The sequence below is a fragment of the Phaseolus vulgaris genome, chromosome 11, assembly GCF_051622355.1.
Source record: "Phaseolus vulgaris cultivar YP4 chromosome 11, ASM5162235v1, whole genome shotgun sequence".
Lineage (NCBI taxonomy): Eukaryota > Viridiplantae > Streptophyta > Magnoliopsida > Fabales > Fabaceae > Phaseolus > Phaseolus vulgaris.
The window spans coordinates 21,653,803-21,725,289 of record NC_143508.1 but is presented as its reverse complement, the minus strand read 5'-3'; the positions used below and the strand labels follow the sequence as shown (position 1 = coordinate 21,725,289).

Sequence of the window (71,487 nt, the reverse complement as noted above, 5' to 3'; positions counted from 1 at the left end):
TTCACTTGTTAAAATGTTTTTGTTATCGTTTTGAAAATGAATTTGTTCTTCTGTAAATGAATAGATTCTTTTTAGTCTGGTGTCATGTTTCTTTTAAAAGGCTTTTCACGTTTTTATCCTTGCACCAGGGTGTTTGACTAAGTCTCCTACATATAACAAATTCTCTAACTGCCTTTGAAAATAAATTTGTTCATTTTATTTTCAATATGTTCATTTTATAACAACTTTAATTGTTTTTTGAAAGTTTGTTATAAAATGTTTTCCTATATAAAGAGAGTTTGTCCTGGCTTTCAATGGTTGTTCATATCATTGAGAAAACTAGTTTTACAACAGAGATATAAGAATTTCAAAGGATTAGCACGTGTTCTTGAAAGATTCTCCAAATCTCATAGTGTGCTTGTTCTTGGTTGGTTCTAAGGCTTGGTTAGAGGTGCTATCACTGTGTGAGCAATCTGTTCTACTGGTCTAAGGCAGATTTCTGCATTCTCTATCAAGTGTACTCGTTTCATACTTCAATTCCTTGTAAAGTGTGGTTGTAAACTCTTCTTGATAGGGTTTCTTGAAGAGTTGTGTGTGCTAGAATAGTGTTTTTCAGCAAGGTGTGCCATGTTCTTGTAGGGTTCAAGAACAATGGTTTTTGTAATTGTTTTGAATTGTGGTTTAGTGAATTTCACCTTGGATTAGGTGAAGACTGGATGTAGCTCATTTGAGTGAACCAATATAATTGTTTTGTGTTCATTCTCTCTTAATCTTTGAACTCAATAATCGTTGATCAAACTAATCTGTCAAGAAATAAATCTATTCAATTGTATTTGAATTTGTTCTTTCTGGGCACGTGTATATTGTTCTTGATTTTCTGGAAAACCTTTTGAAGAACTTCTGTATAAATCTATATGTGTTGAAACACCATTGATGTTCTGTGAAGGTTAATACAATTTGTTAAGTGTTTTAAAAAAAACAAGCATTGACATTGCATTCAAAGGTTGTGATTAACTGTTGTAGCTATCTGTGTTAGTTCTGTGAAAATCAATTTGATCTTTGCTTGTAGATCATCTAACTCAATTCTAAAATCAAAAGTCATTCAACTGAGATAAACTCCTTAAAGTACATAAATAGTATAAAAATAAATTTGTTCATTGTTAAATAAATCGATTTATTTTATGTGTACTGTGATAAAATTTGAATCTGTGTGAAAGTTTTAAAAGCTCAATTCACCCGCTTCTGACATACACCTAAGTATATCATCATAGGTTCCTCTGTTGTCGGTATGGCCAAAATTGTAAATGTTGTTAAGGCTCCCTTTATGACTGAAAAGGTCATTTCACACATGTTTTTCCATTCAAACCTTTCGGTTTTCTTCATCCGTTTTAGAATGGGTATGATCTTTTCGACGAGCCTTGGCATGAATCTTGACAATGTTGTTAATCTTCCTACTAGTTTTGGACTTCTTTCAGAATGCTCGGGCTCTGCATTGTTTCCAATGTTTGACACTTGTTGGGATTTGCTTCAATTCCTCGGCTTGTTAGCAAGAAACCCATAAATTTTCCTCTGTCAACTCCAAAAAGGCACTTTTATGGGTTAAACCTCATGTCGAAAGCCCGTAATCTTTCGAAAACCTCAGCCAAGTCGGATGCGTGTTGTTTGATGTTATCTGACTTAACCACCATGTCATCAAAGTACACATCGACTATTTGTCCTATCTGTTCATGGAATACTTAGTTCATTAGTCTCTAGTAGGTGGCCCTAACATTCTTTAGTCAGAAAGTTACAACTTCATAGTAGAAATTAGCTTTGTCGGTTATGAAGGCGATTTTCTCCTTATCGGCCTCATGCATAGGTATTTGATTGTATCGGAATAGACGTCAGGGAAACTCATGACTTTGTGCCATGTTATTCCATCAACTAATCATTCAATACTCAACAAAGGATATGCATCATTTGGACATGCTTTGTTAAGATCTGTGTAGTCAGTAAACATACGTCACTTTCCGTTGTTCTTCATAACCAGATGTTGGGTTGATACGACTGCCTCTAATCAGTTTAAGGATGGCCTTCCTAGAAGGATGTTGTATGATGTCTTGACGTCTACTATAACGTATATCTTATTTTGATGGTTTTGTGTTTTTGGTCTCTTTCTTCGAATTTGGTATATAAATTAAGGTTTTCACTCGTTCTCTCGAAAATCCAATAATTTGTTTGTCATGGGGTATGATGGCATCTTGGGAGAGTCCCATCTTTCGAAAAGTCTTCTTATAAAGGATGTCCATCGAGCTGCCTTGATCAACTACTGTCTTCATGACCACAAACTTGGCCACTTCAATTATGATGACCATCGAATTATCATGCTCGGGGTCAATTCCACAAAAGTCTTCATCCGAAAAGTACATTGTCAGCATACTTCATTTGTGCCTTCTTTCAACGGCATTGACGGACCTCAAACTCCTCAGATGGCGTTTCCAAGAAGAGTAAGTTATGCCACCTCCTGCAAATCCGCTTGCAACCGTATTGATCATGCCTTTAGGGGTCCAGAACAACCACAATCCCACTCCTTATCATTCTCCCTTCTTGCTGGTGACTCTCTTCTATCACAGTATTGGTCATTCCCCGCATCTCGCCTACCTCGATCCTTTCTAACTTTCATGAACAAATGCAAGTGTCTGACTTGTACTATTTCCTCAATCTTATCCTTCGGTGCCAGGCATTCCTAGGTTGTGTGATCGAAGTTATGATGGTATCGACAATGCCTGCTTTGATCCGCATTGCGAGGCATTTGGGTTCTTTTCGGTGTCGATATGAGATCTGCGTTTAGCGCTTCTTCCAAGAACTTGGATTGTTCTAGTGCTAACGGGGTATATTGTGCAAAGTCTATGGGTCACCGGTACTCCCTTTGTCGCCTAGGCGGCCTTGGTGCTCTCTCTATATCTTTCTCAGTCGTGCGACCATAATCCCCTTCGCACCATGTACTTTTGTTCAAAATTTCCGTAACTCCTCAAGCTACATGAACTTTGTTGCCCTCTTCCGTAACTCGTCCATATTACCAGTAGGCTTTTTGCATAGGCTATCATAGAACGAGCCAATTAACCACCTCTCGGCTCAGGAACATAAAAGCATCAACTCGCCATGGCCTTTTACAATGTGGAATGGACATTATAAGACCATTTTCCCTGGGAACCAAACAAAGGAAATTTTTTCTAGTTGAAGTTGATTACTTCACTAAATGGATTGAAGTCAAGCCGTTAGCTCAAATCATCGCCATGTAGGTACAAAATTTCGTATGGAAAAACATCATATGTCAATTCAACATACCCCACTGTGGACTCAAAAACATTTTTACAAGTTTGGATTTCCTCTATCAAAATCTTCTTCTTTGTAGTCCTCGATCTCTCGATTCCTTGATTCGGCGGGACGTACTTGCAAAGATACTCTAATGCCTAAATTAGTGGTGAATATGTTTAGGTTACAGGTATTGTAGTTAAAGAATCATTATCTTTTACCTTTGGAACCCTCACCTATTTATAGTTTTCTTATAGACCTTTTTCTTTCATAAGGATTATCTAAGACCCATAAAAACTAAATACTTCCTTAACCTTATTTAAAGAATGATCAATTATTTTAATTATAATTAATATTTATTATAAATTTATCTCAACATAAAAACAAATCATTCTTTAATAAATCTGATATTATTTATTGAATCAAATGACTGGTATAACGAATAACTTTCATAAGCACTAGAATAACGATTCCATATATATATAATATATATATATATATATATATAATTTATTTATTTAACAAACTCTAATAAATACATCAACAGATTAAATATCACAGATGTAAAAGTTAGTACATGCAGAGAAAAGTAGCCATCATGTAATAACTCCGCCTCTTCATTATTAGTGAGAGCATTTTTAGAAATATTTTCATTTTCCTTAATCATATAATTCTCTTAAATTAAATATTCAATCTTATTTATAATTTTATTCTTAAAAATATTATTTAATTTAATTTTCTTAATTATGCTGAATTTTAGATGATACATTATATCAAATTAAAGATATTTTTATTTTAAAATAAAAATATTTAAAACAAATTTTTAAAATAAAAATCTTTAAAACAAATTTTTAAAATAAAAATCTTTAAAACAAATTTTTAAAAGAATTACTATAAAATTTAATATATATATATATATATTTATTATAATTAATAATTTATTTAACCTTTTTATTTATCCCTATGAATATTTGTCAACAGTCTTCTCTTATTCATTAAGAACTTTATCTGGTAACTATATTGGATTGGAGTTTATGGGGAATATATAATTTATAGTTAGAAATTTGTTGAAAAATATATTACAATGTGAATTCATCGTAATTAAATATAGATTTCTACTTTTACCCACCCTTCTGTTTACTATTTAATAATAGAAACGTTTTAATTGTTTACATGAAAAAGAAAAGGACATCCTCACAGAATTTTTTTCAACAAAATCCCTCAGAGTTCACACTGAGAGAAGGAGATTGTGAGAACAGGGATCTATCTACTACTGTCAAGAATGTGGCCCCGCTGGAATCTGATTCAAAACATACTCATCAGATCATAAATTCACATGGTATATAATAAACATAGATTTTATAATAATTTTCTTAAAAACTATTTTAAAAAAAAACTTAGAACCCTTGTCAAAACTCTATTCTTTTAGTCATTCTGTTCATTTATGTACTTTTGCAGCTCAACATCAATATTCTTTCAAGCTCTTCTTTAGGGTTTAAGTTACTATAAACATTCACAAACAATAATGAAAATCTTAAATTTTCAAATTGACACCATTCCGTGAGAAAACATCTTCTATAAACACCTTAAGGTAACCTCAACATCATCGTCCAATTCTGAACTTTTTATAAATTAAATGTAATTTTATATATTAATTATTAAAATTTTATTTATTTTAATAATTACGTTTGTAAAATTTCACCTCTTTATTAAAAGAACCTCAAACCATATTACTTTGTGCCTTCTTCGCGCGCGAACGCGGAATTAACGCCTTAACTACCGGTGGGACCCACCCTAATTCCTTAGTGGCACACTTGCGTAAATAACACCAAATCAATGGACCACATCGTAAACACAGTTACGCCTGTTGTACTATAAGAAACCCAAAAACTCCCTTTAACTGTCTAACTAAACTAAACCCACAAACACTCACTCGCCGCCACCACACTGTCGGCAACGCCCCAAACGTCACTGTTTCCTTCTAACTGCGGCGGCGTGCCACCCACTTCGCTTCAGCGCACAATGCAGCTCCACCGTGCCTCCTCTGCGGCGAAAAACCTCGCCTGCTTCAGCTTCGCCTTGAAACTCGTGCTGTTGTACGCCGCCGAGGGACAGCCTCAGCACCGCGGTCCCGACCTACATTGGTACTCCGGAATGGCCACCTGGTACGGCGACCCCGAAGGAGACGGCAGCACGGGTAACTAACCTTCACAAGATCTCTTATTTCCACATCTCACTCTCCGAGTTAACTCAGTGAATACCAATGTAGAAACATAGAGACAAAATTTAGATTGTGTTTTTGGTGTTGAATTCTAATCAGAAGATAATTTAGATTAAATCTTAATTTTAACCAGAAAGTTACAAAATGTAGATAAGAGTACAACAATTTATATAAGATAATACAATTTAGTTTTTTCATCTCTCTCTTAATTGTACAATTTATTGTCCAATCTTGATTTCTCTAGTTTATCGAAGTGTTTTGCTTTCAATGTTGTTCTTAATCAAAATTTAAGTTTCAGTTTAGTAATTTGCAGATACAGATATGCATTACTTGTTTACAGAGAAAAATTTTAGTTCCCACTGGAAAATAGTAAAAAAACATATTTTTTTAACCTCACATCTATGGCAGTTTTAGGCTCACTTTATCTAAGAGATAAAACTTTTAGAGTTTGGTAAAAGTTTTGTGAAAAAGCTTATAGATTTTGGTTGTGGTATAAGTGTTGTGTTGGGTTAATGATGAGTGAGTAGTGTTGGTGTTGGGTGGAGATTGATTGGGTGAATGATGTGTGAAGGTGGGGCATGTGGGTATGGTTCGATGGTGGATGTGAAGCCGTTCAGGGCGAGAGTGGGAGCAGTGGGGCCCTTGCTGTTCATGAACGGTGAAGGGTGTGGTGCCTGCTACAAGGTAAGGTGTTTGGACAAGAGCATATGTACGAGACGAGCCGTCACAGTCATAATTACCGACGAGTGCCCCGGTTGCCCCTCTGACCAAACACACTTCGATCTCAGTGGTGCTGCCTTTGGCCGCATGGCCATTGCTGGGGAGAACGGTCCTCTCAGAGACCGTGGTCAAATCCCTGTCATTTACCGAAGGTATGCATGCATTATGTTTTAGAAACATTAAATTTGACATGTGAAAAATTTCAGTGATTTACAGCTATATATATACACATATAATACTGTAAGTGTGAACATTGTTCAGTTGATTATATTACTTTATTTGGGGCAGGGGGACCTTCTTATGTGGCATTGACCCTTTGACTATGACTGGGACCGTTTTTCCCTTCTTTTGTTTAGTGTGAAGATTTGACTTTTTGACTGTTTTTCTAGTTTATAGTATTATTAACCCAGCTTCCCTTTACAGGAAAAAGGGTTACTCTCTCTGTTTGCACTTCCCTGCTTGTTTGCATATATCAGGATGCTACATTATCTGCATGCATCTGAGTGATGTGCCCTTTTGTTTTTGTGGATTCATTAAGGGAAATGCTCATTTCAAATACCAATTTCTGATTCATGAGGTTTGTCCTCTGGTTGTATTATTTGCAGAACACCGTGTAAATACCCCGGGAGAAAAATTGCTTTTCATGTTAATGAAGGCTCCACGCCATTTTGGCTATCACTTCTGGTTGAGTTTGAGGACGCAGAGGGAGATATTGGCTCCATGCATATACGAGAAGTATGCATCTTTCCTCTCTTCTTGTTACTTATTTTGCCTATTGATATTATATATCCAAAATTATAATAGCTATGTTTGTTTTGCTCCATCCATGTTCTTCATGTATCCCATCCCATATTTATATTTATATGTGGGTGAGGTGTTGAAAGAAAGAGTAAAAAGTAGGAGAACAAAAAAAAAATAATGCACGAGAGAAGAATCTTAAAGTTCTGGTATGAGAGAATCAGATGCTGTTACAGCTAATGGCCTCTAATGTGGTAATGTTGTTAATATATATTTTTATAGCTAGAATGCGCACTTGGTTTATTTTTACCAATAATAAAGTGCAACGGGAGGGTAATACATTGATTGCATCTTTGGAACCCTGCTTCTTGAAAAGTGTTGCAGATTGTACCGAAAGTAACTGTCCAAAGGTGAAATAAAGCATTATGGTCATTCACATTTTTTACTGTCCAGTCTCCCTTGTCCAGAGTTTGACAATTCCAAATTTTGGGGACGTGTCTACTTAGCACACGTGCCTCAACACTACCATCTTTTGCACTTTAGGAGTAATAGATTACTGCCAAAGCTTGCAATTGGTGGAACATCTTCTCTCCTATTAAATATATTATCATTGCCTTATTCCTCATATGCATAATGGTGCCCATTGGCAACATCTAATGGTGGTGCTTTTTCTGTATTTTCTGAGCTCAAACCATGTGATATGGGACCAACGTTAACAGTAATATTCCTCATTTCTCCCCACTATACGAATTTAGGAACTAAATTACCAAAACAAATTAAACAATGAAGTCATGATTTGGTCTCTATATGTAAACAAATTCTTAAAAAGAGTGCTTATACTGTACTTCCTTACATGGTAAGTAGGTGGGAAAAGTTAGGCTTATAACTTTACTTTATTTATAATTATTTGGTAACACTGTTGTTGTATTTTGCTATTGCCAGGCAGGGTCTACGGAATGGCTGCAGATGAATCACCTCTGGGGTGCAAATTGGTGCATTATTGGGGGGCCTTTAAGGGGACCATTCTCAGTGAAACTGAGTTCTTCCACTGGTAGAAGTCTCTCTGCTAGAGATGTTATTCCAGGCAGTTGGGTTCCAAAGGCAACTTACACCTCTCGTCTAAATTTCTACCCCTAGTCACAGGCCCTTGGTGCAACTGGTACAAGCACTACCACACCCAAAGGCTTCTTCCCAAAGGGGGAAATTAATGAGTACATTTTAACTAGTTAAAAGTTGGTAATGTCCCATAACTCCAAAGTAGTCTCCATGGGCTTTCAACTCTTTTTTTTCCCTTTGTTTGCTATATATACATTACTTTCTCTTCTTTTTAACCCTTCTCCCCCCTTTTTTTTGTAAGAAAAGTAGCCATTTGGAGTGCACAAGAGCATCCAATGGTTCTTCTCCTTTCTTATTATTTTTTTTTTCAATATTGTTTTTGTATACCTACTTTTGTGGTGTGTTGTAACAGTGGGTAGTAAATGTATGTAATGTGGCCATCTCCAAATTGGAGAGAGAGCGTGTAGTATTTTAATTCCTTATGGGGTTGAATGTGTGTACTGGTTGGTCCCATTGGTCTTTTAATGGATATTTATTATTATGGACACTTGAATGTTATAACTTTCATGTCATTGTCTCGTGATAAACTCTACATTGTGGGTCCTCATCATGGCTAGTTTCGTTGTGAGCTCTCATTGCATTAATTAATTTCCATTTAGACCAAAAGAAAAAGCTCATTCCACTTGGGAAGATCTTTAAAAGACATGTGTTTCCCTACCATGTCTTGTCTTTCATTTCCTACTACGTGAAACTTTTTAAAACTTTGAAGACTTAGGTTGAAGGTGTTATGATTTCTCACACAACTCCTACTCATCTTTCCGTTATTCACTACATAAAAGAATGTTACTAACGTACTTTTAACACTTGTTTATTCTATTTATTATAGTAGTCACTTTTATTGGTTGACATTTATTAAAACGTAAATAATATTAGTATTTTTTTCTTTGTTTTAGTTAAAAAGTATTGAGACTTAAAGATAACGAATCTAACTTCAGTTAGTTCCATTATGATTGTTTACATTTTAAAGTTTTAATATATATTTTTGGATTTTAATTTATAAATAAATTTATTATTTTAATTAAAATTTATCTTAATTGAGTTTATTAGGTTTAGTTTTGTCTTAACGGTTCTTCTTGTTATTTTTCTTCTTGTTATTTTTGTGTTTTTAGTCATAGTAGACAGTTTTATTAGACGGTCAAGTGGTTACACAAAATAGACAGTCTAAAGAAAGTTTCTACTACTACGAATGGGTCAAATAACACAAAGCTCAAGTTGTTTTTTTAAATCAAAACGAAAAACAAAATATGAGTTAAAGAATTATAGAATAAAATATAAAGTATCTTAGAAACAAAATTGGAAGCAAATCATATGCAAAGATATGAAGAAACTGAGCTCGCGATTAAATAGGAAACAAAATCCGAGAATTCTAGAATTAGAAACTAAGAAATTGTAAACAAAATGTAAATCATAATATTTTTGCGAGATCCTTAGAGCAGAAAACCCTATAAAAAGATATAAGTTTCAAGGATAAATGATGGAGCTTCAAAGCTTGACAGTGGCGTTCGAAAAATAGTGTATTAGGATTTTCTTAGTTTTCTTTATTTTCTTCTTTGTAATTCTTTAGTTTTACTTCCACAAGGAAGACTAAACTCCTTTGGGTTGGTTTTCTTGCAATTTCACAATGAATTATGAGGTTTTGTGCGATTAAAATTTTGTTCTTCAAAATCTTATTGTTCTAAATGTATGATATTTTTTTTAGTTTAATTGCTTTTGGGAATTGCTTTTGAACACATGTTGATAATTCAATTATGTATTTGATTAAACTATTGTTTAGTTTTCTAAACAATCTCTTGAATGCATAATTCAAGAGGTAAAAGATTAAAAATCTTATGAGTAGACGTATGGAGATGAGTAAGGTTTTGAATAAATTAGTGGACACATGTTTGATTAATGAGAATCGATTGTCTTTGGCTTATGCATGTTTGGTGAATTCAATTATGTTTATATGAGTGAATGAATGATATATTCATCATTTGATGAAGAATGCATTGATGAAAAGTTTAAGAGTCGATATGTTTTCTTTACTATTATTTATCGTCCAATTTACTTTTTTGCACAATTATTTAAATCTCCTTTTTACTTTATTGTTATTGTTAATTTTAGTATTTGCATATAGGTTTTGAACATTGTTTAATTGATTCCACTATTAATTTCATTGAGAGACAACTTCAGGTCATGTGACCTTATCTATATACTATAATATATTTGTGTTAGACAATCTAGCACTGCGTTAGACATTCTCTATTGAAATCATTCTAATTTAACTATTAAATGACAATTATCACTTCGTCATTCCAAAGATCACCTTATAAGTTTAAACCCTTAATGCATGATTCAATGTGATTTTCAATTACCAAAATTAGGAGTATCAAACTAAGTCAACTTGACTTATTGATAAATTGAATCATAATCATAATCTTAACTTGAGTTAAAAACAACTTAATTTAATCTGACTCACTTTTTTGTGAACCAAAATTTTTGGAACCCAATTTCACCAACCATAACTCTCCCAACTTGTTTTGTATATTTATTGTAGTGCAATCTCGACTCAACAGTTTATAACAGTACAATCAAGGTGTTCACTTATTTCAGTAAACATTAACCACAATTAGAAAGTGATGTTATAGAAATAGTAAGTAAAAATTAAAATGTTAACTTATATAATTGAGTAAATAAATAAATAACTCAATTTGAACAATATTCGAATCTTACAAAAATTGTTAAGTAACGTAATTAAAAATAGTAAGTAATTATAATGAAAAATTAATAACTTTTTTTTATAAAAGATTATTGTTGGTAGTTACAAGTCAGTCTACCTCCAAACCAACTCAAACATATTTAACTCAAAGATTAAATGAATCGGGTTCAATTTTTTCCACATTATATATTTTTTTAACCCAACCTGACTTACCTTTGAGGAGTCTAGTTGAGTCATGGATTTGCATCATTTTGACATTTCTACCAAACAACAATCCAGTATCTAAATATTTATCAATATCAATCTTACAAAATCTACAAATTCAATACTATAATATTGAGTGTTAATGAAAAAAATACTAAATTTAAACAATACAATTTAAAGAAATATGTACTTTTAAAAGTAACTTAAAAATTAAAATTAAAATATTATTAATTATTTTAAGTTGAAAGTTACAAAGGTATGGAAATAATAAGAATATCTTACCTATTTTATTAAATAAAAAATTATCCAATTAAATGTAGGCAACTATGTTGTTTTCAAATACGTAATCACGTAAATAATGGAAGTGAACCCAAATTAAAAGAAACAAAAAACATAACGTCGCCTGAGAGATTCGAACTCTCGCGGGGAAACCCCATGTACTTAGCAGGCACACGCCTTAACCACTCGGCCAAAGCGACTTCGATGTTTTATAACTTTCCCAAATATTATCTACAATGATTACTATAAACGAATATTTTAACTCAAATTTCCAATTATTACAAATTTTAATTCAAATTTACTTTTAACTAAAATTGATATTAGAAAATCAAAGTACAAGCTCTAATTTGATGATAGTTCGAATGATTTCCATGTACTAAATATACCATTTATATATTAAATTTAGTTAATAGATATAATATCATTGAAGTTGTATTTTTTTTATATAATTTTAATTTTATTATTATTATTTAATCATTATTATTATAAATATATTAATAATAAATTTTTTATTATTAATATTTATTATAATAATTATTAATTTAATATAGCTAATATATAATTTTTTTTTATAATAGAGGTAAAATAAACACAGTATAAGATGAGATAGAAATTGTTTTCCAACAAATATTATTATAACTCATTGGGTCAAATATAACTAGTAGAAGAGATAAAACATAAGAGAGAAAAAAGTTCAACATACATTATAATATGTTATTTACAGCATATATAGAAGAAGTATAAGCCAGTTTTCTTTTGTATTATATTTTCTGAGACGCATTTGGGATAAACAAGAATTGGTTTCTTTTCTTTTGTATTATTCAGAGATGGATTTGCACATGTTAATGCAAACTTTCGATTTGCTCCATTATTAGCAATTGCATATATGTCAGATCATGTATTCTGTTTCATTTTTTTTTGTTAAAGGAATTTATAGTGATTCTATTATTTTGTGGGGCTTGGCTATATATAAACCAACTGAAGTTATATAGTTTTGTTTGTTCTTACAATTATATTTAGTTGATTGTGTGATGATTGGAATATCACTCCATTCTGATCTTGGGGGATCTTAAGGGGAGAAATGTTAGTTGAAATCATTGTTTTTTTTTACCTTTGCAGATTTGTAGGAGCCACACCATGTTGGTGAAGAAGCTATCATTCACCATGTTGAAAAATCATTCAATACATAATAATTTAAAAAATAACTTGTTAACTCTTTTATCAAGGTGATTTTATATTCCAGAACTTCAGGTTAATTCATTAAAAAAAATTAAACAACAACTAATTTTAAAGAAAAAAATTTAATTATTAAATTAACTAAATTAAATATTATTTTATAAACTAAAAAATATGATATCTAAAATAGTTATTAGTTAAGTTAAAATCTAGAAATATTACTAACTAAAAGTAATTAATTTAAACATCAACTTAAATATTAATTTATTTTTTATTGATAATAAAATTTATTTTAGATATTAATATTTGTTAGTTTATATAATAAAATCTAATTTAGTTAATATAGTAATTAATTATTTTCGATCTTTAAAATTAATTTATATTTAATAATTTCTCGTAGTGATTTGTTTATAAGTTAGAGATAATTAATACCAATTTGATCAATTTATTTGACAATTTTAACCATAATAACACAAAAGGGAAATATGATAAATACTTATAACAATTTTTATTGTATCGCTAAAACTAAAAAGAAAAGTACCAAAAGAAAGAAACTAGCTAACTTGAGAAACGTTGTAACATTGTGAAAGAAGAAGAAGAAGAAGACAACCTAACATTCAGGATTCCTCTTTTAGAAGGTTTCATACCTTTTTTTTTTCTTCAACAAGATTGATTTTGCCACTCAAGTAGCGTTTGCATAGAAGATAAACTAACCAAACTTTAGATGCTAGAGTTTTGCGAAAAAAAGATGAGGGGCAAAGGGAAAAGTGGTGTAAATCTATATAGGTATTAAGCAAAAGATCATGTTATTACAATAATTATTTGCATTGATTTCTTATCTTATGATTATTTTTTCATAAAACTCAATTGATAAGAGTAAATGTTTCTTATAGCCCTTTTGCTACCACCCCTACGGAGGAGGAAGGTAGAGTTAGTCTTTGTGGTATATAGTCTTAAGGTATAAAGTGTACCTGTGTGGATGTCAGGGTCTGAGTATTGTTGATCCACGTCGATACACAATTGTTGTCGTGCTTGTAGTTGTTTAGTTCTCCGAATCTTCCTTCCTTCTCACGTGCATTCGTCCGGTCGACGAGGGTACCTGCAATTGCACTCCGACACTCAAGTTAATGCTAGTGTTTAGTTAAGTCTCTCTGATCTATAAAAAAAGTACCTTTCCCCCTTTCAGAAGTTCCTTTTGTAGGTTGACTTGGGTCTTGGCTCGTGTGGGCCAAGTAACCGATTGCTAAAGACATGCATAGTGGTCTTTGGGTCGTGTGTGGTGGTTCCCTGATATTAAGGGAGTGCTTCACGAAGTGCCTTTGACTCATTCAACGATAGTTACAACCGCTTACTTACCATGTTTATTTATTTATTTAATGTGCAACCTTCGGTTGTTCGGGGTCGACCGGTACACTTGCTCCCCAGGCTTGAGGGCATTGATAGCCGAAGAGTCGTAAAAGGTGGATGAGATTTTCTAGGCAATGCTCGACATTTGGCACCATTAAATGTGCAATAGAGACGTGACGTTTGGCAGAGCCACCATTTAGGTATGCACTGTTTCATCTGATGGTTTTAACGGTGAAGATTTCGTGTTGTTTCGAATGCCGAATGGGCTTAATCGTTGGATTATATTTGATCCAATGGCGTTGGACGATTGGTGGGAAAACTTTTCTCTCACTTCATTGCCTATAAATAGCCTCTCATTTGTACGTGGAAGGGTTTACAAGCTTCTTCTACTTTCTGAATCTTGCGCCATTTGCTCCAAGTGCTGAGTCCGTTGCCAATGTCAAGGTTAGTAATGTCTTCTTCCGTAGAGTCCTCTCGTAGTGTAGATTCGTCCTTGACTCGCACCGCCTTTGGTAGTGCGAGTCAGTCGTCGGACGACCCAAGCTATGATTGGGTTGATCCATTCGTCCTTCAAATTCCTACTAGAATTAGGACTGTTGATGACTTAAATGAATTCCTTTCTACACATAAAAATTTCCTAGCGTCTGACTGTCCGACCGAGGCATTGGCTGTCGACGTTTGTGGTGTAACCGACCGTGTGTGCCACGGTCGGGAAAATGTACCACATGACTTCTTCTTTGTATATAGCACGTTCTTTTCTCACTTGCATATAACTTTTCCCTTTGACGATTTTACCATGAGAATCCTTCGAATTCTTAACGTCGCACCCACCTAGTTGCATCCAAATTCATGGGCAATTTTACAAGCTTTTTGAGTTGTGTGTCAAATATTTGGTCTAAAGCCTACTCCCGAGTCCTTTCTATACTATTATAACACTCATCCAAGTACTCTTGTAGGTTGACTGTCTTTGTCCAGTCGTCCGGGTAATGTGCGTTTGCTGCGTTTACCACGTCCTATAAAAATTTCAAGGAGTATTACTTTAAGGTTTTTGTTGAGCTGGACGGTTGAGACCTTTTTTATAATGCCGATGGAACTACTAAATTTCCATTCCATTGGACTGAGAAACCCACTTCCCTAGATAACCGGTTTTGGAAATTTATCACCTTTTGATAAAGAAATACTGTTGATTGTGAACCAACTGCCGTGTAGGCTTCCCACCCGAGAATTGGTGGCTCTATATGGGTCGTCCAAGCAATGGGCAAATTTAAATGGTATGAGTTTCTTTGCTGTCGGTCATTTAGCTAATAAGTTGATGTCGCTTAATTGTACACGTGTTTTGTAGATATCTGAAGATGGACCCCAGTTTGAGCAAATTCATGAAGAGCTTGAAGAGGCAAGCAGACAGCCGCAAGATTTCTACCGTTGTTGGTATCAAGTCCAAATCCCCGACCGTTGCTGCCGAAGAAGTGCCGACCGAGACCGCCATTGTTGCTCCAGTCGTGAGCAATAAAAGAGGGCGTCCGGCTAAGGTACAGAGGGTGGAGATGGGCACCTCTTCCGGGGGTAGGCCTGTTAGCATGTTGAGGATTGGGGTAAGAGTTGCTCCCACGATGCAATTTGAGCTCTTGCCTGAGGATGAGGGGATACTGGCTGTCGTTCCGACTCTAGATCTTATTGAAGAGATGGTGGAGCTTCAGTGTCGTCCGGCGGTTGTGAGTCGTGCTATTGGCGACGAACTAAAGACGACCGAGTCGGTCGTAATTCCCAAGTTGAGAACTAAACTCGATGACTCGACCAGTTCTTTGAAGAAGGTTCTGCAGGCCGTTGATGATTGTCAGAAAGAGAAGGAGAAGGATAATCAATTGGCCAAGGAAGAACAAGAGGCTCTAAAGGCCACACTTGCCACAGTGATGGCCGAACGAGACCTTTGATGAAAGAAAAAGCTGATCTGATGGCTGAGAAGGGATCTCTGAGCGCCGAGATTGAAAAATGCCAAGGTTTTATGCTACGTGTGAGTGAAGAAAGCTTCAACCAGGGCATTCGTCAGGAAGCTTTCTTCCATGGTGTGCCGGCCGAAGATGCCCGATATGATCCGGGTATGGATGTGGTGGACGGTCAGTTGGTACCCCTTGGAGGCGAAGATGCTGAGGATGCCGATCAAACTATGGAGGACCCAGTGGCGGAGACCCCTCAACCAGACGAAACCATTGAAATTGTTTAAATTTGGAATCACCTGGACCCAGTGTGGGCTTTAAACACCTTTATTGTTGCTTTTACTTTAATTGTGTTTGAACAATTGCTTTGACATTCTATCTTTAATATGACTTATGCGTTTGTATTAAGTATAGGTTGCGGACCGAATGGTATGCCTGTTATTATTAACTTATGACCGAAATTGGTAAATAACATCTAAGTTATAATTTTGACCTCGGTTAATTAATAATTTTTATTATCAATTTCTGACCAAAACTTGGTAATTAACGTTTAAGTTATACCTTTGATCGAATGATCGGTTAACTAATAATATTTACTATGAATTTCTGACCAAACCTGGTAAATAACGTTTAAGTTATACTTCTGACCGGGCCACCGGTTAATTAACAATTAATATTATCAATTTCTGACCAACAATAGGTGAATAACGTTTAAGTTATATTTCTGACCGAACTAGCGGTTAATTAATAATTTTTATTATTAATTTTTGACCAAGATTGGTGAATAACGTTTAAGTTATATTTCTGACCGAACTAGCGGTTAATTAATAATTTTTATTATTAATTTCTGACCAAGATTGGTGAATAACGTTTAAGTTATGATTCTGACCGAACGATCGGTTAATTAATTTCTAGCCATAATTGGTAAAGCGTTTTGTGGAGATGAGTTTTTTAAAGTGCCTCGTTAAAACCTTCTCGGCCGAAAACCCTCCTTAGGGATAAAACGACCGAGCGAGGAAAAAGTGCACTATTCTCATTTATCAATTGTAATAGAATTTGAGATGCGTGGCATTCCACATTCTCGGTACAAATTTTCCTGACAAATATTCTAAGTAATACGCTCCTCCGATTGCTGTGTCGGCAATACGAAATGGTCCTTCCCAGTTACTTGAGAATTTGCCACCGTCTTTCCGATACGCATGCGCCAAACTAAATCTTCTTTTTGAAACCTTCGTGGTTTCACCTTTGAGTTATATCTTCTTGTCGCCCGTATCTTGCATGCTTCTTCTCTTATCCTGCATTTTTCCCTTAATTCATTGATGAGGTCGAGGCCGACCAACAAACGCTCTTTGTTTAAGTCTAAATCTAACGTTTGTCGTCGTAATGAGGGCTCGCCTATCTCGACCAGAATCATGGCTTCGGTGTCGTATGTGAGACTGTAAGGTATTTATTGAGTCGTTGTTGTAGGGTACACCGATAGACCCAGAGGACTTCTAAAAGTTCTTCAGTCCAATTACCCTTGGCCGGACCAACTCTCTTTTTAAGCTCGTTGAGGATGACCTTGTTGGCGGCCTCGGCTTGACCGTTGGTTTGCGGATGCTCGACTGAGCTTGTAACATGTTTGATGTGGAGTTTTTCGCAGAATTCTGCTACTCCTCGGTCGGTGAATTGTCGACCGTTATCTGTGATTATGACCTGAGGTAGGCCGAACCTGTAGACAATATTCTTCCACACAAAATTTTGGACATTTCGGGCGGTGATGGCCATCAAGGGTTCAGCTTCGATCCATTTGGTGAAGTAATCAATACCGACCAACAGAAATTTGCATTGCCCTTTGCCAGGTGCGAAGGGTCCAATAATATCCATCCCCCACTTCACGAAGGGTCAGGGAGACATAATGTGGTGTAAATTTTCCGGTTTTTGATGTGATAGAGTGTTGAATTCTTGGCACTTTAAGCACTTTTGGATGTACTCAGTGCAATCTCCTTGCACGGTCGGCCAATAATATCTGGCTCGCAATACTTTGGCAGCCATGGTTCGAGCTCCAAAATGGGTCCCGCACACTTCTTCGTGAAGTTCGGTCATCACGTAAGTGACTTGTTCAGGGTTAAGACATTTGAGGAGTGGACAAGAGTATCCTCTCCTGTATAGATCTTGGTCGATGAGTATGTACCGGGCGGCCTGCTGTTTCATCGTTTTTTCCAGGTGCGGGTCACATACTCCTTCCGTCAAGTATTGCTTGATGGAGGTCATCTAGTTAGGCTGAGTATCGGTCTCCATGAATTCTTCAGCACCAACACTTGGTTTGGTTAGAATCACGTGTATGACCGACCGATGGACTCCTTTCTGTTTGACAGTAGCCAGTCTTGAGAGAGCATCCGCCCGAGTATTATTCTCCCTCCGGACGTGTTGGAACGAAATTTCTTCAAACCTGCTTAAGAGATTTTTTACAAAGTGGAAATACTTCTGAAGCAAAGTCTCCCTTACCTCATATTCTTCTGTGAGTTGTCCAATGACTAGGCGGGAATCGCTCTTACAAATTAGAGTAGTTATTTCTAATTCGATTGCCAGGTGTAGACCGATAATTATTGCTTCATACTCGGCTTGGTTGTTTGAAGTTTTAAATTCAAACTTCATGGCTTGCTCGATAACAATCTCACTGGTCCTTCAAACACAACTCCTGCCTCGCGCGAACGATTGTTCGAAGAGCCATCTACATAACACGTCCATCTGGATGTCTTCTGATGAGAATCAAATAAAGGAGGCTTTTATTAAAGGAAGAGATCATTCACCTTCACATTTGAAGTTCTTCCTTCTAGTCTTCTCAAAATTAAAAGAAGACATAAAATAAAGATGAGGCCCAAGCCCAAAGCCCAAGCCCAAGAAGGCTAAAGCCCAAAAAGCCCAAGTCCATCCATGAGGAGCAAGGCCAAGCATTAAATAAAAGAGCATCTTTTGAATTACTCTTGTATAGTTTTAGGAGGTGTGGATATTAAATAAAGGAGTGTGAAAATGTAAAAGAAAGTCACATTGTCCATGTGACTTAGGAGAGTAGGTGTAGGTGTAGTTTTTAGGAGGTGTCATAGTAGAAAAAGGTCACACCTCCCATGTGACATGTTTTTGGTGGGAATTTCAAATGAGTTTTATTTGAATTTTCCCACCTATTTTTCAGCACCCTCACACTATAAATAGAGGTGTGGGCTCTTGTAAAATTCATAATTGAAATTGGTAATAGAGAAACTCTACTCAATTTGAGAGAGAATTGTGAGAACTTTGTCTTCTCCTACACCTTGTCTTATCTTGAGTGCATTTAGTTCTCTCAAGTGGCGGCACTAGCTCACTTATCTTGGAGCCTTCACCATCCAAGTGGCGTGATCACCAAACCAAATCCTTCATCTCCATAAGTTCTTCTCTTCTTCATCTTTTCATTTCATCTACATGTCATACGAAATTTCTAAACATGTTTAGCTTCTTTATGTTCGGTAATTCAGCTTGTTTTTAGCTTTGTTCGGTTCTTCTTCCTTTGCTTTGCTTTTGGTTCGGTGCTTTTCAATTTTAAGTTCTATTCGGTTCATTTGCTTTTATACACATTTTTAATTGGTTCAATTGGCAATAGATGGATCTTCCATGTGAGTTTGGTGTTTGGTGCAAGTTTTGGTGAGTTCTTGAAACATAGAACATTGATCCAATTTTATTAAAAGTGCCTATTCTTTCTCCAACTCAAGTTGATTCCATAGAATGTCAAAGAATCATCTCTACTTTGCTAGTGGAATCATATCATCTTCTCTTCGGTCAGATAAGGAGTGAGTTCCGCTCTGAAATCAGCAAGTGCTTGAGATTTAATGGCCCCCCTGGGTTGGTACTCAATGTGGAACTCTGATAGTTCAATTGCCCAACCTAGCTTTCGTTCGGCTAAATCAGGTTTAGTGAGGATCTTCATAATGGGATAGTTAGTTTTAACTATGACCCGATGATTCTGGAAGTACATCCGCATCCGTCGTGCGGTGATGACTAGAGCCAGCGCGACCTTTTCGACCATTTGGTACCGGACTTCCGCGCCGTGCAACACTCGACTAACAAAATATACCGGTCGTTCTTCTGCTCCAATTTCCTGCACAAGAACAAAACTTACTGCTTCGTTGGAAACAGCATGGTAGACTATGATGGGCTCGCGTGTGTTCGGTTTCTGGATGATTGGTGGGGATGCCAGAAATGTCTTGAGCTGGAGGAAATTTTGTTCGTATTCATCTGTCCACTCAAACTTAGTCGTTTTCTTTAACAATTTTATGATGGGTCTCGTTCGTTCGACAAGCTTAGGTACGAACCGAGACAATGATGTGAGACGACCGATCAATCGTTGGATCTCTTTGAGTCCGCTGGGACTTCTTATTTTTGTAATAGCCTTGCATTTCTCTGGATTTTCCTCTATGCCCCGATGGGTGAGCATGAAGCCTAAGAATTTTCCGCCTTCTATGCCGAACGCACACTTTTCAGGGTTTAAACGCATGCGATATTTACGCAAGGCTTGAAAAACTTCTTTCAGGTCTGAGATGTGTTGTTCACATGAGTCTGATTTAACCCCAATATCGTCGACATATACCTCTACATTCGGTCCGATCATATCATGAAAGACATAATCCATTAGACGCTGATAGGTGGCTCCGACATTTTTTAGGCCAAATGGCATGACCTCATAGAAGAAATTGTCAGAGTCTGTTCTGAACGCTGTCTTCTCTCGGTCGTGATGGTGCATCTGTATCTGATTGTACCCTGAGTATGCATCGAGGAAACTTAAGATTTGGTGTCCGGCCGCGCCATCAACCAGTCGATCGATAGTAGGTAAAGGATACGAATCCTTCGGGCATGCCTTGTTAAGATATGTGTAGTCTACACACATTCGCCATTTGCCATTTGCTTTCTTGACCATTACTACGTTGGCCAACCACATTGTGTAACGGGCTTTCTGAATGAACCCAGCTTGCACCAGTTTATCAGTCTCCTCTCGTGCGGCCTTGCGCCTCTCTTCACCCAATTTTCTTTTCTTTTGGGCGATCGACTTAGCTTCTTTATTGACGGACAAACGATGAGTGATAACGTCCGATTTCACTCTTGGCATATCTGCGACAGTCCAAGCAAAGAGATCAACATTTTTTATTAGTGTCTTACCAATTGCTTCTCGGTCGTCCTGCTTGAGGGACGTTCCCATGTGTGTTTTACGGTCTTTGTCCCGAAGGAATATTGGTTGAAGATCTTCCCCTGCCTCCATTCGAGGATCGTCCAGCCGGGGATCTAGGTCGACGAGAGCAGCCAAATGCCTTCTTGAACCTCTTCCTCTAGAATGCCTTTCCGGTGATCGACCTCTTTGGTCTGGGGATTGGTCGGTCGTTGTGGTATAGAGCCATCGGGTTGGCTCGACTTTCAAGCGGGCCACATAACATTCTCGTGCTCTCTTCTGATCTACATGCACTGTGGTGATATCTCCATTGACAAAGGGGAATTTCATGGCCAGGTGAGGGGTTGAAACAATGGCTTTCAATCTGTTGATGGATGGACGATCGAGCAAGATATTGTAGGAGGTATTGGCGTTGACCAGCAGGTATCGTATGTTGATAGTTTTACTGAGGTAGTCGTCGCCGAATGTAGTGAATAAGTCAATATATCCCCTTGTATATACCCTTTCTCTCAAAAATCCGACTATTTGTTCTTTGTAAGGCTGTATTTCTGCCTCTGAAATCTGCATTTTCTTGAATGTTTCCCAATAAAGGATGTCGACCGAGCTGCCTTGGTCCACAAGAACTTTGGCAATTGCGAACTTGTCGATTTCCACGGTTATGACCATGGGATCGTCCTAAGCGGGATCAATTGCGGTGAAGTTGTTGTTCGTGAATGTAATTGGTGGTATATGCGGTCGGCGGTGTGTGGAGGCCGAATGAACGGATTGAATCGCCCTTAAATGTTTCTTCCTTGCTGAATTGGAACATCCTCCACCTGCAAAACCACCTGCTATATAATTAATCTCTTGAGGAGGTACGCCGAGCGACACTGGTCCGACAATTGTGTTGATAACTTCACGAACTTTCTGTTTGGTTCGGCTTCTACGTTCAGGACTTTCATTTCGAGGTCTTGTTCGTCTGACTGGGCTTTCGCTTCGTTTTCTTCTTTTTGTGCGACGGTGATCATCGCGGGTTCGGTCGTCTCGTCGTTCCGAACGTTCTCTATCTCGGGAATCAATGTCGCGCTGGGGCGATCGAGGCGTAGGGACGGTTGTATTCACAAAATTGCGAAGCTTGAATAAGTTCTTCTATTTTGTCCTTCAACGCTTGGCAACCTTCGGTCGTATGACCGTAGTTGCGGTGGTACTGACAGCGTTTAGCAGTATCGGCGTTGGGAGGTGTCTGCGCTTGTTTTAATGTTGGGATCAATTCAGTTTGCAGGGCTTCATCTAAGATCTTCCCCTTCGGTATCGGTCTCGGTCTCGGTCGGTCGGTACTACTAGAGGACAAGTTCCCTTGTTTCTTTCTGTGTTCTCAACATGTGTCTTCCTATGATAGTCCACATGCTCCTCAATTTGCATGAATTTTGTTGCTCTTGTTCTCAATTCGTCCATACTATACGGTGGTCGCTTTATAAGGCTTTTTGTGAACCGTCCGGGTAGTATGGCCAAAACCAAATGGTGCATTGCTATGTCCGGATTCAAATTGCGTATCCCCATGCAAACTTTACTGAACCTGTCCATGAAATCTCTCAAGGACTCTCCTCTTTCCTGTTTGACATTAAGAAGGGACATGGAGGACGTCCGATGAGGCCTACTCGTGGCATACTGAGTAGTGAACTTCAGTTCCAAAACATCAAAGGTGGCAATGAAATTAGGGGGGAGGTCAGTAAACCATCTGAGAGGCCCTTCTCTGAGCGATGTGGAAAAGACTTTGCACCACACCGTCTGATCAACCGTGTAGAGAGTCATCTGCGTTCTAAAGATATTTAGGTGTTCGTCCGGATCGGTAGAACCATCATAGAGGTTCATGGTTAGACCTTTCCATTTGTTGGGGACAGACGTGGCTATGATGTCATCCGTAAAGGATGGCTCCTTGGGTTTGCTACTCTGTTTGGAATAACATGTTTCACACTTTGATGGGTCTGGTGGACGAGTGACGTGTGGGGTACCGTCTGGGTTAATGCTTTTGTCCCAGATTGATGTGGTGGTGATGTGGGTTCCCGTGAATGTCCTTCACGTTTTGATTGTTCGAGTCTTTCCAGTAACCTTTTGTTTTGCTCCTTTAATTGAGCCATTTTTTCTGCTTGCTGTTGTCGCTCCTCTTCCTGCTTCCTCCTTTCCTCCTCCAGACGCAATTGGTCTGTGACTCCTTTCTGAAGCAACTCCTGCATCTGAGCTTGGAGAGTCTGGAGCATCATCATGTGTTCTTCCGCTACGTTATCATTGTTGGTGTTATTCACTGCTGAAACCATCTTCGCTTGTTGGCATCCTTAGGTATGGGAAAAGCAATTACTCGGGCCCCACGGTGGGCGCCAATTGTACCTGTGTGGATGTCAGGGCCTGAGTAATGTTGATCAACGTCGATACATAATTGTTGTCGTGCTTGTAGTTGTCTAGTTATCTGAATCTTCCTTCCTTCTCACGTGCGTTCGTCCGGTCGGTAGGGGTACCTGCGATTGCACTCCGACGCTCAAGTCAGTGCTAGTGTTTAGTTAAGTCTCTCTGATCTATAAAAAACATACCTTTCCCCCTTTCAGAAGTTCCTTTTGTAGGTTGACTTGGACCTTGGTTCGTGTGGGCCATGTAACCGATTGCTAAAGACATGCATAGTGGTCTTTGGGTCGTGTGTGGTGGTTCCCTGATATTAATGGAGTGTTTCACGAAGTGTCTCTGACTCATTCAACGATAGTTACAACCGCTTACTTGCCACGTATTATCATGTTTATTTATTTATTTAATGTGCAATCTTCGGGATCGTCCAGGACCGACCGTACATAAAGTTTCTAAGAAAAATAAAATCACTTTTCTTAAAATCGATTCTATAAAAGCTAGTTCATTCTTTGAATAAAGACCAATTCATTTAAAATGTTTTTATTTATTTAAATTGATAAAAATAGAACAAGTTTCGAACAAAATGCGCTATTAAAGTGATTACAGATCAACATGTCTTTTCTAGAAGCTAAAAGATTTACCGAGGATTTAATTTTTATACAAATCTATCTTCTCATAATTAACGAACAATTATTCTATCAATCCATCATATTATATTATATATTTTCATATCATAAAAAGATGTTACAGACAAAAAGAGAATAAAGCTGGAATCAACTAACCTAATCCTTAAAACACTGCATTGTCCCAGAAACAAAATGATTAATGAAGCACCCTTTAGCAGTCAAGGTTCCACAATGAAGAGTAGTAGAAGAGCTTTTGTGTTTTGTGTCTGCCATCAACACAAACCCTTAAACTCTTCTATATGAATGAGCTACATCCATGTTGCAGGTTCCAACCCCCTCTTTTGGACTCTAACTCCATTTCCTGCCTAAAAAGAATAGACAAGAGAAAAGCACGAAAGCAAACAAAAGAAAAAAAGATCCTTGGAATGAGCAACAAATTACCATATTTCTCGGCTTATTTCATGTCCCCATCATTTGGAAACTAATGATCTTTACTCAAATTTGTCAATGCTTAGGGCTATGTTTGATTTTCAGTTGGGAAGACTCAACTTTTTTATTACTTTCAGTTGGGTTCAACTGTAAAATTTATTCATACATATATCATGAATTTGGTTGTATAAAAGTTACACTAAGTATGAGAAAACCTTAAGTAAAAGTTAAAAGGCTGTAATACTACTTTTGAATTTCAATATGTTAAAATAAAAAGAAATAATTTATTTTTCTGGCTAGAAAAGAAAAATATTTTCAACTTCTTGTCATTTAACCAAAAATCTAGTTGTCTATGTTTAGATCCCTTAGAAGAGTTCAAAACTATTTTGGGCGCTGAACTTTAACACCCCACACAGTAAAACACATTCATTTAACAATTTCATAAATTAATATTTTAATTTTATTTATTAATTTAAATTATTATTATATTATTATAAAAGGTTCTCAAATGAGTGTCGTTTTTGTTTTTTCAGTGTGAAAGTAACTTTTTTCAACTATTTTTATTTCAAAAATATTAAATTCATTACCCTTCATTCATATTTTGAAATTTAAAAGGGTGCCTTTCAATTTAAAGAAAAAAACATTTTGAACTTTTACCCAAGCTATATCTCCATCTTTAGCAAGGAGATCTGATAATCATCATTTTGCATTAGAAAAGAACCTCCTTTTCCTGTTTGTTCAGTCCTTTCTTAGCCCCACATACGACAAAAACATAATACACTTAAAAGAATTTCAATTTAAAGTATTAATCAGTTTCTAAGCTCTATTTTCTCAGATGGGTGCTCTTCAGTCTATACTTCTCTACTTGATTTTACTACACTCATGCAGGATTGTTGCTTACAGTAACCAAGAGTGGAAGAAAGCCACTGCAACGTATGCCAAAGACTCAGAGGGGTCTCTTGTCACCGGTACTACTTCTCTGTCTCCTTGGTTCTTCTTAGATAGTCTCAGGATGAAAACAACATCATGTTTTTGACAATGTGGTTGTACTGTGTGTTGCAGAAGGAGCTTGTGGTTATGGAGATCTCCACAAGGAAAGTTATGGGAAACACAGTGCTGGCTTAAGCACCATGTTGTTCAACAGAGGGAGCACATGTGGTGCCTGCTATGAGATTAGATGTGTTGACCACATCTTGTGGTGTGTGATGGGAAGCCCTTCTGTAGTTGTTACTGTTACAGATTTCTGTGCTCCAAATTATGGGCTTTCAGTTGATTATGGTGGCTGGTGCAATTTTCCAAGAGAACATTTTGAGATGTCAAAGACTGCATTTTCTGAAATTGCCAAGAATAAAGCTGATATAGTGCCGGTTCAGTATAGAAGGTAACCAAAATAAAAGTTTCAATGGTAAAGATTCATTACATTTAGGGTAAAATCTGTTTTAGGAGTTCTATTTTCAGTCAAAATTGGTCTTGACCTTAAAAACATGATTTTTTTTTGTATTTCTGATATTTTGAGAATTTTATCCTTCACCCCAACTGTTTTGGTAACTGTTAAAAGAACGAAATTTAGCATGTAACATATAAGACCAAAATATTTGGTTAAAAGTGAAGAGACTTAAAGCACATTTGAGTCTATGTTAATATTTAAGTTTGTTGTAGAGTAAAGTGTGAAAGAAGTGGTGGCGTGAGATTCACAATGAGTGGGGGTTCTCACTTCTATCAAGTGCTGATTTCCAATGTTGGTGTGGATGGTGAAGTGATTGCTGTGAAAGTGAAGGGGTCTAGAACAGGATGGATACCAATGGCAAGGAACTGGGGACAAAACTGGCACTGCAATGTCAACTTTCAGAATCAGCCTTTGTCCTTTGAGGTAACAATCAGTGGTGGAAAAACACTCACATCTTACAATGTAGCACCAGCAAAGTGGATGTTAGGACAGACATTTGAAGGAAAACAGTTTCAGGATGAGTAGATTCACAAGTCTAGATAGGATAAGTTTTGGGGAGGCTTGAATTTTTAACTTTATAAGCTGTAATTGTAAACCATGATTAGTGAAATCACCTGTCAAAGAGCACAAGCTTAATTGTATATATATATATTTGCTCATGATTCATGATCAAACCCTTGTTCAAGCCTGTGGTGAAAATGATAAAAAGGAAAAAAGTTGCGCAAAGGGTAACAACCTATATGATCCCTATCCTAAAGATTCCATTGATCAAAAGTTCAGTCATTAGGGAACATGTAATTACTTGAAAAGTAATGTCTTGTGTAAGAATTCAAATGAACAACTCATTTTCTCTTCCCTCTTCTGATTTATTTTAGTAGCTTGAGCATATTTTGATTTTGATTTGAAGTCACTGCTCTCAGGACAAGAAACTTCAGCAGTTTCAATTCAACTAGTTCCACTTCTTCTATGCATTCTAAAAAGGGAAAAAGTTTTCTGGATTAATATTTTAATCAAGTTCCGCTTCCTATCAAAACAAGATTATAGAAGAAAAATTGCATTAAATACTCCAAATCTTTGACAAAATAATCCATCTTAAGAATGAAAAGTTCTTCATTACAAGAGAAAGAATAATTTTAATTTATTTTTTATCCAATAAACATTCAGTGCATGCCACGCACAGATAGAGACGAGGTGTAAGCGTAATAGCCAGACACGACAAACACCGAAACGGTGCCGCTTGCTAAAAATAAGCATCAGCACCTACTTCTCTTCACCTGCTTCCGTTCATTTTTTTCTTCTATTTGGAGCTTTCTAGAATCTTCTCTTCAGACCTGAAGCCATGGCGGTTCGGTTCTTTCAGAACCCGATGCCCGAATTCGTACCCGAAGCGACGCCGTCTACTCCACAGGAACAAGAAGAAGCCCTCACAGTAGGGGACTCACTCCCGAAGCTCCTGGCCATGCCCCACGCGCCACTCTCGGAGCGTCTCAAACGCGCCGCTCTAGACCTCAAAGAAACCGTACCCAACGAATCCTACCCTCATTTTCTTCTCTTTCTTGTTTTTGACACACTCTTCTCCGCTCTGACACGTCGGTGGTTTGGTGTCAGATAGTGATAGAAACGTGGGGGGTGTCTTGGCGAAAAGATGGTGACTTTTCTCTCTACTGCGGCGTTCTGGGCACGGCTTTTCTGCTCTTGAAGTCTTACGAAGTGACACGCAACGGGAACGATCTTTCTCTTTGCTCTCAGATTGTGAAGGCTTGCGATGCCGCTTCCGTTCGTTCCAGGTTCTCTCTGTTTCAATTTTACTTTCATGTTTAAGTGTGATGGTTCGCGCTTTGAATGAATGGGTGACAGGGATGTGACCTTCATTTGTGGTCGTGCTGGCGTGTGCTCTCTCGGGGCCGTGGCTGCAAAACACGCCGGGGATGATGAGTCCTTGAGGTACTACATGGCTCAGTTCGAAAAGGTGATCTTTTCATTATTGTCTAAGTATGTGTTTGAATTAGCGTTTGTATAGTTTGATTACGAATGAAATTGATTTTGAAGTGAAGTGGTTTAAGTTAGGATTTCATTTTGTTTTTTCTTCTAAAAGCAACTTCAAATTCGGTGTGAATATTTTTATCTAATGTGCAAGTGATCCATAATTGTTTTTCAACTGATTTTGAATGAAATTAATGTGAGAGTGGTTGACAATTGTTTGAACTCAAAATCAGTTCTACATCTTTTTGAATTTAAACATTCGCGGCCGTTCATTATGGTTCTATTAGGCTTGAGCAGGTTTATCGTCCATAATGCTTCTATTAGGCTTGAGGCTAGAACTCTGCCATCGAAAATGGTTCTGTTACACTTATTTAATTTATTTGTTTTGAAGTTATTATTGTAGTGATCTATTAACTGTTTGAGATCAAATAAATGTGATGAATGCAGTAATAAGAATTAACAACCTTTTGGGGTGCAGATTAAGCTGTCAAAAGATCTTCCTGACGAGTTGTTATATGGGAGAGTTGGTTTTCTGTGGGCTTGTTTGTTCCTAAACAAGCACCTTGGTCAGGGGACGGTTCCTTCCAGTTATACAGTGGGTTTGGTCCCAACTATTCTTGTCATGTTTTACACTGTTGTGTGCTGAATTGGGGAGAGGACTCAATAAGTAAAATGGGGTTGTTATTTTTTCAAAAAACTTTCAGGCTATGGTTGTTGATGAAGTCATTAAAAGTGGAAGGAGGTTGGGTAGGAAGGGGAGATGCCCATTGATGTTTGAATGGTACGGGGAGAAGTATTGGGGTGCTGCGCATGGATTGGCAGGGATTATGCATGTGCTGATGGAAATGGAGTTGAAGCCAGATGAGCTTGAGGATGTTAAGGGAACTCTCAAATACATGATAAGCAATCGCTTTTCCAGTGGAAACTATCCCGCTAGTGAAGATGATAGGAAGAGCGACGTTCTTGTGCATTGGTGTCATGGAGCTCCAGGGATAGCCCTTACACTTGTCAAAGCAGCTAAGGTTATAGATAGATAACTTTAACTCACTTGTTAACATATGTTTTCTCAAATGAGAACTTTATGATCGTTTAGGGAGTTGCAAAACTTATATATTTATCCATGGCTTCGTGGGATTAAAATCTCCATTGCGTTTCCTTTCCATTAAGTGATTTTAATCCTTCAGAGAGATACTTTTAATGCTTTGATTATATGTTTTTTCTTGATCAATTCTGCCTCTTGCTTCCGTAAGATGGAAGCACTGTAGAAGGTCTATGCTATCATCATCAGTGCCTTCTATTTTTCATGTCGAGCATTGTCATAGGCATGGATTAGGAATCATTTTCCAATATAAGAACACTGAATGTATGACTTTTGTGTATCATATAGATATAGTTTTCACAAACTGAATTTTGTTTGTTAAATGTTCTTCGTTATCATGGACCACTTGGTTCCATTTTTTCTTTTTGAAAAATAAATCCACAGGTTTTTGGAGATAAAGAATTCTTGGATGCAGCTATGGAAGCAGGAGAGGTGGTTTGGAATCGTGGTCTGCTTAAGAAAGTTGGGATATGCCATGGTATAAGTGGGAATGCGTATGTGTTTCTGTCACTGTACCAACTTACAGGGAATGTGAAGCATCTATACAGAGCCAAGGCTTTTGCTTGCTTTTTGCTTGACAGAGCTCATAAGCTGATATCTGGAGGTGAAATGCATGGAGGTGATAGACCATATTCATTGTTTGAAGGGCTAGGAGGCATGGCTTATCTTTTCTTGGATATGATCGATCCTTCCCTGTCTAAATTTCCAGCGTATGAACTCTGAGAATCTACAAAGTTTGAAAAGGAGGCCTTGTGTTATGCGTAGTCGTATCTCATCACTAAGATAAATGAAGTAAAAATAAAATGAGAGCCAGCCTTCGCAGGGGTTGTGTACATTTTTTAAAGTTTCGAGTTATGTGGGAACTATGATTATGCAGTAGTGTCACCTCTTTATTTTTTGCTTTTGGATGCAATATATGAGAGTTATATGAGATCATGGTACTTAATCGACATACTAGTAGTGTTTGGGGTGTTGATATTTTAATCGTGAATTGTTTAGAGAATCGGAAAATTCATAATTATTAAAAAATTTAACATAATTAAATATATAAGATATGTAAATATGTAATTAATAAACAAAATAATCTCATTTCATTTTGAGTGTTATATATTCCTCTCTATATATACACCACACAATTTCGGTAACATAACCTCAACAATAATCATGGCTATATTTTAAGGGTAAAAAATTGTGTTGGCATTGTTGCTCCTACGGAATTACTGCGGGTTGTTGCTACTACGGAATTACTGCGGGTTGTTGCTTGGACATACTAAACAATTAAAAAAAATATTATATCCTAATCATTAATATTTCATTCTCTTCCTCTCCAACATCTACACCACTCTCAAGTCATCTTCTATCAAAACTCCTGAATGTCTTTAATTTCTTCTTCATTTCTACTATGAATTTTCATCTTCGATTGAAAATTCTTCTTCTTCAATTTCTTCTTCATCTTCTACTATAAATTTTCTATTTGTATTGGTTTTGGCATTTAAATTTCTAGGACTTGGATAAAATTAGTTATAGTTTTTTTAAACTTTTAAATTTTAAATAAAAATAATTATCTTTTTTTTTTTTTTTCTTGGACCTCCCTTTTAACAACAAAAACATTCATATACATCCATCTAAGAGGAATTGTGATGAGAATCAAATAAAGGAGGCTTTTATTAATGAAGGAAGAGGTCATTCACCTTCACATTTGAAGTTCTTCTCAAAATTAAAAGAAGACATAAAATAAAGAGAGGATCAAGCCTAACGCCAAAGAAGTCTACAAGCTTTCAAGAATGGGCTTCAATTAAATATCTCTCTTTATAGTTTCTTTTAAATTGTAAATAATATAGAATAGTGTTTAGAAAGGTGCTTAGAGGGAAACATTAGACACCTCTTTTGTAAAAGCATCTTTAGGCTTTAGTTTAGAAAATTCTAGAAGCTTGGGGAGTGAGCTTAGTAAAGGGGGTGTGATCTTAGGAGCTTTTTGGGTAGCTTAGGGAATAAGTTATGTAAATGACCAGCCCTTGCTCCTATAAAAGGAGGGCTTAGGTCCTTCACAATTGAGATTGGAAAAATAGAGTAAAGTTACTATGCTCCATTTGTGAGTGATTGTGAGACTAGTTCTCCTTTTCCTTGTCTTATCTTGTGATGCATTGGGAGCATTCAAGTGGCGGCAAATCTGCACTTATCTTGGAACATTCATCATCCAAGTGGCGTGTCCATTCCCAATCCTTGCTTCAATCACATAAGTCATCTTCCTTCATCTTGTTTTTCAATTTCAATCGGTAATTTTGGTTTGTTTTAGTGTTCTTCATCGTTTCCACCGATTGTATTTGTGTTTTCCAGCTTTGCTTTCATTTCTGTTCGGTGCAGTAGCTTTTCCTTTCAATTCTGTTCGGTTGTTTTAATTCTATTCTTCATTCTTTGTTGTTGATTCCATTTGACAATATATGGACTTCCATATGAGCTTTGGTTTGGTGCAAAGTCTTGGTGAGTTCTTGAATTAGAACATTGATCCAATTCTAAGTAAAGTGCTATTTCATGACCAACTCAAGTTGCTCCTAAGAATGTCAAAGAATCATGTATTCTTGTTATTGCATTCACATCAAATTGGCAATCAAGAATTGTCTTTTTTAGTGATCTATTCATCATCCAAGTCAATATCTCCCAAATATATGGGATCATAAGTTTTCTTTTCTACTCTTTTGTCTCATCTTAAGTTGAAAGTTGTGCTTCATATACACAAGAGTATTTAATCTTTTGTATTTTTAATCTATTACTTTTCTTAGTACGTACTTGGTCAAATGTGTTCTAGTTCCTTTCACACCACGTTACACTACATGTGAGGTTTAGGGTTTAGGAAAAAAAAAGGGTTTAGGAAAAAAAATATACTACATGTGAGGTTCAAAATTTTCATGACTAACTTTTGTAAGTTTTTACCTTCTCCTCCATAACTCTTTTCACCAAAGAACTTAAAATGTATATAAACTATAATGTAGTTAAAAGTTTACAAATCATATAAGAATGGTAATGAGTAATTTAATTATCAAGTTCTTTCATATTTCTAGTATTTATTGTCATGTCCATTCTAAAAAGCTCATTAGCTCCCTTGAACTTCTCAAGTTGTTGATCAGTTTCAACTCTTGTTCTTGCATCCAAAACAATTATTTGAAATGTTTCATATAAATTAAGAACCCATGTATGCCTATATATGTAAGTGATAATTTTTTTTGCATTCTAATGTTGTAAAATACTAGAAACTTTCCAATATCCTCAAGAATTAGATCAAGACAATGAGTTGCACAAGGAGACCAAAATAATTTGGTTATCTTTTTCATTAACATTCTTCCAGCTACCACAAGTTTTTAGAAGCAACATTTATAACTAATTGGACAACATGCTCCTCCCCAATTTCATCAACTATGCTATCCAACAACTCATACATTTTTTGTCATCTTTGAACAGATCACTAGTGTCAATGGATTTTAAAAAAATAGTACCACTTGGACTCTTAACAAAAAAGTTAGTGAGTGATCTTTCTTTCTCATCCTTCCAACCATCACACACTGTGCATCTCCATTTCTCTCAATCACTCCTATATTGCTCTAGATATTTTTATACCTTATCCATAACTTTTTTCATATAGGAAATCCTTACCACATGATAAGAAAGAGACCTTAAACCTTTCCCATACTCTCCAACAACCTTTAGCATTTGGTTGAAAAGATGGCTCTTTACAAGATTAAATGTCAATGCATTACTGTAAATACAATTGCAAATATCTTGAATTACATCTTTGTTCTTATAAGATGAATTGATTGTCATTTTTTTGGAGATCATTCTTTCCTTTTGCTATTACTCTTTGTAACTTCACCAATCCAAGTACAACTCCTTTTTCTTTTTTTTTCCTTTATCTTCTCGCAACTTCAAAAATAGTCTTTACATCATCTTGAACACTACTACAAGGAATAACATATTTCTTTGTTCCAGCAAGATGATGCTTCATCCTTGCTATTCCACCCCAACAAGTATGAGACAAAAATTTACAATTTACTTTTTAGTCTATTTGTAGGTGTTGAAGATAGGAGCTTTGATGTATCAAATTCAAGATGAAGCTTGAAGCCTTGCTGCTTTTGGTTTGGGTGTAGTTTAGAGTGTTTAGAATTTATGTAAGATCAATCTTGATTCCTACACAAAGCCTATTTTAATCTGTTTTAAAGATCTAAGTGTTTTTCCATGCAAAGGAAAAAAACAACCGATTAAAGTTTCGAGACAATCGGTTGTTTGTCACTTAGCTGGCAAAGGAGTTTTTGAAACTGTTTTTTGAATCAGTTGTATAACTGTCAAAACCATTTAACCGGTTAAATTGTAGTTTTAACCGATTAAATGTGAGTTTTCATGACAGTATTTTGAAAACCTGTTTTAACTAATTCAGTTGTTCAAATCTGTCTTTAACGATAGCTTTCCAAAGGTTATAAATATAGCATTCCTTCAAATGTTTGAATGATGAAAAAGAGAGAAGTTTTATACTCTGATTTAAGAGATTACCAACTGTTTGTGAAAAGAAGTTTTCCAAGTTTAGTAAGATTGCCTTTGATCTTTGTTGTGTTTTCAAGAACTGATCATAGGGTTTCTGGTCTTTTGTAATCCAGGTGTTTTCTACCCTTTTCTTAGTTTCTTGTAATTGTTCAAATTACATTCTGTAAACGTTGTTGTAAAATCCTGTAAAGTCAGTGTGATTCTGGCTTGAGGTGTGTGTTGGTGCAAAGGGGGTGAGTAGGCTTTGTGGGATTCAAAGTCACCTCTTTGTGGTGTGTATTGTTGTAATCTGTGATTGATTACATAGTGAAATACTCAGTGGTGTGATTGAGGAATGGATGTAGCTCTGGGATTGAGTGAACTAGTATAATATATTTGTGTGAATCTCTCTATCTCTTCTCTTAATAACTGTTTGATATGCTATCATAAACAACAGGTTATTTCGTATTTTCAACCGGTTAATATTCCTGCTTTACAAACTGCTTTTGTATCTGTAACATAAATAACCGGTTATATCGTTTTTTTAACCGATTAAAATACAAAAACTGTTTTCTGAATCTTTGTTTAATTGAATCTTACCAAGATGTTCTAAACATTGAATTATTCTAGTGTGAGTGTGTGAGATATGCTCGGATAGGTTTTGGGAAAGTTCTAAAGATGTTTCTTTTATTTGTTCTGCCCCTCTTTGGAACTCATCCCTTTCATAAGATACAAAGTATGAACTTTGTTTTTGACTTGATTGTTTTCTCAAAATTTGTTTTTCAACTTTAATGCTAAGTTGAATCAAGTCATTTAAATCTCTATAAGGCAAAAGTTCAACTTTGTTTTTTATCTCAAGTTTGAGACCACTTAAAAACCTAGATATGGTGGTTTGGTTTTCTTTGTTAATCCCTGCCCTCTTTCTTCCTTAAACTTTTTAAATTCAGTTGTTGTTATTTTTACTGGTATAAACAACTGATTGTTTCTACGAAACAACCGATTGTTTTTCTGGTGCTTTACTGTTTTAAGCTTTGTTTTTTGGCTAACTGAATTCCTAACTTGGTTTCTTGCATAGAACTTCATTCTAGCTTAAAAGGTTTACGAATACCCCCTTTAAACAATTCACCCCCTCTCGTTTAAGGCCATACATTCTAACAATTGGTATCAGAGCTTGGTACTTGAAAAATACTCAAGTTTGATCCTAAAATCTTTTTTCAATGGCTGAAAAACTACCTTTTGGAGAGGGTGCTTTAATCAACATACCACCTCTATTATGTGGTTTGAATTATAAATTATGGAAAGTTAGAATGAAAATCTTTGTTGAATCTCTTGACAAGGGAATTTGGGATGCAATTGAAAATGACCCTTTTATTCCAAAATTTGAAAAAGATGGATCTTTCATTGCAAAACTTTGGTCTCAATGGACTGATTCTGAAAACAAGAAGGCCAAATTTGATTGTATTGCTAAGAACATCATAACATCTGCCTTGAATTCAGATGAATTTTTCAGGATTTCTAAATGCTCATCGGTCAAGGAGATGTGGGACACTTTAGAGGTGACTCATGAAAGAACCAATGATGTGAAGAGAGCTAGAAAACATACTCTAATTCAGGAATATGAAATGTTTAAAATGCTTAAGGGTGAGTCAATCACTGAAGTACAAAAGAGGATCACCCACATCATCAACCACCTTATGAGCCTTGGGAAAACCTTTGATAAAGAAGAACTAAACATCAAGATCCTCAAGTGTCTTGATAGATCATGGCAACCTAAGGTGACAACAATTTCTGAATCAAAAGATTTGACATCCTTGACAACGACTTCATTGTTTGGTAAGCTTAGAGAACATGAGTTAAAAATTAATAGACTCAATGTTCAAGAAAGTAAAGACAAGCATGTGAGAAGCATTGCCTTGAAACCTGCCAAGCACAAAAGCAAGCAAGAGTCAAGTGATGAAAGTGAAGAAGAAAACCTTAGTTTACTGCCCAAGAAGTTTAGTGGATTCTTGAAGAGAAATCGCAACAAAGAAGCCAACAAAGAAAGGTATGACAACAAGAAAACTAGTGATTTCAATTCTAACAATTATACTTGCTTTGGTTGTGGTGAACAAGGGCATATTAAAGCTGATTTCCCAAACAAAGAAAGCAATGAAAATAAATCAAGCTACAAGGAGAAAAAGGGAAAATCAAGAAGAGCATATATTGCTTGGGATGAGAATGAAGTCTCCTTATCAAGCTCCTCATCAAGTGAAGATGAAAAAGCAAACATATGCTTGATTGTAGAAGGAGATGATGAGTCATGTAGCTCAAGCAATGTAAGTTCATGTGCTTCCCTAAGTGCTGATTATAGTAAATTGCTTCAAGCTTTTCAAGAAACTCATGAAGAAGCTAACCGATTGGTTCTCTCAAACAACCGTTTGAAATGGCTTAACAACTGGCTTGAAAAGAGGGTTAAGACACTTGAAGAAGAGTTGGAAAAATCAAAAATTGATTTTGAAAAACTTGAAAAACATTGCAAAAACTCTTCTCATGTGTGTGACTCTCTTGTTTGTGAAAATTGTGAAAATCTTGAAAAGAAAAGACACTATCTTGTTAGAACTGTGGATAAGCTTTCAAAGGGAAAATCTAACTTTGAGAATGTCTTGGCATCTCAAAATTGTTTTTGGAAGAGCTGGATTAGGTTTTAATCCACAGAATAAGCAAGATCATTTTTCAAAGAAATTTTCAAAACTGCCATTAAAACAACCGATTGTTAAGTCGAAACAACCGGTTGTTACATGCTTTTATTGCATGAAAAGAGGCCATTCTGTTAGATTATGCAAAATAAGGAAATATTTTGTTCCCAAAGGCTTTATAAAATGGATTCCCAAAGGTTGCGAGGTTTCAAATGATAAAAATAAATCCAATGGACCCACATTTGTAAGGGGACCAAACCTTGTTGCTTGAATTCATTTTTATGCAGGGAAACTAGAAGAACATGAGGCTCTGAGTCATCTGATCAGGTTCTTGGAAGGAAAGGATTAAGACTGGAACTGAATTAAGGGTATGTACCAGTCCAAGTCTTTCCAGAAGTCAAAAGAAGCTTATTGATCACAAACAAATGACTCATTGAAGGGACTTCATAAAAGGATAAGACCTTCCTTTTAATTCTTTTAATTGCTGATTCATGCTTATTTTCTTCTTGTTAAATGATAAATTACATCTATATTGAATATCTCTCTGCTTATGCTCAAAATTTCAAATTCTGTTTTATTGCTGCAGAAAACAATCGATTGTTTCCTCGAAACAACCGATTGTTTCCTCGAAACAACCGATTGTTTCTTTTATGACAGCACCGTGAAAGAATTGAATTAATGCCTCTGTTCTTTCTGTTTGTTGCAAATCTCAATTATGAAAGGATCTTGTGTCAATAAATCTGTCTTGAAAGTCTGATTGTGTTTTGGAGGAAGTTACAACATGTCATAAAGGAATATATTCCATATCTTGAAAATTTAAGAGCCTTTATGACTAGTCAAAGATCACATGTGATGACCATGTGGTTTTCTGCTCTTTTCTGACGTTTTCTGTGCAGGTCTTGGTCCAGTCTTTTCTTCTTGAAGACTGAAACCCACTAATACCAATTGATCACTGTAGGGTTCTGTTATGCTATAAAATCTGGTACAACAGTTCTCTTTTACAAAAACAACCAATTGAGCCATCTCTTGCAACATCTCTTGCTCTTTTTATGTGTGAGCCTTTGCCTCTTTTTTTTGCTATCATGGAGTCCACTCCACCTACATCAAAGAGGATAAAAATAAGGGTTGTAAGGTCTGGAGGGAGGCTTGAGGGCTGGTTTTCAGGGGATAATGAGCTCATTGAGAGATATCGCTTTGAGACAAGCACAAAGGTGATCAACAACCCAAAAGTTGTCTCCTTTGATTGGCTGAAAAGCCAAAAGCTGGACAATGTGAGAAAGCTTCTCAAGGATCAGTTGCCGAGAAGATTCTTGGAGATGAAGGGAAACATATACCCAGATTTGATTCGGGTATTCTACACCAACCTTAAGTTTGAAGGAAACAACCTTGTTTCTCATGTGAAAGGTGTAGACATGGAAATTACCCATGATGTGTGGGCTGCAGTAACTGGATTAAAGTATGCTGGTCTAAGGATTAATAAAGGAAATCTTGGTGTTGTGGAAGATTTCAACAAAGTCCAATACTACAAGAGCTGTTTGAAGAATCAACAAGCTCAAGTGAGAAATTGTTCTGTTGGAGGCTTGAAGTTAGATGAAAGGGTGTTGACTCTTATTGTTACTTTCTAACTCCAAGGGGGAGTAACCATTCTGTTATAATAGAAGAAAATCTTGTTTATATCTACTGCATCATGAAGAAGATCAAGATCAACTGGATTCATATCATCAAAGAACATATGCAAAAATCCATGAGGTTAAGTGACTACCACTATCCCTATGCTGTTTTAATCTCTAAATTCTTGCTCTATTTTGAAGTGAATCTTGAAAATGAGACCTCTGAGTTAGTTAAATCAACAAAAAAATAAATAAATAATGGTTCTCTAAGCAAGATGGGATTCACCAAGATAAATGGAAGATGGGTGAGCAAATATGGTGATTCATCAAGTGCTGCAGCTGCTGATTTTGATGAAGAAGATCAAGCTGCTGATATGGATATCCACAATGAAGAACAACCTGCAACTAACTTTGATGTTGGAACAAGTGCAGAACATCAAGGGGATGAGATTTCTTCTATGCCTTATTTTAAAAGATACATGGTGAATAGGCTTGATGGCTTTGCTGAAAATCAAAGAAATCTCCATGATCTTTGTGTAACCAATTTCCAGAGCATTGACAACAGATTCCAGAGCATGGACACTCGCTTTATGACCCTGGATGAACAAATTGAAGCTGTTCAGAGCCAGATCTTTGAGCTGCAATATGGCAAGGATGACTGAAGAAAACCAACCGGTTGAATTTTCGAAACAACCGATTGTTTTTGCTCTGTACCAGTTTAAGTGCTATTTCTTTTAAATTCTGTTTTATCTGGAACAATTTATGTTTTTATCTCTTCTTCTAGTCTATTTGTGAAGACAAATAGGGGGAGATTTTATGCTGTGTTGTCTTTAATTCTGCAAACTCTATCTGTTTAAGTGATTAATGTTTCTGTTGTTTTGGTGCTGATGTTTTTAGTTGGTTTTGGCTGCTGGTTTTTCTACTGTTTTGGTTAAGCAAAACACAAGCTTTTTGTATTGCTCTAACATGCTGCCATAGATGTTGTATATTGCTTAAACTTTGTTTTGCAGGAACTGCTTCAGATTCAAACAAGTCCAACATAAGCAACAAGGGATTTGTCTTCATCAAATAGGGGGAGATTGTTGAATCAAGTGTGATCAAAGCTTTGAAGAATCCAAATCCTAGCGTTTGATGGAAGGCTGAAGTTGCTGTTGTGTTTTAGAGTAGGATCTGGGATAGTTTATCTTTGTGATCCACTCTTTGTTGAATTTAAAGCTTAGGTGTTTTCAAATCTTTTCAGTTTAAAGTGTTTTTCAAACTAAGTGAAAAACAACCTGTTGTTTTGTCGAAACAACCGATTGTTTTATACTTAGGTGTTTTTGAAAAAGTTTGAAAATTGTTTTGGTTGGTTGACTTGCTGTCAAACCAAAACAACCGATTGATTCGTACTTTCAATCGATTGTTTGTTTGAAAATCCTAACAGAAACAATTTTGTTAGTTATGTGAGCTTTAAATGATTTTATAACCGAATACACTCTTGCTTTAAATGCTTTGACCATTCTTTGAATGCTTTAAATAGTTTGTTCAAGTTTTATAACAAATATTGATTAACAAGATAGAAAAACAGATTTGAGTTTTCACTTTTGAGCTTTGGTTTATCAAGAGAGAGTGGAATAGGATTACATCTGTATATATTTCAGTTCATTCTGTAACAAGTGTAATTCGTTCTGAATACTTTGTACATTCTGGTGTTGTAAAGCCAAGAAGGGTTGTGTGCTCTTAAGGTTGTCAAGATCAACATTCTTGGTGTGTGTGTTGAGCCAAAGGAAGTGTGTTTCTTGAGGGGATCAAGGTCACTTCTTTGGTGGTGTGTGTATGTAATCTGGTTTTGATTACTTAGTGGATTCCCTAGTGGTTTCTGGGAAACTGGATGTAGCTCTTGGTTTAAGAGTGAACCAGTATAAACTGTTTGTGCACCTCTCCCTTCCTTAAACTCTTTAAATTTAGTTGTTGTTATTTTTACTGGTATAAACAACCGTTTGTTTCTAAGAAACAACCGATTGTTTCTACGAAACAACTGATTGTTTTTTTGGTGCTTTACTGTTTTGAGCTTTGTTTCTTGGCTAACTGAATTCCTAACCTGGTTTCTTGCAAAGAATTTCATTCTAGCTTAAAAATTTTACGAAAACCCCCTTTAAACAATTCATTCCCCCTCTCATTTAAGGCCATACATTCTAACAAACCCAACCTTGCCAAAAACACAGTTTTGAGAAGCAAAAACAGTTTCAAGATTGGATTGGCCTTTGGAAAACTTGTCCACAATTTTTAAAAGATAATGCACTTTCTTTTGAAGAGATTCATAGTTTTCACGAAGCTAGAATCAACACACTCGCAAGAAGAGTTTTGATAAATTTTTTCCAAAGTTTCAAAATCAGTTTTTGAATGGTTCAACGCTTATTCCAAAGTCTTGACTCAATTTTCCAACCAATTGTTTAAACCTTTCAACCAGTTGTTCAAAAGGGCCAACCTACTAGCTTCTTCATGAGTCTCTTTGAAGGCCTCAAGAAGTTGACTATAATTTTCAACATTATTGGATGAGCTTGAACTTACACTGCTTGATTCAAATTCTTCATTTGCCATGAAACAAAGATTGGCTTCCTCATCATCCTTTGATGAAGAAATTGAAGATGAATCATCATTGTATGCTATTCTTGCTTTGCCTTTCTTCTTATACTTCTTGTAACCCCATTTCTCTTTGCTAATATTGCTTGGACATTCAGCCTTGATATGTCCCTATTTTTCACATCCAAAACAGGTGTAATTTGTAGAATTAAATTCATTAAAATTCTTGCTATTACACTTATTTGCTGACCGGTTTTTGTCCTTGTTGTTCTTCACATCAATTATGCCTTCATGGGTAACCTCAAGGATGTCCCATATCTCTTTTGCATATGCACAATTTAAGACCCTAAAAAATTCATTAGAATTCAAAGCATAAGTGATGATGTTCTTGGCAATGCAATCATATTGAGCTCTTTTACTTTCAAACTCAGTCCATTGGGACCAAGGTTTTTCAGAAAAATCTTTATCTTTTTCAAGCATAGTAATAAAAGGACCATTTGTGATAGCATCCGAGATTCCTCTATCAATTGTTTCAACAAAAACTTTCATTCTAACCTTCCAGAATTGATAGTTCAACCCACAAAACAAAGGTGGTATGTATATAGAAGCACCCTCCCCAAAGGGTAATTTTTCAGCCATTTTTTTAAAAAAGATTTAGGATCGAAACTTGAATAACTTTCAAGAATTCAGCTCTTGATGCCAATTGTTAGAATTATAAGCCTCAAACAAAAGGGGGGAGGGGGGGGGGGGGGGGGGGGTGAATTGTTTATGGAAGATTTTCGCAAACTTTGACGGTAGAGTGAAAGACAATGGAGAATTAATCAATTAGAAATTTTTTTAGCCAATTAGAAAACTATTTTTAATATGATTGCAGAAAATCAACCTGTTGTTTTTACGAAACAATCTTTTAATCTTTTTAAGAGGAGGGATTAAATAGCATAAAACTAGGCTTGTTTATGGTCCCTACGAGGAAGAAACCCTAGCATCTAGAAGGTCTCATATGTGTCGCCCCATACTCACACTTCCCACATTAAGCACATTCTTAAATGTGAAAAGCATGACCCTCCTGGATCCTCTTTTAATGGCACCTAATTAGGGACTTAAGCATGCTTATTTTGAATTTCCCTCCACTCACTAATCTCACGACACCTTATGCTATAAATAAGTTCCCTTGGTTCTTGTAAATCACAACATATTTTGAGTAAAGAAATTTTGCTTGAGTGAATCTCTGAGTGCTTATTTTTCTTCGAGTCTTATTTTGGCAAGATGATTCAAGTGGTGACTCTCTTCATTACTTATCTTGGACTTCTCCTCTTCCAAGTGGCGTGAGATCCTTCATTCCTCCATCTCTATGAACAACTTCAACCATCTAAGTCTTCTTTTATTCTCCTCTAATTCCATGTCTTTCATTTTCGCTAATTCTACTCTAGATTGAGTTCTTTTCCGCTTGTATATTTTTCCTTTAAGTCTTTTTCCTTTACTCTTTGAAGAGAACTTTCAAAATCACTTAAACACTCAGTTAAGTTCATGTCCAATTGCAATCCTCATTGAGTCATCACCATATTTTGATAATCAAATTCTTAATCCAAGTGAAACCAACAAATTAATGTGTGCGTCTCCTAAATAAAGTCATATCACGAGTGGTACTATTTTTTTGAAATCCATTGACACTAGTGATGTGATAAAACATGGAAAAAAATGTTTGAGTTGTTGGATATATAGTGGATGAAAATGGAGAAGAACATGTCCAAGTAGTTACAAACGATGTTTCTAACCTTGTGTCAACTGGAAGAATGTTAATGCAAAAGAGAACCAAATTATTTTGGTCTCTTTATGCAGCTCATTATCTTGATCTAATTCTTGAGGATATTTTTTATATTTTACAATACCATTGGAAATACAAAGAAAATCACCACTTACATATATAGGCACACATGGGTTCTTAATTTGTACAAAAAGCACTTTAATGGAAGGGAATTGGCAAGACAAGTTGTCACACATTTTGCTACTTCTTATCTTACATTAAATTGTATTAAGCAACAAAAAAATTTCTCTCAGATCAATGTTTTCTTCAAAGTAATGGACTAGTAGTCCACATGCTACTAAAAATTAGGCCAATCAAATGATGAATCTAGTGTTAAGTGATGGTAGATTTTGGAGATCAATAACATATTGCCTTAAATGTGTGAATCTTCTTGTAAAAGTGTTGATGTTTGTAGATGGTGATGCAAAATCAGCCATGCCATATATTTATGAAGCAATGGATAGAGCTAAAGAGAAAATTGCTGAAAATTTCCAAAACCAAGAAACAAGGTATAAAAAAGTTTGGAAAATTATTGACACTAAGTGGAATTTACAACTACATAGGCTTTTCTATGCAGCAACGTATCATCTCAATTCCTGATAAGCTAAATTACTTCTAAATTTTTCCTACTAAGTAGAATTATATTCTTTGCTTTTATTTTTTATTGTGTTAGATATCACCATGAAAAAAAATTCAATCCAGATAGTGAGGTATTGGTTGGTTTATACGAAACATTTCAAAAAATGGTTTTGGATGCAAGAATAAGAGTTGCAATTGATCAACAACTTGAGAAGTTCAAGGGAGTTAAAGGGCTTTTTCAAATGGACATGACAATAGATACTAGAAATATGAAACAACCCGATAATTAAATTATTCATTACCATTCTTATATGATTTATAAAATTTTAATTACATTATAGTTGAATACATTTTTGTTTTAACAGTTCGTTGGTGGGAGAGTTATGGAGAAGAGTGTAAAGAGCTACAAAAGGTAGCCATGAAAATTTTGAACCTCACATGTAGTGTAACATGGTGTGAAAAGAATTGGATCACATTTGACCAAGTGCATACTAAGAAAAGAAATAGATTGAAACTACAAAAGATTAAATGCTTTGTGTATGTGAAGTACAATCCTCAACTTTAGATGAGACAAAAGAGTAGAGAAGAAAAGGGAGAAACTTGTGATCCCATATGTTTGTCACGATTGAAGATAGTGGGGTGCGAGAGTCATTATAGTCGTCGAAGACGTTGTAGTCATAGGAGGCGTTGGAGTCACCAGAGGCACGAAAGTACTTTTTTTTTTTGCGGAGAAAGAACAAACAAGGGATATGTTTTTTTGTTGTCTTCATTTGTAAAGATGAGTAAATAAAAAAGAGAGTTTGATATTACTTGGAAGTATTGTGAAAGTCTTACTACAAATAGACTAAAAAGTAAATTGTAAATTTTGTTCTCATACTTGTTGGGTGGAATAGCAAGGATGAAGCATCATCTTGCTGGAACAAAGAAAGATGTTATTTGTAGTAATGTTTAAGATGAGGTGAAGGAAATATTTTTGAAGTTGCTAGAAGATAAAGGAAAAAAAGAAAAAGGAGTTGAACTTGGCTTATGGTGAAGTTATAAAGAGAAGTAGAAAAAGGAAAGAATGATCTCCACAAAATGACAATCAATGTATCTTATAAGAACAAAGATGTAATTCAAGATATTTTCAATTGTATTTGTTGAACAAGATGCTTTGATGTCTCCAAATTTGTGTAGAAAGCTTGAAGACCCTACTGATGTGTGTGTGTTGTCTAGTAGTTTTTAACTTGTTAATTCACTTTTTGAAATAATCCAAGCTAATTCGAATCTTTATCTCTTTCGAAAGAAATGTTTTTTTTAAAAACTGAGAATTTTTTATTCAGTTTTTTTTTTCAAATCAATCAATTGAAAAAGCTGCTACTCAAGGGATTGAGGCTAAGGCAAGTTTTTCAACCTGTTGAATTATCGAAACAACCTGTTGTTTGACACTTAGTGGTTTTCAAAATGATTTTGGAAAAACTTTGCTTATTTTTTCTTTGTTGTCAAACAAAAACAATCAGTTATTTCAATAAAACAACTGGTTGTTTTTATGAAAACCTTAACAGAAAAATTATTTCAAGCGATTGTTTTGAAAAACAACTTGTTGTTTTATAACAAATTTTTGTTATGGGTTTTTAAATTGTTTTAAATTCTTCCAACTGTTTTTGGTTTTTGATCTAACAGCTTTGACCACTTGCTTGAGTCTATATAAATGTTGTTTGATATTCTTTTCAAAACTCAAAAGATAGATTATTAAAAAATGTTTTTCAAGAGGATCAAAAGCTTTGGATCATCACTTGTGTGTGGAATAGGATTGGGTGTTTGTGTACTTATGTACTATAGCTTTGTGAAGCCCATGTGTATTCTATTCTCTTCTCTTTGAACATTGTAGTTCTGTGTGTTTTTGTGTAACGCAGTTTCAGAAAAGGGTTTCTGAAAATTATGGTGTTGCCAATGAGTGGTGTGTTTTCTTGAGGAATTCAAGATTATCACTCTTGGTGTGTGTTTTCATAGTAATCTAGGTTTGATTACATAGTGAATTCTAGGTTTGATTACATAGTGAATTCTCAGTGGTTAGTTGAGGACTGGATGTAACTCTTGGTTAAGAGTGAACTAGTATAAACCTTTTTGTGTGAATCTCTCTATCTCTTCTCTTATACACTTTTTTTAACATTGTTTTATATTCTACTAATTTAAACATGTTGTTTCGAGAACACAACTGCTTGATTTTCTATAAAGAACTATGAAATAGAAATTTTATTCAGTTGATTAGAAAATTAATTGGTAGATTTTTTAGAACTTTTCACTCTACTTCCAAACTTTGCAAAAATCTTGTGCAAACAATTCACCCCCTCTTTTTTAGGCCACTAATTTTAACAGTACTTACATTAATGCATTTCCATTTAATCTTGTAAGGAGCCTTTTTTTCAAACAAATGCTAAAGGTTGTTGGAGAGTATGATATAGGTTTAAGGCCTCCTTCTTATCATGTGGTAAGGGTTTCCTATCTGAAAAAAACTTGTGGATAAGGTATAAAAATATTTAGAGTTGTTCCCGCCGGTTGACCGGGATCGTCTTTGCGCGTGGCTTGTCCCTGCGAGCTAGGGCACCTTCGTCTTGCTCCGTCTGTGAGTACCTGAAAGAAGTGAACAAAGGGGCGCCCTCGCGGCCGTTTGCACTCTGACGATCAAGTCAGCTAGCGAGAAACATCAATAGGGGACACACCCTTGAGAGGTGGTCGAAGAAACTGTACTGAATGACTGAAACTGTGTAACTAGAACGGTGTTGCCCTAATTGCCTTGTGCTCACTGTAAGTGCGCCGCGAAGACAACTAGGGTTTGCTCTGTGTATCTGTGTGTATTAGGTTAAAAATCTGATCCCCTTTCAAATGTCCCAAGGTTCCTTTTTATACACATCCATCAGTTCAAGCGCGTTGAAGCGCATTGAAAGCGTATAAAAATGTCCCCTGAAACATTTGATACGTAATCTTAAATTAGCGCGTACCTTAGCAAACTTTCACTGAAACCTTTAATGGGCACGTGTGCATTGCCACCTGGCCTTCTGACTTGACCGTTTATTCTGTGCAGAGGGTCCCTCAGCGCTGCAACCCAACTTAAAGGTTATTCTATTGTGTGAGCATCCCTTCGAAGTACTCTCTGGCACGTGGGCTGACTTTCCGGGTGCCAACCCACGCTTCCCAATCACTAGTCACTCACCCTGGGGGCGTATCTACCTTGCTCTCGTACCATGCACGTGGTTCTCCCCTGGTCATGGCCCTCTCATGGGTCCTATCTGTCCCAGGGTCTCCCAGCAGTGGCGTGGGTACTTCACGAGTCAGGTTACTCCCTACTGGTACTAGAACTTATGGCCTTGAAGCCACCTTTCTCTTCTCCTTACTACTGTTCTGTATGGTCGAGGCTCAAAGCCTCTCTGGCGATGTCTTTACTCGGCGATGCCTCTCTCGGGCGATGCCTCTTCTGGGCGATGCCTCTCTTGGGCGACACCTCACTTAGGCGACGCCTCAGCGAGGCGATGACTCGAGCGGTCAACCTGTTGACTTCTCTTCCTTGGGTCCCTTGAGGGCTCCCACCATGATGGAAGAGGGCCAAGCACAAGAGCCAAGTCAAGAGCGTCTAAGATCAAGCTAGGAGCGTCTAAGACCAAGCTAGGAGTATCTAAGACAAGCTAGGAGCGTCTAGGACAAGAAGGCCAAGCTAGGAGCGTCTAGGACAAAGAAGACTTGGATCAAGCTATGAATGGGAGAGTGGCATACTAGCACATATTCCGTGAAGGCCCATCAAGTGTAGTTTAGCTTTAATTGGGGTGTATATAGCATAGCCATGTGGACAAATGTTTATTTTTCTGCACATTAGAATTAAGGAGGAGTTAACCTTGATTAGCTAAAGGTTTCTAGAAGCCTTCACTAATCAAGGGACGGTTTTGTGAAGCCATGTGCACCCATGTGCTCCATGTGTCATGTGCCTCCACATTTCCATTTCATTTTGCTTGCATTTCATCTTCACTTAGCTTAGCATTTACGGCCTCCTTAGCCTATAAAAGGAGAAGCCCATCACTTGTATTTTCAAGATTGAATAGAGTATTGTTATGCTGCCAATTTAGTGCCATCATTACTCCTTGCCTAGCTTCTAGGTTTTAATCTTCATTTCACCACCTTCAAAGGGGCTGGCCGAACCTCCCCATTTCCACACTCTTCATGCACCTTCAAGGTCACCACACCTCTTAGGAGGACCTTGTTCATCCCTTCCATTAAGCTTCCGCACCATCTTCCACAAACATCCAAGAAGTGCTCATAGGAAATCCATCATTTGGTATCATGAGCATAGGTTCTTCAAGGATGAGTAGTTCTTGGTCATTTTCATTTTGACTTCTTCTTATTTCCTTGTTGTTCATCTTTACATTCCATATTGTCTTTCTGTTTTTTAATTTTTGCTTTGAATTGGTGTGCAGTTTGGAAATTCCAATCGGTGCATCTTGTTCAATTGTTCTTGAGCAATCTTTGTGCAATTTTTTTGGTAGGATTCCATACACTTTGTGTTGCTGTTTTATTTTAGGTATTTGAGTCCTTATTGCAATTTTATTTGGTTCATTTTATGCTCTTTGAGTCTTTTAATTTTTGAATCTATATGTGTTTTGTCTAGTCATGTTTTTCCAAAATGTCATCAAATCATAGTACTTTGTTTGGCTTATTTGTTTCTTGATTTTGGTCTAAATGTTTGTTTTGAATCTGTTGTGATTTTGATCCTTTGGTGCCTTTTATTTTTTAGCTTGAGTTCATATTTTTTTTAGATCTACACAAATTCGTTTTTACCAATTCCATTGTGTTTTTCTTTTGGTATCTTGCTGTTTTTTTTTCCAGATTTTACAGAATCCCCTGTTTGGCATAACTCTGTGCTGGCTGTTTTGCTTAAGAAAATTATTTTCCCACATAGGAAATTTCTGATTCTCTGGATTATGCAAGATTGAGGTGTTACAGAAAAGACAAAAAAAGAATCAGCTCAAAAGAGTCAATAGAAAAAAAAATGATAAATATTATAAAAACAGTGTGCAAATCTGGCGTACAGTTGGCGTAACTGAACACTGATTTTAGAAAATTTATTAAAAAAAAATGGTTCATGCGTTTGGAGTGAAAAACACGCCAGAATGTAGTTAAGATATTGAATTATTGGCATATAAATTTTCAGAAGCAAATCTTTAAAGGACAGCTCAGCATAAATCGGGGAAAATCACGCTCTCTGACCCACAAACAATTTTTCAGTGGTGCTGTTTTTTATTTTGAAATCAATTCTAGTGCTATTCTTAGGATCCATTTTGTGTGCCTACCTTTCTTCGAGTACCTTTATTTGCTTGTCTAATATTTCTTTGGAACTCTTTCTAGTTGTCACATTTTAAATTCCATTTGTGTGGTACTGTTTTTCCAATTAATTTGTTTCTTGCTTTAATTCTTTGGCCTTTAAATTTGGTGCTGGATTGTTTCTCAATTGGTGCTTATTTGAGTGGAAATTTGACTTGAGTGAGGTCTAGTTTGCTTGATAGGTGCTGGATTGGAGAATTAATTCCCTAACTCTAAGAGGAACAAAGGCAAGGGCAGAAAAAAAATACCTACCAAAAACACCACAAACATTGGAAGACCCAACCAAGAAAAGACAACCAAGGAAGTGCCAATAGCAAAAAAAAAAAAGAAGAAAAGATCAACAAAGGGAGTTTTCTTTCTTCTTTGCAACTTAACTTTTGTTAACTACTTCTTTAATTATGTGATTAGACGGCGAGTGTGTCTTCAAGGGCTCCAAGTGTCCAAGAAGCCTCACTTAGGGCCGACTAATGTAGAATTATCTAGTTTAGCAATTGTTAATTGTTTTAATTGCATCTGTTTGCTTAATTAGTTACGTTTTTCAATTGTGTTGCTTTGTTTAAGCTTTGTTAATTCTTGCTTGGTTAATTAGCTAGTTTGCATTGTTTTCTTGCATTAAAATCTGATTTCTCCAACCTTAATTGTGTCTTAAGTGGTTTACTAAGAGAAAGCTTTGTGTGAAGACATTGAGGCATAGTTTTTGGCTAAGGCAAAGGCTTGGTATTTAAGTAGTCCACAGTGACTCACCTCCCTTACCTGGAAGACTACCTTCTTTGACTTCCCTAAATTTTCTCAATGTAAAATACTTCTACACACAAAGCTCTAGTCATGTCTTCTTCTTCTCATTCTGCAAAGTCTATTGAAAGTGAAGTAAATTCTTTGAAAACTCTTTTGAAAGAAGTTTCACAAGCTGTGCAATTGATTTCAATTAGACAATTGGAGAATGAGACTAAAATCAATGAGTTGACTAAAGCCAAGGAAGAGAAGTCTCAAAAATCAAAAAAATCTCATACTCATACATCCCATTCTAAAATAAATGAGTCTCTAGGGGAGGGTAGCCTTAGAATCAATGACTATTACCAACCACCCCCTAGAAGAAATAAGCAAAGGGAGGAAGAGAGCCCAAGGGAAGTAAGGGTAGACCTACCCCATTTCTATGGTAAGGAAGATGTAGAGGTATACCTAGATTGGGAGATGAAAGTAGAGCAACTCTTTGCTTGCCATAGGGTGAGTGAAGAAAGGAAGGTACCCTTAGCAACCCTTAGTTTCCAAAGCAATGCCATGTATTGGTGGACCTCTCTAGAGAGAGACCGACATCTTCATAGGGAGCCTCCCATAGAATATTGGAATGACCTTAGGGGAGCCCTAAGACGTCGCCACATACCTTCCTACTATCATAGGGAGTTAATGGACAAGCTCCAAAGACTCCAACAAAAGAACATGAGTGTGGAAGAGTATAGGCAGAAAATGGAGCTCTACATGATGAGATCATCCATTAGAGAGGAAGAAACCACCACCATATCTAGGTTTGTAAGTGGGCTCAACCTTGAGATAAGAGATAGAGTAGAACTTCTACCCTACCAAGACTTGAATGACTTGGTTCAACTTTGCATTAAAGTTGAACAACAAAATTTGCGCAAAACTTCAAGTCAAAGGGTGGGTTTTTACTCCAACTTTTATCCCAAGAAAGACTTTAAAAGGGAGGGTAGGACATCTAGAGACGAACCCAAAGAAACTACCAAACCTTTAGTGAAAGATGCCTCCACCCCATCCATCCGTGCTAGGGACACCAAGTGTTTTAAGTGTTTTGGAAGAGGGCATGTGCAAGCGCAATGTCCAAACCAAAGGGTTTTGTTCTTAAAAGGAAAAGATGAGTACACTAGTGGTGAGGATGAACCTAGTACACAAGAAAAGGGGGAAGGAGAGACGATAAATCCTTTGGAGGGGGACTTATTGATGATTCAAAGAATCCTCCACAATCAACCTAGTGCATCCATCGAGACAAAACGAGAGAACATCTTTCATACTAGATGCAATGTTTTAGAAAATATATGCTCTCTTATTGTGGATGGTGGATCATGCTGCAATTGCTGTAGCACTAGATTGATTGAGAAACTAAATCTACAAGTAGTTCCTCGTCCAAAACCTTACAATTTACAATGGATAAATGAGAATGGAGAACTACGTGTAGACAAACAAGTGAAAATCAAGTTTTCTATAGGTAACTACAAAGACAATGTTTTATGTGATGTAGTACCTATGGAAGCTTGCCACATCTTATTAGGTAGACCATGGCAAGTTGATAAGAAAACCTTGCATGATGGTCTAACTAACGAGATTTCCTTCATCCACAAGCACAAAAAGTTTGTACTTAGCCCTTTACCACATTCCCAAGTGGGTAAAAGACCAAATACAAATGAAACATAAGAGGGATGAAGAGAAAATAGAAAAAGAGAAAACTTTTGGGAAACAAAAGGTGTGGGAGAAGAGTGTTCCTTCCCACAAGGTCATTCAACAAGACAAGCACATTGAAAATACCCTTGAAAACATGCTTCTTGTTGAACAACCTAGCCTTACCTCTTGTAAAGGAACACTTGCAAGCATAAGCGAAAAAGAAGAGTCTTTAAAAGAAGCTTGCATAGATAAAGACTATTTCTCAAATGTGCTAGGATATCCCAAAGAGAATGTCAAGTTATCTATAAGCATCTACAAAAACAAAGTTTTGTGTGAAGTAGTGCCTAGAGCAACTTGTCATGTCTTATTGAGACAACCATTGCAAAGTGTACAAATTTTCATAAACAATGGTTGTACCAACGAGACTATCTTTACACATGAGAGAAAAAGTCTATATGAAGGAGAACTCATGGGCCAAATTAGAGTTGATAAAACTCTAGAGCTTTTAAAAGGAAAACTTTTGTCACCCATGAGAAAAGAGGTTCAAAGACATTACTTTAGGTACAATTCTTGTTTTCAAACTACACCTAAGGCAAAGTCTCAAGAACTCTATACTCCTTCACCTTTTGTAAATGATCCTTGGGAAGACACACATTTCATATTAGAGCTTCCTAGGACAACAAAAGGTTTTGATTCCTTCTTCATGGATGTGGATAAACTCTTCCTAAGAAAAGTGACAAGTCTCCATGATTTATCTTCAAAAACAGTGATGGATAAAGCTCCGAAATTTGAAAACATAGCTCTTCCTTCTATGCTTCACGAAATCATGAGGGACACCCACAATTCTTGGGATAAGAATCCTTTTCCTAATGAGCATGCATACAATGGAGTAGTCTACAAGATTACTCATAGTTCTCCATTTGAAGTTGTATGTGAACATAGTCCTCTTGCCATTTTCAAGTTGTTACCACCTCCTAAAGGAATTATGCCTAAGGGAAAAGTAACTACTTTTGGAAGTTTTAGAAACCATAAGAGGATTAGAGGACACATACAACCATCACAAGGGAGATATTGTGAGAAGTTGCCAAAAACAAAAGAAAAACAAAAATGGCAACTTCACACAATTAAATTTTCTCCAAATGCTCACACTAACTCCTTTGCTTTGTTTCAAGATTCCAATAGATTGACATTTGATCCAGGAGGACACACCTTGACGAAGCAAGAGGCTGCTATCCGAGATCAAGTCTGCAAATCTGAGGATAGATCTTCTCAAGAAGGAGGAGATGATGGACACCATCCAGCCACAACCATCCCCCTAAGAAGCAAAAGCATTGGATTTGAGGACAAATCCTTTTCAAGAGGGAGGGGATGATGGAAGGGGGCCAAGCACAACCTTCCATGAAAGGCAAGAGCCAAGTCAAGAGCGTCTAAGATCAAGCTAGGAGCGTCTAAGACCAAGCTAGGAGCATCTAAGACAAGCTAGGAGCGTCTAGGAAAAGCTAGGAGCGTCTAGGACAAAGAAGACTTGGATCAAGCTATGAATGGGAGAGTGGCATACTAGCACATATTCCGTGAAGGCCCATCAAGTGTAGTTTAGCTTTAATTAGGGTGTAAACAGCATAGCCATGTGGACAAATGTTTATTTTTCTGCACATTAGAATTAAGGAGGAGTTAACCTTGATTAGCTAAAGGTTTCTAGAAGCCTTCACTACTCAAGGGACGGTTTTGTGAAGCCATGTGCACCCATGTGCTCCATGTGCCATGTGCCTCCACATTTCCATTTCATTTTGCTTGCATTTCATCTTCACTTAGCTTAGCATTTACGGCCTCCTTAGCCTATAAAAGGAGAAGCCCATCACTTGTGTTTTCAAGATTGAATAGAGTATTGTTATGCTGCCAATTTAGTGCCATACATTACTCCTTGCCTAGCTTCTAGGTTTTAATCTTCATTTCACCACCTTCAAAGGGGCTGGCCGAACCTCCCCATTTCCACACTCTTCATGCACCTTCAAGGTCACCACACTTCTTAGGAGGACCTTGTTCATCTCTTCCATTAAGCTTCCGCACCATCTTCCACAAACATCCAAGAAGAGCTCATAGGAAATCCATCACACCATGCGTTGGCTCTGACCTTTGGTCAACGCCCGGGGACGGGACGGTACACAAGCCCCCCAGTCTTGAGCTGATACTTGTTTCAGCGAAAAGACTAAGGCCTCGCCCCATTATCCACGTGGCATTCTTGCTGACGTGACATTCCTTTGTTCAGTTTGACTTGACACTCTCTGAACATTTGACGCGACGTTCTTTGCGCTTGCGGATGTGACGTTTTAAGTTATGCTCTAATCTCTTGACACGTGGCTTGATCGCACGGCTATCACTTAACGCTTCTCGCGCTCCTCAACTTAACGTTGCATCTTTCAAAAACGCGCACTCCAAGTCACTGTTTCATTCACTCTTCGCATTCTCTCCACTGTTCATCTTCCCAAGATCTCTCTGCAACCCTTGCTTTCTCTCTCGCACTTTCGATCTTCGAATTCCCAGATACTAAAGAAAAGGTACGATCTTTCTCCTTCAATGGCTCGCCTTTTAACTCTCGTACTGATATAACTTCCTGGGACTACTCATTTCCTCGCATTCTTATATTTCGTTTCTCATTTCTCTGTTCCCCCCCCCCCTTTTTGGACTTCTCGTGTGGGTAGGGGTTTTCGTAGGGTTTCTCTCCTCTTTTCTCCTTGTTTGCTGAACTCTCTTTTCTTCTCCGTTCTTCAATTTTCGTCAATGGCACGTACCAAAATGACGGCCAATCCCCCTCCCCTCAACATTAACTATAGAGACCTATACCCATGGGCTCCGGTCGAACTGCTCGATGAGTGCTCGAGCCTAGTGTCCACCAAAGCTTGGAGGGACCACATAGGGGAGCCAATTACTTACGACCATCGTGCCTTCGGGAAAAGGCACGATGATGACATTGCAGTGCTCCCTTGCACTCTAGGGGAGCCCGTATGCGGGGACGAGCAGGCCAACAACGGGGTCCCCTTCTTCTACTTCTACCAAGTCGTCTTCAAGCGTATTGGGATGCGCTTGCCTTTCTCCCGATTTGAGAGGGAGTTGTTGACAGAGATTAATATCGCCCCAGCCCAATTGCACCCCAATGGCTGGGCCTTCATCAAGGCTTTCGGTGTCTTGTACGGGTTCTTTGGATGCACGCCCTCTGTTGATGTCTTCCTGTTCTTTGAGGTGAAGAAGCAAGGGAAGAGTCTCTGGGTGAGCCTCAGCAATATCCCTGGAAGGGTCCTCCTATCTCTCTTCCAACAATCATTCAAGGGGTGGAGAGGCAAATTCTTTAAGGTTTGCTGCTCTGACTACGACCACCACAACTCCTAGGACGATCTTGCCCACCGCCACTTTCACCATAGCTTTAAGTATGAATGTCGCATCATATTCACATACTTCTGCTATATTTGTCTTCTTGGTGTAGATTCTAAGATGGATAGGCAACAACGGTTGCGACTGGCCCAGGTGCTGAAGTCCAAAGATGGGGCTTTGGCGTCTCCGCACCTCCATCTTCTCCTAACCCCCAACCTCAACCTACAACAACACCAACAACTCTAACAACCCAAGCTTCTCCCCATCCACTTCCAAGTTCACCACCTCCTATCGTAACCGCGCCTCTCGCGCTGGTCGAGGCGGGTGCTTCCTCAGCCCCCCTTGACAAGGGTAAGAGGGTGCTGGAGGTTGTTTCTGATGATGAGGACTCTGCTGAGGGGAAAGTCTTCAAGCGACAGAGAACCCAGCATGCCCCTCAGATGGTTACCTCTGCTACTTCCTCCTCTCATGGGGCTGAGTCCTTAAGGGAGGATCCACTGAGCGCCACTTCCCCTCCTCAATCAGTGCATCAGGAGAGAGGGTTTGAAGCTGAACCCGTAGGCGTTCTTCCACCCGTAGTCTAACATCTGACACTGGGGCCAGCTGTTCATACCTGAGGAGGGGGGCGTCCCGAAGGAATCCCTTGGCCCCTGCTCAGGGGGCCAAGGGATTCCTCAGCCCCCCTTGACAAGGGTAAGAGGGTGCTGGAGGTTGTTTCTGATGATGAGGACTCTGCTGAGGGGAAAGTCTTCAAGCGACAGAGAACCCAGCATGCCCCTCAGATGGTTACCTCTGCTACTTCCTCCTCTCATGGGGCTGAGTCCTTAAGGGAGGATCCACTGAGCGCCACTTCCCCTCCTCAATCAGTGCATCAGGAGAGAGGGTTTGAAGCTGAACCCGTAGGCGTTCTTCCACCCGTAGTCTAACATCTGACACTGGGGCCAGCTGTTCATACCTGAGGAGGGGGCGTCCCGAAGGAATCCCTTGGCCCCTGCTCAAGGACTAGGCTTCCGGATTTTAATTCATACTGATATCTGGTAATGGGGCTAGTTGTTCATACTTGAGGAGGGGGTGTCCCGAAGGAATCCCTTAACCCCTGATCAAGGACTAGGCTCCCGGATTTTAACTTATACTAGACATACCTGTTATCTTGCTCTGAACTTGACTTCTGCTTGATTATCTGGTGGCGACGCCTTGTGCTGGCGACGCCCTGTTCTAGTAACACCTTATCTTGGCATTGCTATCTTGGCGACGCCTTGTCTTGGCGATGACTCATCTTGGCGACGACTCGTCTTGGCGACGACTCGTCTTGGCGACGACTCATCTTGGCGACGCCTTGTCTTGGCGACGACTCACCTTGGCGACGCCTTATCTTGGTGGCGCCTCAAGTTTTCGTCTTTGTTTCTTTAACCTTTGATCTTACATTCGTATGAGAGAAAAACTAGAGCAAAAATATTTTAACTTTTCTTTTCTTTATTTGGGTGACCTCGTTAAAAAACCCCCCGGGAGGGAAAAAGAGTGTCCCCTTTACAAACTTCAACTGGAATAACATCAACTGAAATAAAACTTTAAATTTGTCACATTCCAGCTACGTGGGATGGGGCTCCCTTCTAAAGTCTGTAGCTTATACGAACCATTCCCTTTGGCTTTGGTTATTCTGAACGGTCCAGTCCACTTAGGAGACAACTTGTTTTCTAATTCGTAGGAGTGAGCCTTCCTCATGACCAGATCACCAATCTGGAATTGTCGCAACTTCACTTTGGAGCTGTACTAACGCTCCACTCTTCTCTTCACGGCCTCGGCCTTAATTTTCGCTTCTTCCCTAGCCTCGTCTATCAGGTCCAAGTTCACCCTCCTTTCTTCGTTGGATTCTTCCGCCACGAAACCAAGGAAACGGGGCGAGCTTTCGTGGATCTCTACTGGGATCATGGCGTCCGATCCATACACTAAGCTGAAGGGTGTCTCCACGATGGAGGTGATGGAAGAGGGCCAAGCACAACCTTCCATGAAAGGCAAGAGCCAAGTCAAGAGCGTCTAAGATCCAACTAGGAGCGTCTAAGACCAAGCTAGGAGCGTCTAAGACAAGCTAGGAGCGTCTAGGACAAGAAGACCAAGCTAGGAGCGTCTAGGACAAGCTAGGAGCGTCTAGGACAAGAAGACTTGGATCAAAGCTATGAATGGGAGAGTGGCATTCTAGCACATATTTCGTGAAGGCCCATTAAGTGTAGTTTAGCTTTAATTGGGGTGTAAATAGCATAGCCATGTGGACAAATGTTATTTTTCTGCACATTAGAATTAAGGAGGAGTTAACCTTGATTAGCTAAAGGTTTCTAGAAGCCTTCACTATTCTAGGGACGGTTTTGTGAAGCCATGTGCACCCATGTGCTCCATGTGGCCCATGTGCCTCCATGTGCCACTTCTTTACATTTCATTTGGCTTACATTTGTGTAGCATTTAGGTCATCAAATCTGGTCCTCTTTAGCCTATAAAAAGAGGAGCCTACACCTTGTATTTTCAAGATTAATGAGAGTAATGTTATGCTGCCCATATTGTGCCATACGTTGCCTTTGCCTAGTTTCTAGGTCCTAATCTTCTCTTCACCATTTACCAAGAGGGTTGGCCGAACCTCCCTGTTTCCATACATTTCATGCACCTTCAAGACCACCACAACTCCTAGGACGATCTTGCCCACTTTCACCATAGCTTTCGCATCATATTCACATACATCCAAGAAGAGCTCCATGAGAATGCCATCATTTGGTATCAGAGCTAGTATCACTTAGAAACCTAGATATGGTGGTGGTTTCTTCCTCTCTAATGGATGCTCTCATCATGTAGAGCTCCATTTTCTGCCTATACTCTTCCACACTCATGTTCTTTTGTTGGAGTCTTTGGAGCTTGTCCATTAACTCCCTATGATAGTAGGAAGGTATGTGGCGACGTCTTAGGGCTCCCCTAAGGTCATTCCAATATTCTATGGGAGGCTCCCTATGAAGAAGTCGGTCTCTCTCTAGAGAGGTCCACCAATACATGGCATTGCTTTGGAAACTAAGGGTTGCTAAGGGTACCTTCCTTTCTTCACTCACCCTATGGCAAGCAAAGAGTTGCTCTACTTTCATCTCCCAATATAGGTATACCTCTACATCTTCCTTACCATAGAAATGGGGTAGGTCTACCCTTACTTCCCTTGGGCTCTCTTCCTCCCTTTGCCTATTTCTTCTATGGGGTGGTTGGTAATAGTCATTGATTCTAAGGCTACCCTCCCCTAGAGACTCATTTATTTTAGAATGGGATGTATGAGTATGAGATTTTTTTTATTTTTGAGATTTCTCTTCCTTGGCTTTAGTCAACTCATTGATTTTAGTCTCATTCTCCAATTGTCTAATTGAAATCAATTGCACATCTTGTGAAACTTCTTTCAAAAGAGTTTTTAAAGATTTTACTTCACTTTCAATAGACTTTGCAGAATGAGAAGAAGAAGACATGACTAGAGCTTTGTGTGTAGAAGTATTTTACCTTGAGAAAATTTAGGGAAGTCAAAGAAGGTAGTCTTCCAGGTAAGGGAGGTGAGTCACAATGGACTACTTAAATACCAAGAATTGCCTTAGCCAAAGACTATCCCTCAATGTCATCACACAAAGCTTTCTCTTAGTAAACCACTTAAAACACAATTAGGTCGGAGAAATCAGATTTTAATGCAAGAAAACAATGCAACTAGCTAATTAACCAAACAAGAATTAACAAAGCTTAAACAAAGCAACACAATTGAAAAGCGTAACTAATTAAGCAAAGAGATGCAATTAAACAATTAACAATTGCTAACCTAGATAATTCTACACTATTCGGCCCTAGGTGAGGCTTCTTGGACACTTGGAGCCCTTGAAGACACACTCACCGTCTAATCACATAATTAAAGAAGTAATTAACAAAAGTTAAGTTGCAAAGAATAAAGAAAACTCCCTTGGTTGATTTTTTTTTTTTGCTATTGGCACTTCCTTGGTTGTCTTTTCTTTGATGGACCTTCCAATATTTGTGGTGTTTTTGGTATGTATTTGTTTTCTGCCCTTGCCTTTGTTCCTCTTAGAATTAGGGAATTAATTCTCCAATCCAGCACCTATGAAGCAAGCTAGACCTCACTCAAGTCAAATTTCCACTCAAATAAGCACCAATTGAGAAACAATCCGGCACCAAATTTAGAGGCCAAAGAATTAAAGCAAGAAACAAATTAATTGGAAAAACAGTACCACACAAATGGAATTAAATTGTGACAACTAGAAAGAGTTCCAAAGAAATATTAGACAAGCAAATAAAGGTACTCAAAGAAAGGTAGGCACACAAAATGGATCCTAAGAATAGCACTAGAATTGATTTCAAAATCAAAAACAGCATCACTGAAAAAATTGTTGTGGGCCAGAGAGCGTGATTTTCCCTGATTTATGCTGAGCTGTCCTTTTAAGATTTGCTTCTGAAAATTTATATGCCAATAATTCAAGATCTTAACTAAATTCTAGCGTTGGTTTCACTCCAAACGCATGAACCTTTTTGTTTTAATAAATTTTCTAAAATCAGTGTTCAGTTACGCCAACTGTAGCGCCAGATTTGCACACTGTTTTTTATGTGATTCCACTAGCCATATAGAGAATGATTCTTGACATTCTTAGGAATCCCCTTGAGCTGGACATTATTGAGGCACTTTTCTTAGAGTTGGATCATTGTTCTAAGACAAGAACTCACCAAAAACTAGTACCAAATCCCAAACTCATTTGGATGTTCCACATATTGTCAAATTGAACCAAAAGAGATGGAGGAAAGGCAAAAACACTAATTAACAACACAAAACAACAAGGTACCGAATCAAAATGCTGGAATTGAAGAAGAAAAGATGAAGAACAGCCAGGAACACAAATGAACCATAGTTACACAATAACAAGCTGAAATTGCCGAACCAAGACAACTAGAAAACAAACTAAGACAAGGAAATTAACAAGAGAAGAAAGGAAGGAGAAGAGAACGCTCATGAAGATGGAAGAATGGTTGGATGATCACGCCACTAGAAGTATGGATGCTCCTAGATGAGTGTGCAAGCCACCACTTGAGGAAACCATGATCCTTCAAGATAAGACTAGAGAAGAAGGCTCAAAAGCTCTCCAATGCTCACTCCAATTTTGAGTATAGTTTCTTTAGATAAATTCAAATCTGAAAAAATACAAAGGGAGAACCTCTATTTATAGCCTAAGGTGCTGAAATGCAAGCTACACAAATTCAAAAACTCCCTCCTAAAAACTTCTAGAATTGGCGCCTAAAACAATGCATGAGGAAGGTGTGATCCCTTCTCTCACTTTGGCACCTCCTTATTTATTCCTACACCTATCTACTAACACACCCCCCCTAAGACTCCTAACTAAAGACTAAAAGATGCTTTAACAATAGAAGTTTCTAATGTTTCCCTCTAAGCACCTTCAACAATATTCTTTATTATTTACTACTTGGCCTTGCCCTTCATAGGATGGACTTGGGCTTGGGCTTGGGCTTTGGGCTTGGGCTTTGGGCTTGGGCCTCTCTTTATTTTATGTCTTCTTTTAATTTTGAGAAGACTAGAAGGAAGAACTTCAAGTGTGATGGTGAATTGCCTCTTCCTTCATTAATAAAAACCTCCTTTACTTGACTCTCATCAGTTTTTATAATATTTATCATTTTTTTTCTATTGACTCTTTTGAGCTGATTCTTTTTTTGTCTTTTTTGTAACACCTCAATCTTGCATAATCTAGAGAATCAGAAATTTCCTATGTGGGAAAATAATTTTCTTAAGCAAAACAGGGGATTCTGTAAAATCTGGAAAAAAACAGCAAGATACCAAAAGAAAAACACGATGGAATTGGTGAAAAGGAATTTGTGTAGATCTAAACACAAATATGAACTCAAGCTAAAAATAAAAGGCACCAAAGGATAAAAAACACAGCAGATTCAAAACAAATATTTAGACCAAAATCAAGAAACAAATAAGCCAAACAAAGTACTACTATGATTTGATGACATTTTGGAAAAACATGACTAGACAAAACACATATATATTCAGAAATTAAAAGACTCAAAGAGAATAAAATGAACCAAATAAAATTGCAATAAGGACTCAAATACCTAAAATAAAAAACAGCAACACAAAGTGTATGGAATCCTACCAAAAATTGCACAAGGATTGCTCAAGATCAATTGAACAAGATGCACCGATTGGAATTTCCAAACAGCACACCAATTCAAAGCAAAAATTAAAAAATAGCAAGACAATATGGAATGTAAAGAACAACAAGGAAATAAGAAGAACTCAAAATGAAAATGACCAAGAACTACTCATCTTTGAAGAACATATGCTCATGATACCAAATGATGGATTTCCTATGAGCTCTTCTTGGATGTTTGTGGAAGATGGTGCGGAAGCTTAATGGAAGAGATGAACAAGGTCCTCCTAAGAGGTGTGGTGACCTTGAAGGTGCATGAAGAGTGTGGAAATGGGGAGGTTCGGCCAACCCCTTTGAAGGTGGTGAAAGGTTTGAAGATTAAAAGCCTATTCCTAAGAGAGTTTAGGCAAGGAGTGAGAATGGCACAATTTTGGCAGCATTTCACTATTCAATTAATCTTGCAAATACATGAGCCAAGCCCTCTTATTTGTAGTGTTTAGAGGGCTGGAAATTCAAAAGAAAGTGGAGGGAAATTCAAATGAGAAGCATTTGAATTTGGAGCCAATTCCTAGTCACAAGGGAAGTGTGACTTGGTTTCTATTTTTGGCACCTCCTAAATCTATACCTACACCTTCTTTTTATGTCACATGGAAGGTGTGACTTAGCTTTATACATTTGCACCTCTTATATTTATATCTACACCTCCCTTTATGTTCTACTAAAAATACTCAAAAGTAATTACAAAAGAAATACATCCAATGATGCTTAGTTGGCCCATATCTTCTATTTGTTGGGCTTGAGTTGAAGCTTGAACTTGTATTTGGGCTTGGGCTTGGGCTTTTTCTATCATGGGCTTGGGCCTCTTCCATCATCTCTAGACGCTCTTAGGTTGGCTCTAGACGTTCCTTTGTGGTTGCCTTCATGCAAGGTTGTCCTATACGCTCCTTTGTGGTCCTAGACGCTCTTTTTGGGTTGCCTTCATGCAAGGTTGACCTAGACGCTCTTGTGGGTGCCCTTTATGAAAGGTGGTGTTGGGGCCTCTTCCATCATCCCCTCCCTCTTGAAAAGGATTTGCCCTCAAATCCAATGCTTTTTCTTCAACTAGGGGGATGGATGTGGCTGGATGGTGTCCATCATCTCCTCCTTCTTGAGAAGATCTATCCTCAGATCTACAGATTTGATCTCGGATAGCAGCCTCTTGTTTCGTCAAGGCTTGTCCTCCCAGATCAAACGTCCATCTAGGGGAATTATCAAATAAAGCAATTGAGTTAGATGAAGTAGTTGTATAAAAATCAACTTTATGAAGTTGCCCTTTTTGTTTTTCTTTTGTTTTTGGCAACTTTTGACAATATTTCTGTTTTGGTTGTATGTGAATATGGTGCGGAAGCTATGGTGAAAGTGGGCAAGATCCTCCTAGGAGTTGTGGTGATCTTGAAGGTGCATGAAATGTATGGAAAAAGGGAGGTTCGGCCAGCCCTCTTGGTAAATGGTGAAGATAAGATTAGGACCTAGAAACTAGGCAAAGGCAATGTATGGCACAATATGGGCAGCATAACATTACTCTCATTAATCTTGAAAATACAAGGTGTAGGCTCCTCTTTTTATAGGCTAAAGAGGACCAGATTTGATGACCTAAATGCTACACAAATGTAAGCCAAATGAAATGTAAAGAAGTGGCACATGGAGGCACATGGGTGCACATGGCTTCACAAAACCGTCCCTAGATTAGTGAAGGCTTGTAGAAACCTTTAGCTAATCAAGGTTAACTCCTCCTTAATTCTAATGTGCAGAAAAATAACATTTGTCCACATGGCTATGCTATTTACACCCCAATTAAAGCTAAACTACACTTGATGGGCCTTCACGGAATATGTGCTAGTATGCCACTCTCCCATTCATAGCTTTGAACCAAGTCTTCTTGTCCTAGACGCTCCTAGCTTGTCCTAGACGCTCCTAGCTTGGTCTTCTTGTCCTAGACGCTCTTAGCTTGTCTTGGACGCTCCTAGCTTGGTCTTAGATGCTCCTAGCTGGATCTTAGACGCTCTTGACTTGGCTCTTGCCTTTCATGGAAGGTTGTGCTTGGCCCTCTACCATCATGCCCTCCCTCTTGAAACGGATTTGTCCTCAAATCCAATGCTTTTGCTTCCTAGGGGGATGGTTGTGGCTGGATGGTGTCCATCATCTCCTCCTTCTTGAGAAGATCTATCCTGAGATCTTCAGACTTGATCTCGGATAGCAGCCTCTTGCTTTGAGAACTAGGATTGCCCTCCCGGGTCAAACGTGTACCTACGGAAATCATCAAATAAAGCAGAGGTGTTAGTTTGAAAATTAATTTCACTAAGTTGCGATTTTTGTTTTTCTTTTGTGTTTGGCAACTTTTTACAATATTTATTTTTTGATTGTTGTATTTGTTCTCTAATCATCTTATGCATTTTAAAATTTTCAATTGTGGTTACTTTCTCCTTAGGCACAAATCCTATAGGAGATGGTAACAACTCAAAAGAAGAAAGATGATTTAGCCCACATACAACCTCAAAGGTAGAAATATAAGTAGTTTTGTGAACTACTTTATGGTGTGCATGCTCATCTCTAGAGTTGTGTTTGTCTTTTATGATTACTCTAGGAATAGTAGAAAGAGCTAGATTTTCAAATGTATTTTGACCATGCCTTTGAGGATGATAAGAATTTAAAGTGTACAACTTAGTTGCAAGTTTTCCAAAGAGAATCCTCAAATCATGGTTTGCGAAATTTGGAGCTCTTTCCAACACTATGCTTGAGGATAAACCATGAAGATGTAGCAGTTCTCTAGAGAAGAGTTTATCCATGAAAATTGAATCAAAACCTTTTGTTGTCCTAGGAAGCTCTAAAATGAAATTTATGTCTTCCCAAGGATCATTTACAAAAGGTGAAGGAGTATAGAGTTCTTGAGATGTTGCCTTAGGTGTAGTTTGAAAACAAGAATTGTACCTAAAGTAATGTCTTTGAACTTCTTTTCTCATGGGGGACAAAAGTTTTCCTTTTAAAAGCTCTAGAGTTTTATCAACTCTAATTTGGCCCATGAGTTCTCCTTCATGTAGACTTTTTCTCTTACGTGTAAAGATAGTCTCGTTGTTACAACCATTGTTTATGAAAATTTGTACACTTTGCAATGGTTGTCTCAATAAGACATGACAAGTTTCTTTAGGCACTACTTCACATAAAAAATTGTTTTGGTAGATGCTTATAGATAACTTGACATTCACTTGGTGATATCCTAGCACATATGAGAAATAATCTTTATCTATGCAAGCTTCGTTTAAAAACTCTTCTTTTTTGCTTATTCTTGCAAGTGTTCCTTTACAAGAGGTAAGGCTAGGTTGTTCAACAAGAAGCATGTTTTCAAGGGTATTTTCAATGTGCTTGCCTTGTTGAATGACCTTGTGGGAAGGAACACTCTTCTCCCACGCCTTTTGTTTCACAAGGTTCTCTTGCTTTTCTATTTTTACATTTTCATCACTCTCACTAGCTTCTTTTTCTTGGCTACTATTCTCATCTTTGTCCCTTAAGATCATAGATCTTTCATTGGAACATTGAGATGCTAATTGATCATTGCCAAGGTATTCTAAAGATGGAATTTCACTAGCTTGAGTGTGAAAGATATGCTTGGTTAGGTTTTGGGAAAGTTCTAGAGATGGTTCTTGTATATGTTCTTCCCCTCTATGGAACTCATCCTTGTCATAAGATACATAGTATGAACTTTGTTTTTGACTTGATTGTTTTCTCAAAATTTGTTTTTCAACTTTAATGCTAAGTTGAATCAAGTCATTTAAATCTCTATAAGGTAAAAGTTCAACTTTGTTTCTTATCTCAATTTTAAGACCACTTAGAAACCTAGCTATGGTGGTATGGTTGTCCTCGTTAATCCTTGCCCTCTCAATATATGATATCATCTTTTGCCAATATTCTTCTACACTCATATCTTTTTGATGAAGTCTTTGGAGCTTGTCCATCAACTTCCTATTGTAATGTGAGGGAATATGGCGACATCTCAAGGCTCCCCTAAGGTCATTCCAAGATGTAATGGGAGGGTCCTTGTGGAGATGTCTCTCTCTTTTTAGGGCATTCCACCAATACATAGCATCACATTGAAAGCTTAAGGTAGCTAAGGTTACTTTCTTTTCTTCACTCACATGGTTGTAAGCAAACAAATGCTCTACCCTAATCTCCCAGTATAGATATGTTTCTACATCTTCTTTTCCATAGAAATGAGGTAGCTCTACCTTAACTTCCTTTAGGTTTTCTTGTCTCTCTTTTCTAGCTCTCCTAGGGGATGGTTGATGATATTCATTTGTCCTAAGACTTTCTTCCCCAAGATAGTCATGATGTTTAGAGCTAGATGCATGAGAATGTAATTTTTTTGAAAATATAGACTTCTCATCCTTTGCTTTAGTCAATTTATTAGTTTTGGCCTCATTCTCCAATTGTTTAGATGAAATCAATCGCACAGCTTGTGAAACTTCTTTCAAAAGAGTTTTTAAAGATTTTACTTCACTTTCAATAGACTTTGCAGAATGAGAAGAAGAAGACATGACTAGAGCTTTGTGTGTAGAAGTATTTTACTTTGAGAAAATTTAGGGAAGTCAAAGAAGGTAGTCTTCCAGGTAAGGGAGGTGAGTCACAGTGGACTACTTAAATAGCAAAGCCTTTGCCTTAGCCAAAAACTATCCCTCAATGTCTTCATACAAAGCTTTCTCTTAGTAAACCACTTAAAACACAATTAAGTTGGAGAAATCAGATTTTAATGCAAGAAAGCAATGCAAACTACCTAATTCAACCAAACAGATTTAACAAAGCTTAAACAAGACAAAACAATTAAAAACGTAACTATCTAAAGCAAAGAGATGCAATTAAAACAATTAACAATTGCTAAACTAGATAGTTCTACACTAATCGGCCCTAGGTGAGGCTTCTTGGACACTTGGAGCCCTTGAAGACACACTCACCGTCTAATTACGTAATTAAAGAAGTAATTAACAAAAGTTAAGTTGCAAAGAAGAATAAATGAAACTCCCTTTGTTGATCCTTTTTTTTTTTGCTATTGACACTTCCTTGGTTGTCTTTTCTTTGTTGGGCCTTCCAATGTTTGTGGTGTTTTTGGTAGGTGTTTGTTTTCTGCCCTTGCCTTTGTTCCTCTTAGAATTAGGGAATTAATTCTTCAATCCAGCACCTATCAAGCAAACTAGACCTCACTCATGTCAAATTTCCACTCAATTAAGCACCAATTGTGAATCAATCCACCACCAAATTTAGAGGCCAAAGAATTAAAGCAAGAAACAAATTAATTGGAAAAACAGTACCACACAAATGGAATTAAAATTGTGACAACTAGAAAGAGTTCCAAAGAAATATTAGACAAGCAAATAAAGGTACTCAAAGAAAGGTAGGCACACAAAATGGATTCTAAGAATAGCACTAGAATTGATTTCAAAATCAAAAACAGCACGACTGAAAAATTGTTGTGGGCCAGAGAGCGTGATTTTCCCCGATTTATGCTGAGCTTTCCTTTTAAGATTTGCTTCTGAAAATTTATATGCCAATAATTCAAGATCTTAACTAAATTCTGGCGTTGGTTTCACTCCAAACTCCTGAACCATTTTGTTTTAATAAATTTTCTAAAATCAGTGTTCAGTTACGCCAACTATAGTGCCAGATTTGCACACTGTTTTTATAATATTTATCATTTTTTTTCTATTTACTCTTTTGAACTGATTCTTTGTTTGTCTTTTCTGTAACACCTCAATCTTGAATAATCCAGAGAATCAGAAATTTCCTATGTGGAAAAATAATTTTCTTAAGCAAAACAGCCAGCACAGAGTTATGCAAAACAGGGGATTCTGAAAAATCTGGAAAAAAAACAGCAAGATACCAAAAGAAGAACATAATGGAATTGGTGAAAAGGAATTTGTGTAGATCTAAACACAAATATGAACTCAAGCTAAAAATAAAAGGCACCAAAGGATAAAAAACACAGCAGATTCAAAACAAACATTTAGACCAAAATCAAGAAACAAATAAGCCAAACAAAGTACTACTATGATTTGATGACATTTTGGATAAACATGACTAGACAAAACACATATAGATTCAGAAATTAAAAGACTCAAAGAGCATAAAATGAACCAAATAAAATTGCAATAAGGACTCAAATACCTAAAATAAAAACAGTAACACAAAGTGTATGGAATCCTACCAAAAATTGCACAAGGATTGCTCAAGATCAATTGAACAAGATGCACCGATTGGAATTTCCAAACAGCACACCAATTCAAAGCAAAAATTAAAAAATAGCAAGCCAATATGGAATGTAAAGAACAACAAGGAAATAAGAAGAACTCAAAATGAAAATGACCAAGAACTACTCATCTTTGAAGAACCTATGCTCATGATACCTAATGATGGCATTCTCATGGAGCTCTTCTTGGATGTTTGTGAATATGGTGTGGAAGCTATGGTGAAAGTGGGCAAGATCCTCCTAGGAGTTGTGGTGATCTTGAAGGTGCATGAAATGTATGGAAAAAGGGAGGTTCGGCCAGCCTTCTTGGTAAATGGTGAAGATAAGATTAGGACCTAGAAACTAGGCAAAGGCAATGTATGGCACAATATGGGCAACATAACATTACTCTCATTAATCTTGAAAATACAAGGTGTAGGCTCCTCTTTTTATAGGCTAAAGAGGACCAGATTTGATGACCTAAATGCTACACAAATGTAAGCCAAATGAAATGTAAAGAAGTGGCACATGGAGGCACATGGGCCACATGGAGCACATGGGTGCACATGGCTTCACAAAACCGTCCCTAGATTAGTGAAGGCTTGTAGAAACCTTTAGCTAATCAAGGTTAACTCCTCCTTAATTCTAATGTGCAGAAAAATAACATTTGTCCACGTGGCTATGCTATTTACACCCCAATTAAAGCTAAACTACACTTGATGGGCCTTCACGGAATATGTGCTAGTATGCCACTCTCCAATTCATAGCTTTGAACCAAGTCTTCTTGTCCTAGACGCACCTAGCTTGTCCTAGACGCTCCTAGCTTGGTCTTCTTGTCCTAGACGCTCCTAGCTTGTCCTAGATTCTCCTAGCTTGTCCTAGACGCTCCTAGTTTGTCCTAGACGCTCCTAGCTTGGGCTTCTTGTCTTAGACGCTCCTAGCTTGTCTTAGACGCTCCTAGCTTGGTCTTAAACGCTCCTAGCTGGATCTTAGACGCTCTTGACTTGGCTCTTGCTTTTCATGGAAGGTTGTGCTTGGCCCTCTTCCATCAGGAGGATTGAGGCGTGGTGTGGTAAGCCCATACGATCCTTGGTACTTCATCTGCCCACGCCCCTTTAGCCTTCTCTAGTCTGCGTTTCAAACCCCTCAACAAAACTCTGTTTGCTGACTCGACCTGCCCCTTTGTCTGGGGGTGTTTGACTGATGCGAACACCTGCTTGATTCCTACTTCTGTACATAGCTTCTCCAACTGTTGGCTTGCGAACTGGGTGCCATTGTCTGAAATGAGACGCCTTGGTACTCCGAAACGACACACAATCTTCTTCCAAACAAAATGTTGTACCCTATGGGCGGTGATCTGTGCCACTGTTTCGGCTTCTATCCACTTGGTGAAGTACTCGATGGTAATGATCAAATACTTCATCTGCCTTATCGCCAATGGGAATGGACCTAGGATGTCAATTCCCCAAGTATGGAAAGGCCAGGGGCTGTATATGGATCTCAATTCCTCTGGCGGCGCCTTGTGCTAATCAGCGTGTTTCTGGCACTGCTTGCAATGCTGGGCGTATCGTACGCAATCCTCTCTTACCGTTGGCCAGAAGAAACCTGCACGTATCACCTTGGACGCCAAGGATCTTCCTCCCATGTGGCTCCCACAAATACCTTCGTGAAGTTCGGCCATTATCCTGGTGCACTCATCGCCGCTTACGCACGTCAAGATAGGGTGCGTAAACCCATGCCTGAACAATATCCCATCCACTAAGGTGTACCTGGCGGCGTTCCTCTTGATCTTCTTGCCCTCCTCTGGCTCTGCTGGGAGGATTCCATCCGCTAGGTATTGCCTGTAAGGGGTCATCCAAGTGTCGCCTTCCTCCAAAGTGCATACCGGTACACCTCTTTTTCCATCTGGCGAGGCTGCGTAAGTACTAATGCAGGGTGCCCTCGCCGTGTCTTGACTCAGGGAGCGATGGTTACGTGGATTTCCTCTTGTTGTGCTAACGTGAAGGACATCTACCCTGTTGTCTGCAACGAACTTTTGCGGCGTTTTGGGGGTCTCTTGGATTACAGTCCTCTGCCTTCCCCCCTTGCCTGAGCTGGCCAGCTTGGCAAGCAGGTCAGCTCTAGCATTTTGCTCCCTGGGGACGTGCACTAGCTCAAACGCAGCGAAGGCCCTCTTCAACATCTCGACATAACTTAAGTACGCGGCCATCTGTGGATCCTTCGCTTGATATTCTCCCGTTACTTGCCCTGTGACCAATTGTGAGTCACTCTCTGAGCGCCATTTCTTTGGCCAAGAGCATCCCAGCAATCAACGCTTCGTACTCCGCCTGGTTGTTGCTCGCCTTGAAGGCGAAGCGTAAAGCCTGCTCGATCAATACTCCATTAGGCCCTTCCAAGATAATTCCTGCACCGCTCCATTGCTGGTTGGAAGACCCATCCACTGAGAGCATCCACTGTGCTCCTAACTCCACCTCTTCAGGGTCTCCTCCTGGTGAGAGTTCTGCCACGAAGTCGGCATAGACTTGCCCTTTGATGGACCCCCTGGGCTCATATTGGATATCGAAATCTGACAACTCGACTGCCATCGAACCATCCTCCCTGCCACATCTGGCTTCTGAAGTACCTTTTGGATAGGGAGGTTCGTCATTACTACCACTGTGAAGCTGTGGAAATAGTGGCGGAGCCTCCGTGCTGAGAATACTACCGCTAGCGCCGCTTTCTCCAGTGTCTGGTACCTCAATTTTGGGCCTTGTAAGGCCTTGCTCACGAAGTAGATGGGCTTCTGCACCTGGTCTTGTTCCTGGACAAGTACAGAACTGATGGCCCACTCAGTCACCGCAAAGTACAAGCGGAGGGGGACGCCCACTTGTGGCTTGCAAAGCATAGGTGGTGTCGCCAAGTACTCTTTCAACTTGAGAAACGCTGCTTCACACTCGTCTGTCCATGCGAAACGGCTATTCCTTTTGAGGCACTGGAAGTAAGGGTGACCCTTCTCTCCTCCGGCTGATACGAATCTCGATAATGCTGCCATTCGCCCCGTTAGTTGTTGAACTTCTTTCACTGAGGTTGGGCTCCTCATGGCGATGATGGTTGCACACTTGTCAGGATTTGCTTCTATACCCCTCTCTGTGAGCATGAAACCTAAAAACTTTCCCGCCTCTACGCCAAAAACACACTTCTCTGGGTTTAACTTGAGGTGATACTTCGATATGGTAGCAAACAGCTCTTCCAGATCAGCTGCATGTTACCCTCTCTGGTGGGAAGTTACCACCATGTCATCTACGTAAGACTGCACGTTCCTTCCCAGCATGGGTGCAAGGACCTTGTCCATCAGCCTCTGGTAGGTGGCGCCTGCATTTTTCAAACCAAACAGCATCACCTTATAACAGTAACTGCATGTCTCTGTCATGAACACTGTCTTGCTCTCGTCTCTGGGATGCATCTTGATCTGATTGTAACCTGAGAATGCATCCAAGAAACTTAGCATCTTGCAACCTGAGGCGCTATCCACTAATGCATCGATGTTGGGTAATGGGTACGAGTCCTTGGGGCATGCCTTGTTCAGATCTGTGAAGTCAACGCACATCCTCCACTTTCCATTCGCCTTCTTCACTAGGACCATATTGGCTAACCACTCAGGATATTGTATCTCCCTGATGTGTCCGGCGCTGAGCAGCTTCTGTGTTTCTTCCTTCACGACGAGGCATCGTTCTTCGTTGAACTTTCTCCTTCTCTGTCGCACAGGGCGAACCTTGGGGTCCATGGTAAGATGGTGACACAAAAAATCTGGGTCGATGCTTGGCATGTCCGGCAGTCCACACGAATGCATCTAGGTGGGGCGAGATCACTGCGGCTACTTCTTCTTGTTCTCCCTGGCTCAACAAGCGTCCTAATTTGAATACCTTACCCCCTATCTGCCTCTCCACCATGTTGTCTACCGGTTGGGGTTGCTCACTCTGCACGCTCTCTGCACGAGACTCATTCATGTGGTCCTCTTCTATAGGCATCGCCCTATCGGATGCATCGGACATCGCCTCCTCTGACTCTTCTTCCATGGGCGAGGACTCTCCGTATACTCCTTCCATTGGCGAGGCGTCACCGTATCTTCCTTCTGTGTGTGCATCTTCTGTAGGCGTCGCCCCCGCAGGTTTGGCCTCGACAGGCGTGGACTCCGCGGGCGTCGCCTCTTCCAATGGTTCTAACTCCATTCACGAATCTGAAACGGGTGGTCGTTCAATCACCATGACCACACCTCTCTTTGTCTTTAGGCTATTTTCATAGCACTTACGGGCTTCTTCTTGATCCGACTTGATCACAATTACCTTACCACTAAGATCTGGTAGTTTCATCTTCATGTGGCGCGTGGAGGACACCGCCCTCAATCTGTTCAAAGCAGGTCTGCCTAACAAAATGTTGTAGGCTGAGTTGGCGTTGACCACCAAGTACCGGATGTTCTCGGTGCGTGAGGTTGCTCCATGAGCGAACGTTGTCCTCAGCTCCAAGTAGCCTCGTACCTCTACTGGATTATCTGCAAACCCATACAAGCATCCAGTATAGGGTCTCAAAAGATCAGGGGACAACTGTAGGTTGTTGAAAGTTGACCAAAACATGACATCTGCGGAACTGCCCTGGTCGACGAGAACCCTATGCACCTTCCTTCCTGCCGTGACTACTGAAATGACCACTGGGTCATTGTCGTGTGGGACCACATCCCGCAGGTCAGCCCTTGTGAAAACGAGATCTGACTCCCATGGGTCGTCCGGAAATTCCTCTGCAACCGTACTCACTGACCTCACATATTTCTTCCGTTGAGAGGCAGTGGGCCCTCCTCCAGAAAAGCCGCCAGAGATGGTGTGCACTTCTCCGTGAGTTGGGACTTCATGCGCTTGACCTTCCTCTGGCGTCGCCGGAACTGGGGTCGTGGTGGACCCAGCGAGATAATCTTTCAAGAAACCATTCTTCACAAGCTCGTCCAACTGATAGCCCAGCGCCAAGCAGTTATTAATATGGTGCCCAAACGCCTCGTGGAATTCGCACCATGATTCCTTGTGAGGCCCTAGTATTTTGTCAGACTTCACCGGTGGCCTCAACCTGTCAGCTATGTTGGGCACAACGATGAGGTCTTTGAGTTCCCCCACAAAGTTGTGCCTTAGTGGTCTATTTCCCTCTCTCCTTCCTTCGGCTCGACCCCTTGGTTGGGCCCTCCTTGTCTCGTAAGTGCGCTTCCTGTCTGAGTTCTTTTTCTCTGTGGCAGCTTCGTGGACCCTAGCAGGTTGTGTGCGTATCTGCGCCCTTGGTCGCGCAGGTGCAGCAATCGTGCACTTCTCGTATGCATCGCCCTCCGAGGCAATGTGCTCTACCGCCCGACGCCTCACTTCAG

General features: G+C 38.2%; 3 protein-coding genes, 1 non-coding gene and 1 pseudogene across 9 annotated transcripts; 4 read left to right on the top strand and 1 right to left on the bottom strand.

Annotated features, from left to right (window-relative positions):
- The first annotated feature begins 5,006 nt into the window (after nt 1-5,006).
- LOC137826300 (expansin-B3) lies at nt 5,007-8,555 on the top strand. The gene is made up of 4 exons (XM_068632223.2): nt 5,007-5,470; nt 6,066-6,366; nt 6,820-6,949; nt 7,895-8,555. The coding sequence occupies exons 1-4, from the start codon at nt 5,296-5,298 to the stop codon at nt 8,087-8,089; spliced, it is 801 nt and encodes a 266-aa protein (XP_068488324.1). The 5' UTR covers nt 5,007-5,295; the 3' UTR covers nt 8,090-8,555.
- A 2,812-nt stretch (nt 8,556-11,367) lies between these two features.
- On the bottom strand, nt 11,368-11,449 carry TRNAS-GCU (transfer RNA serine (anticodon GCU)). Its single transcript has one exon. It is a non-coding gene; the product is annotated as a tRNA-Ser (tRNA).
- A 13,597-nt stretch (nt 11,450-25,046) lies between these two features.
- On the top strand, nt 25,047-26,428 carry EXPA20 (expansin A20). 2 transcript variants are annotated; one of them, XM_090297096.1, is made up of 3 exons: nt 25,047-25,275; nt 25,370-25,688; nt 25,974-26,428. In XM_090297096.1, exons 1-3 carry the CDS (start codon nt 25,143-25,145, stop codon nt 25,993-25,995), a joined length of 474 nt encoding a protein of 157 aa, XP_090153222.1. In that variant the 5' UTR covers nt 25,047-25,142; the 3' UTR covers nt 25,996-26,428. The 2 variants fall into 2 exon arrangements, with proteins under 2 accessions (XP_090153222.1, XP_068474893.2); XM_068618792.2 differs by having other exon boundaries at nt 25,065-25,275; nt 25,967-26,428.
- Nucleotides 26,429-26,843: 415 nt separating this feature from the next.
- GCL2 (GCR2-like 2) lies at nt 26,844-29,767 on the top strand. 5 transcript variants are annotated; one of them, XM_068618740.2, is made up of 6 exons: nt 26,844-27,273; nt 27,363-27,541; nt 27,612-27,723; nt 28,216-28,332; nt 28,442-28,759; nt 29,221-29,767. In XM_068618740.2, the coding sequence occupies exons 1-6, from the start codon at nt 27,094-27,096 to the stop codon at nt 29,557-29,559; spliced, it is 1,245 nt and encodes a 414-aa protein (XP_068474841.1). In that variant the 5' UTR covers nt 26,844-27,093; the 3' UTR covers nt 29,560-29,767. The 5 variants fall into 5 exon arrangements, with proteins under 5 accessions (XP_068474841.1, XP_090153218.1, XP_090153219.1 ...); XM_090297093.1 differs by having other exon boundaries at nt 27,027-27,273; nt 27,367-27,541; XM_090297094.1 differs by having other exon boundaries at nt 27,027-27,273; nt 28,216-28,336.
- Nucleotides 29,768-42,254: 12,487 nt separating this feature from the next.
- LOC150023111 (uncharacterized) lies at nt 42,255-44,528 on the top strand (annotated as a pseudogene).
- Nucleotides 44,529-71,487: the final 26,959 nt, after the last annotated feature.

Bases quoted from the DNA above. Each gene is read 5' to 3' on its own strand.
- LOC137826300 (XM_068632223.2), top strand. From the start codon at position 5,296: ATGCAGCTCCACCGTGCCTCCTCTGCGGCGAAAAACCTCGCCTGCTTC. The intron at 6,367-6,819 runs GTATGCATGCAT...TATTATTTGCAG, and splicing joins ATCCCTGTCATTTACCGAAG to AACACCGTGTAAATACCCCG. The intron at 6,950-7,894 runs GTATGCATCTTT...TGCTATTGCCAG, and splicing joins GCTCCATGCATATACGAGAA to GCAGGGTCTACGGAATGGCT.
- EXPA20 (XM_068618792.2), top strand. From the start codon at position 25,143: ATGGGTGCTCTTCAGTCTATACTTCTCTACTTGATTTTACTACACTCA. The intron at 25,276-25,369 runs GTACTACTTCTC...TGTGTGTTGCAG, and splicing joins AGAGGGGTCTCTTGTCACCG to AAGGAGCTTGTGGTTATGGA. The intron at 25,689-25,966 runs GTAACCAAAATA...AGTTTGTTGTAG, and splicing joins GTGCCGGTTCAGTATAGAAG to AGTAAAGTGTGAAAGAAGTG.
- GCL2 (XM_068618740.2), top strand. From the start codon at position 27,094: ATGGCGGTTCGGTTCTTTCAGAACCCGATGCCCGAATTCGTACCCGAA. The intron at 27,274-27,362 runs GTACCCAACGAA...GTTTGGTGTCAG, and splicing joins CTCTAGACCTCAAAGAAACC to ATAGTGATAGAAACGTGGGG. The intron at 28,760-29,220 runs GTTATAGATAGA...ATAAATCCACAG, and splicing joins CACTTGTCAAAGCAGCTAAG to GTTTTTGGAGATAAAGAATT.